We start from the raw sequence: 58099 nt of genomic DNA, 5'->3' as shown, positions 1-58099 counted from the left end.
GAGAAAAGGAAATAGAATAGCACATAGCACCAACACGCTTGCCCCCATGCTTTTATCATTTATCTTACTCATGCTCACTCACTCTCCGGTGGCTTCCATTGGGATCAATGAAAAAGACAAACCCTAAAAAGTGCAAAAGTCACCAATTAAAACAAAGGGATCAACTTCAATAACACACTCCTATGCAATTCATGTGCTTTTCTTCTCACACCGTAATCATTTCAATATTAACTCATACACTCATCATTAAGGGTCATTAGTAGATTGGATTATTCAAATTTCAGTAAATAAAATAAATTAAATTTATAATTTAAATATATTTTAATTACATTAACTGGATTAGAATGTCCTAGCTCATTTTTCATACTTACTCAACTTCCTGTACTCTTAAAAGGATGGTGGATTGCAGTATCAAATCAATGCATACGATGCGTGATTCTTAGTACTTAACAGGCTCACTTCAACTTAAGGTCAACCGTTTTTAAAAAAATCAATTAATTTTTTTCCAATCAAATTGTTTGATCAAAATTTGAATTAAAAATTAATCAATCACATATGAGGTGTTGGTCGTCCAGGACATTAACTAATTTAAAAATGATTTAACGTATAAGGTATAAGTAAGACTTAGGTTACATTTATTATAACATTTAATACATCGAATACTTCAACATCTAATACTTTAACATCTAGAGACTTAAACATTATAATATCTTACGGTTTGAATGATTAAAACTAATAGTATTAGATAAGAGGAAAACGATAAAAAATTAAAAAAATTAGAAGTATCTAACTTGATATTGTAGAAACATATTTATATTTATCAAAATATCATAATAATCTTATATTATAATTGTTAGTTATAAAATTATGTAATTCAATTATGAATATAAATTAAAGTTGAAATTATAAATACAATAATAATAAAAATTTACAACATATTTATTTGACAATTTTTTCATTAAAAATATTCAATCACTTTTTAGTGAAAGAAAATATAAAACTCCACCAAACATTTGTTTAATATGATTCGGATTACGTTTTATATTAATTTAAAAATAAAATAAACTAATTTATATTTCATTTTCTGTTTGGTTTAAGTGATTGTTTAATAAAAAAAATCAAACCCGATGAGACTATAATTAAATAGTAAATACTTTTCTTTTAGTTTTTGTTATAGTTCCTTACTTTTGAAATATACATTATAGACTTTTATGTATAATACAAGTTACAACATTGAACTAAGTTGTGGTTTGCATCAATATCAACTTTATTTTATCGTATATATATTGTCCTGATTAATTTTTTATTTATTTTCATATCTCAAGTTTTTTATTGTTATGTATGGATAGATTTTCTTTTGTTTTTCAAACATTTATAATTAACACATCGGGTCACAATCTTTTCTAGTAAAAAATATTTGTTATGAAAAAAATTTCTCCATGAGAATGTAGCAATCTAAACATTTAATTTAATTATGTATTAACCATACTTTCTCTCTTAATAATTGTTCTATTAAGAATTAAATATAATTAAAATCTAAACATTTAATTATATATTAACCATAATTTCTCTCTTAATAATTGTTCTATTAAGAATTAAATATAACTCAATTGAATCTGACTCGTTTAGTCTTCTGCCACAAAACAATTTTGCAACAATTTCTCTCTCTATTTCACACATGGAACAATTTATATAATTTGCAATAATATTTCTCTTAATTTTCATATGAAAATAAGCTAACTCCTTAGTTTAAATAAGTTCACCACAAGACAAATGATTTAACATACAACATTATCCCCCTCGTCAATTGTCTCAATAAAAATATGTGTTCTCTAATGATTTAATCCACATAATTTGTCATGTAATAATTGAATTAACTCACAACAAATAGTACTTGTTAGATATGACGTGGAAAAACAAATCTTTCCTATTATAGATTTGTACAATGCTACATTTGATTTTTGAGTCAAATTTATTGGAAACAAGTTAAGATATCTCTAATTGTTCTCCCTCAGTCAATTTCTTGAAATTAAAAAGAAAAAGATTAAAAGTAAGAACATTTATTTGAAAACTATTTTTACTTTTTTTTATAGTCGAGAAACTTGTCAAATTGATTGAATTCTAGGTTAGATATCATATAGCATATGAAATGTTTTGGATTATTCAACTAGATGGTACCATTTATTTTTATTTAAATTTACTTGTTCATTTGAACATAGATACTGAAATTTTGACATTGAAAGTTATATTTAGAGAATTTAAATAAATTGAAAAAAACCATATTAATTAAAAAAAATCAAATTTTGGTTAAATTGATTTAAAAAATAGAAGAGAAGATGACTTACTAACATCTTAGCTAGAAGAAAAACATAAGTTTGTTTTCCATTGAAGCATGTAAAGAGGAAACAATAATGGATAGAATTAGAAGATATGGAGGATCTGAGTATTGGTTGTAAGATTAAGAAGAAAGTGATGAATGTGAAAGATAAAGTAAAGGTAGGGTCAGAAAACAGCTTGGTTTAGAGTGTCATTGCCTTCTTATTTCTCACTCCAAACAAGGAACAAGCCCACCACTTCACTTTCTCTTTCATTCACCAAATTTTCAGACACAATTTTCAGCCACAACTTTACAACTATATTCATCATTTCATGCCAATCTTTTAGTTTAATTTTACAAAATAAAACACATTTCAAAAATATTAAAATAAAATCAAATAATATGTGCATGCATTTGTTGAGGTTAGAAATTAAATATGTTTTAGTCTCTAAATATTGATACAAAACCAAATATTAAAATTTCAACCGTATTTATCTCTTGAGTTTATAATAAATACAAAATATGTGTAACACTTAGTTGTTTATTCTTAATGTTCTTCCAAGTTAATCTTTAATTAAGAATAATCACAGGTGGACTGGACTGATTAATAGATAAATATATAAATAAATAAATAAATAAAAAGCATCGTGAATGATTGATCCAGCCTGTGCTGTGTTCATGTCATCTCATGTCTACCTGTATACGAAAGAATGTCATCCATTGAATAAAAAAATGTTTCTTTCACATATATTGTTATTTAATATTCTCTTGTTTATTAAAAGATGGTAAAGTTATCACACAATTAAAAAATCTGAATATCTCTCCGTTCTCAAGATCATAATTGTACAACTTTACAATTAAACTTTAGTTGTAATTGTACAAATATAAATCGGTTATGTCAATAAATATGTATATTTTAACGACGAAAAAAGTCTCACATTTATAATATAAAAGAAAAGTTCACTAATTCAAACTTGAGAATTCAAAATTGTATAACAAGGATTTTCTCAACGGATTAATGATGCAAACTAGTTAGAGAACCATTCGTGAAGATTAGCTTAAAGATTGAAAATATAATAATTTACACAAAATATCATATATAACTTTATTGCCATTTTCTTAGAAAGGCATGAATAAAATCTTAACCTATGCAAAACATATATGTAATGAATAGGTGTAGTGATGTAATAAAGGTTTGCTTATGACTACTTTAAATGCTTAAATTCAGAACGGAAAGTGACCACGAGTTTACTTCAAAATAATCGATAAATAGTTTTAAAAGTAATGATTACTTTTTGAAAATAATATAGTAAAAAGAATTTTTAATCAGGATAACAATATCGTTTTATATAATTCATTTTTTCTACCCCTTATTTCATTCTCTTAGACACGTGAAGTTAGTTTTGGTTTTCGATTATAATAATTTTTAATAATATAGTAGAGAAATAAATTTTGATTTGTAAACCAAAATTTTAAGTAATTTATTAATTTCCCATTCCTTATTTCATTCATTTAAACAAGGTAAGCCTTTTCTCATCCAAACAATGCATATTTTTATTGTTTCTCTCTTACTATTTGACTCTTAACTCAAACATAGTTGGTGGGCGTGGGCAGTGAGGATCCACATGCATATATCTTCGAGGCAATTGTCCCCACAACAATTTATTATTCACCCCTAAAAAATAACATCATCCCATGAGAATGTAACTTTTTTGCAAGAGATAAAAAAATACATTTGCACTAATTTTACTTTTTAAAATTTCTATGAAACTGACCAGCAATTGTAATTTGTAAAACAATTGATTTTTGGTTAATTTTTTTATCATAATGTTATGTATCTGTAAAAAGTATATCCCCACATTAAACGAAAATCCTGAATTCGTTATGGGGTCTACGAGAAAATGGTGGGTACACTTTATTTGGAAAGTTTGAATTCAAAAATATGTTGGAAATGCATTGAAAGTTACAATGAAGGTTCACTTCCATTGATTTATTTTGCAAATGTATGGAATTGTGTTGGAGATTCTACATCAAATATGTTAATTTTATAATATATAAGTAGATGTAAATTTCATTTTATAAGTCAATTTTATGAGGTTAAGTTAGACTTAAAGTCAACTTCTTAATACAAAATCAGAGTCACGAGTCATAATGAAATTTGTTCTGAAGGGTGTGTTACAGATCATACACCGACTAAAGATAAGATGATTTGATAATATATAAGTAAGTGTAAACCTCACTTGTATTAATTTTAATTATAAAGATAAAATTGAATTATTACATTTTAATTTATTAAAATAATTTTTTTATTCGTCACATTTATTAAATTATTCAACAATTTTACAAAATTTACTTTTAAATTTATTCATTTTCCCCATGGAATCCTTTAAAATAAATAACACAAATTTTACCTTTAAATCTCTCAAAACTCATCCATCCACCTTCTCACAAATCCATCTTAGATCAAAAAATATATATATATACACGTATTTATATAATAAAAAAAGAATAACATTTGCATTTTATTATTTTTTAATATATTATTGTTTTTTTAATTTCTGAATATTAATTTACTGGTTTAGCTTTTTTTTATTAGATATGCATGTCACTACAAGAAAAATCGCATTTATATACGGCCAAAATCCGTATATAACATCAAAAATCCGTATAAAAAGTGGTGTTATATACGGATTATATACGGTCAAAAATCCGTATATAAAAAGGGCGTAGATAACATTACATACGGATAATCCGTATATAAGTTATATACGGATAATCCGTATATAACTTATATACGGATTATCCGTATATAACTTATATACGGATTATCCGTATATAACTTATATACGGATTATCCGTATATAACTTATATACGGATATTCCGTATATAACTTATATACGGTTAAACAGATCAATTTGAATAGCATACCTGCTCATCTAAACAAACAATTTACAAGACCTGCCTATACCACACAGACAATTCACAAGACCTGCACATTATATCCATTCACAAATTTGATAAATAAATTAAGTCTTAAAAAGCCGACAAACAAGCGTTTCACATTAATAATCCTAATAAGAATGTTTACATAATTGTGAATTATAATAAGTTCAAATAAGATGAAATAAGTTCTTGAGGGAATAAGTTTGAGTCATAGATGCCCTACTTCTAAGAACATAACTAATAATCTCCATAAACATTATCATCTTGTGGTTGATCTGTTGGTTGCTGTGCTTGCTGTGGTTGCTGTGCTTGTTGTGGTTGCTGTGGTTGAACATTAGGTTGTGGCTGATTTTGGGATTGAAAAAATTGTTGTGCAATTGCGACTGTAGGAGGCGGAAGGTACTGCATTATGACGCCAATAAAGCCTTGCAATTGAGAGTTCATCTGTCGAAGTTGGTCATCATGGGTTGATAGTCGTGTGTGGAGGTTAGAAATGTCGTCTGCCATCGGTTGCTGAGAAGAAGATGCCTGTGTCTGTTGTATGTAACTATCAACACAGTCATCTTGAGCACTGACATTTCCGATGCCGTATACGCGTCCCTTGTACCTTCCACCAGCAACGTCCAACCAACATTGGTTCCTCAATCTTTCCTCATCTGCAGGGTCTAGGGGAGAACATGCTGAAGCACCAACAGATGCTGTCTCAGATCTTATTTGAGAAAATTTTGCTTCAAACTCTTCCTGTTAAATGAATACATGATTATCGTTATAATAGATAGACCTAAGAATTACAACCTAATAAAGAATATAATGGAGTTAGTAGAAACTAACATGTGTCCGCCTAGACCTTTCATCTACAAATTGTCCTGTTGATGCTCGAATATGTGTTTGCTGAAATATTTCATCAACATGTACTGACCGACCAAGCTCCTATGACTGAAAGCAAAGAAGATGTAAGTTTTTAACATGAAATATTTGTAAAGTTTATGACTAGAAATGTAAAAATAAATTTATATGTACCAGACGAATTGCATGCTCATGCACGCTAATGGATCCCCCAGTGTGCAAACAACCACCCTTATCAGATGTCCTATTCTTTTTGGCCGTTTCACATTTTTGTCTATAAAGTGGCATGTTCCACTTCTCCAAAAGACCATTCCAAACAATATCCCCCATCCAATTAGGTTTTTTTCCTTCTGTTCGAGCCTTTTTAAACATCTCAGATAATCTATGAGATGCTTTGGTGTGGAAATTTTTTTTCACCTTTTCTTCATGGTTAGACCTCCATGAAACCTTCCTCTGTTGACAACAAAGATTAATATTGGATAAGATAATTGAGGACAAGTGTACCCTAATATTGGATAACATAATGTAAATAAACACAAGTGTACCCTAAAACGCTCAAAGAAAACATCTCTTTGTGTCTGAGGTATATTTCCCCATGTCACCCATGGCTCATCAAACTGTTGCTTGATGGTGGCTGTGATTGCTTTGGATGCTGTTTTTGTTGGATAAAACCTATACCAAAATAAAAGTCAAATATTAGAATAATACACTATATGCTTGGAACATTAAATTGATGTTTTCTTACCCTCCTCCAATAGGTGTAATGATTGGACGATTGTTGGAAACATCTTCAAAGTCATTGGCTGCTGAACTTGAATGTGGAGGGTTATCCCCTATAGGAGGTGGTGATGGCATATTTGTGGGAGTTGTTGGGTTAGAACCAACATGGGGGGAGGGTGATCTCCATTGATCAGCAGCAAATTGTTGTGGACTAGGTGTGAAGGCAGGAACTTCCAACGAAGGTGGAATTGATGGTGCAGTAGGTGTCAAACCAGGAACTTGTAATGGTGGTGGAACAAATCTAGCAGTGGAGGTAGAGGTAGGTGTAGATGGTTGACTACTTGAAGCATTTACATTATTGAAACGATTTAACAACTTCACCATATAAGATTTCTTTTTGCCCTTCTCCTTATCTGATTTTGCTAAAGGTGGAATAGGAGGGTCACAACCATCTGATGCCATATTCTTGAACAAAAAACAAAATTGTTGGGTCAATATATTTTTACAATTGAATGGAAGGAAAGGAAAAGTAAGAAAAGAACATGATGATGATGTTCTTGTTTGCCAATACTACACATCGAAGCAAAAGATAAGAATGCAAAACTTTAATCTACACAATACTACACATTGAGTGCAGGGAAAATTCTATAAATATTCTAGGACATTTTGAAGAAATTTTGTTTGCACACTGTGTTATTTACTTGGAAGGAGCTGCACTATGTTGATTCAATTTGTGTGTTGAAATGGAAAATTTGATTTGGAACTCTTACACACTTATTGAAAATACACGTTGGGAAGTTATTCCCCTTGCCATGTCACGCATTCTGCAAAGAATAATGGAAGCATTGTTTTGGTGTCTAACATGTCCCGGTACGAGTAGCTTGGAGGGACCTTATGGCTTTAACACTTTAGCAATTGAAGAAAGAAGGATGACATCTTCTGAGAGGAATTCTCGGTCTTATTTGGCTAAAGATACACTAAAGAAAAGAAACACAAGGGACTACCACTAAAGCTCATGGAAAGGGTTTCATGCAACTCCTTTCTTTCTTTCAGAATTTTGTAAAAAGCATTTGAACCAATTGAGGGGACCACATTCCAAATGGTGGTCACGGTTTTCTGTGCAATCAAAAATTCAATTTGGCAAATTTAAGGGAAGTGGAAGAAAGGGACCACCATGTTGTTCACGTAAGAGAAGCTCCAAATGAAATAAAAGTGTTTGGAAAAGTGTTTTACATGGTGAAATAAAAGACAAAAGGTGGAGCTATAACTTCTAAGAATTTGTCACTGCATGGGGACCATCCACTATCAAAAGTAATCTTTTTCATTCTATCAAAACCTGACGGCCTAGTGACCATGGAAAACTTCATTTTCGAAACATCTAAGTTGGCACAACCTTGGCTGGAACGTGGTTTCCAGTTTGGAGAAAATTTAATTCAGTTTTGGCTTTTTAGAGGGGGACGTACAGGAGCTGCCACTCACGTTTTACACATATATATTATTCATTTTGAAGAGCACACGGACAGAGGGAGAACTTGGAAGCACCTTTCATTCAGATTTTCGTTTTAAAAATGGGCATCCATTACGCTGCTGTCATTTTATTCTTTACCAAGAAAGGAGGCGCTAATTCAATGGGGATGGCTTAGGAGAACGGTGTTGTGTTCCAGCCACTACTTATTGGAAGCTCAAGATTATTTTTTGAAGAATGACAGTAGCTAATATCCAAGGAAATGGAATGATGGTTGTAGCAAGAACAAGGTGAAGCATCCATTAAGAGAGTGTCCAACCATTGGAAGAAAAGAGAAGCCATGGATGAATGGAAAGGAGAAGGCACGGTTGAAGCATCCATTAAGAGAATGTAATGCTTCAAGTTTTATTATTTTCGGTTGAAGAATGAGTAGTTGGGAGGCCACGGTTTACATTGAATAAGAAAGTCCAAATTAATTATCTGCATGAGTTACGTGAATGATAAATCAACCTTGGAATATTTTAATATATGTTGGAAGGGGTTTGCAGGAGAAACTGATTGTGCATATAGGCTTCTCAAGGACCATTTGAACATTGCACACAACTTTCAAATGACAACATACACTTGCTCAATTGGTTAGAATACATAGACACAGCCAGTGGCTTCATATGACAGCAGCAGTTGCTTAAAATGCCGAAAAATGCATTGAAAACTTTTGCAGATTATTAAAACAGTAGATTCAAAGCTGGCTGGTTCAAATAAAGACTCAAAGAATGCCTAAACACTACATCTAACTGTAGGATATCAGCTACAAGATTTAAAGTGACCTAAAACCACACAAAGACAGCAAGCACGGTGCAAACACTTGACTTAAAACTGAAAGTAGGCAACTCAGGTATGCATTTTGCATTTTAGTGATTAACAAGAGTTGCTACTACTTGAAACATGTTTAACAATAGTAAACACACTTGTACCAATATTCAAAACCACAAAATCTGACCAACAACAGTGAGCCAACTTGAAACCAGTGAAGAATATTGATGCAGATTTTTGAAATCATAGTGTGAGGAATTAAACCATTCATTTTGCTTTTCTGAGATTAATATGAGTTTGCAATCAGTTTAAACACATTTAGACTCATAAAGCAGATTTGGTCAAAGCTTGAAACACCAGAAAACTGGACCAAAGCAGATTATACAACTCAATCCAGAAAGTACAGTTTATGGACAGTTTGCTACTGGAACCAAAATGTGCTATGCTAATTGGCTAAACTGATCAAAGCTGGACATGATGTCGTTGCTTTATATGATCAATCAGAGAGCTAGCAACTGCTTAAGGCACAACAAAACCGAAAAAGAAAAAGAAATACAGCTAAACAGAGGTGGCAGCTTCTCAGACCAGAGGTGGCATTTACTCTTCAAGAATGAGCAGCTTCTCAGACCAGAGGTGGCAGCAGAATTGGAAAACGCAGATGTAGTTGGAGGCTAACGGAAGGTGTTTGATGAATTGTTTGGTGTGGTTTTGGAGTGTGTAGGCAGAGGTTGTAGCTCATACGGCCTTCCAAGAGGGAAGGAAGCTAGAGATAAGTGTGCTAAGAAGGCACAAGTCAATGAACTTGAAGAAGAAGTGGCTGAAACCACTAAAAGAATCTGATATGTGGGAGACCACATCTATCTCCAGAAAATTAAGAGACAATACAAGGAGGTACACATCCCATCAAGTAAAAATTAAAATTCTAACACCATAGGATGTGTTCAATTCTTCCAATACAGATATGCTGCACCAGACCAATACATCATGACCACACAAACTCTTTCACTACCCTCAATTCCAGTTGCAACTGCACTTTCCCAGTCTTATGGCAAGTTAAATATTTCTTGTCAACTATTACCACATATAGCTCCCTTTATCATGTAATGATGTTGGATTTTTGGTTCCTAATATGGTTTCATGTTTTAAACACTTCAATTCACCAGACAAATTCGACATCTATAGTGCTGGTTTAATCTTTCTATAATTGGTAATTATCTAATGGTGACAAATTCTTCTCCTATGATTGGAACTAATCAGTCAATATATGTATTCAATTTTATATGCATCCACATATAGCTCCCTTTATCTGATTAAGCTCATATTTTGAAATGCTTTAAGGTTTATACCACCCTCTTATAGGCTTTCCCTGGTCTAAGGACTTATAATAGCCTTATTCAATACACAATAAAATACAACACAAGATCATTCTTTGATTTCTTATACAGTGTATGTATAGGATATTTGATAGGTCCTCTTTAAATGTGTAATTTCTAAAGGGTTGTAAATATAATTGGGAAAAGAATCAAGGTTATAATGTAAGGTCTGGGGCAATCAAGAAACAAGAGCTGCCATATTTTATAAACACCAGAACAACACATAAATTTATTACTGAAAAATAAACATAATATTACAAGATCATACAAGATAATATATCTTAAATTATAAAAACATGCAATACAGTCCTTTTCTGTATTCAGAAAGATGATTATGAGAGATAAGTTACTAAAACACAACCATCATTGACATACAAGATTGAGTAATACCTCTAGGAGTATCGAATACAGCTAACAATCTCCTGCCAAGATCTTCAGCTAAGTTTAGTACTTAAAACTTGGTTTGAAGAGGCTGGATAAACATGAATTCCAGAAAATATGTCAATAAATATCTTCCACAGGTGCACACATCCTAACAGTAAGAAAGAAGTTTATGTTTGTATCCAAACTAGTAGAAAACAAATACTTCTAGATGTAATCATAAATAAAAAGATCAATCATTTCAAACAAATACTTAAGATGATTAATTTCTGCCATATCATTGCTAATTAAAACAATATCATCCACCTAAACAAATAATGCAGTAAAAGAAGTAGAAGCAGATTTGACAAACAAAGCTTGATCTGCAGAAGATTATTCGTAATTAAGAGAAAGAAGAGTAGCAGATAAGGTAATATGTCATTGTCAACAAAGGGGAAGTAAACTAGGAGGAGGGACAAGATGAATTGGCAAAAGCTAGGCTTTTAGATGATGACATTTTCCTGGGTAAAGTTATAGATAAACCTAGTAAATTCATGAATGGACAGATAAAGAGGATAAGGATGTTTTTTGATGAGGCAGAGAAAGGAGTTGCAGACCTAAACCCTGCTACCAGGTGGCCAGTGTGGGCATCCACAAAGTCAGTTCAACTAACATGCACACTAACTACAACAAAATCTATCTAAGGGTAATCTAAAAATCCACTAAGTTGTCTAAAACAGTTTTTAATGTTCATCTAACACAACTAAGAAGTATTTCTTTTGGTGAAATTCAAATCAAATTTAGAATGAAAAGCCAAACAATTTAAACTACTACTAAACTAAGTGAGTGAAATCTATCAATTTAAGACACTACACTAATAATGGTCTAAACAACTAATTAGCACAGGAAGTGTTGATTCAAGAAATACTAAAATAGTATATATGACCTTTTATCAGATTTCAATAACAGCCAATAAAAACAAATCCCAATCTAAGAAATTCAGACTTACCAAGTGCAGAAGGCAATTGCAGCACGAGCTTATCTCTTCCACTTCCAAGAAACCAACCTAGGCTTTCCAAAATTGCAATTTCAAACCTCCAAACAACAACGACAAAAAATAGGTCAATGTAACAACACCCAGAGAAAAGAAAACTGAAATAAACCTCAAATCTAAGCGATTCAAACTTACAACGAGCAAGAAGTAACCACAACTCGAGCTTCCAGTTCGAAGAAACCAACCTAGGGTTTCCAAAGTTGACATATCAAACCTCCAAACAGTAATGACCAAAAATAGGTCAATGTAACAACAAAAAGAGAAAATGAAAATAGAAATTAACCTCAAACCTTGGCTTACTCACCGCGTTCGACAGATGAAATCTGAATCCACACAACTCGCGATGGCAAAACACACGACCAAACACTGATGCGGAAGAAAGAAGTCGAAGACAGAGAGGGAGAACAGAAGAGGTGCGGGACTGACAGTGAAGAAGTTCAGTGCAGAAGAGGTGCAAGAATGAAGGTTCGCGAAGAGGAAAAGGGAAAGGTTCGGGAATGAAAGTTCAGTGCAGAAATTTTTAATTCTTTTTCAAAGAATGAATTTTTTTCGAGAGTGAGAGGGGAAAAGCATCCCGCGCAAAAGAGCCAAAATTACATACAACTCTTATATACGGATTTTCCGTATATAATGATTTCTTCAATTATATACGGATTTATCCGTATATAACGGGTTTCCCAATATCCGTATAAAATATCCGTATATAATACGTTTATTACATACCGATTTAATCCGTATATAATTATCCGTATATAACTGGCTATTTTCTTGTAGTGTGTGAAATTTTTATACATGTTTTAAATATATGGTAACATAGAGATAAAAAAAAGTAAACAATTCATAATGATTTCATTATAAAAAACATGTATTATATTTATTAATCTTCACATAAAAAACTCAGAAAAGAAGAAGAATAATGTGTGACTATATGGTTGAGAATTAGGATAGAGTCGGATAGTTGATTCAATACATTTTTAAATGATTATAGGTGAAGTGTATAATTTTATAATTGAATTTTTAGTCAATATATATTAACAAAGAAAATAAAATACATTTTCGAATGCTCATAACTAACTAAAACAATCTTTTAATAAACTTGTGTATTAATACAATAAAAATCTTCATTTTCATTGCCTATTAATAACAGAAAAACTGTTCCACAATCATGAAGTGAAAGAATGAGAAACCACCCCATCAGTTACTTCAGGAAAAAACTGGTGACTACAGTGGATACACTTTGACCCTACATAATTTTCTTGAAATCTGCATTTGCTGTATCATTTCTCATTCAAGAATTGATTTCAGAGAAAAATCCAGTAACTTCATTATTCTAATAAATATATATTAATTTAATATACCAATCTCTCACCCGTATTTATTTCAATGATTATTTAATTAGAATAATTGACTCCTCATTTTTCTTCCTCCGCATAACGTTCAGTCTATGGTAACAATATCTACATAGATTCTTATCATGGCAGACATTAATAAATTATAGGGTATATTATTAAGGATAATTATTATGATGACAGAACAGAAGCAAGCATGCACCAATCCTCGTATTGTGATTGAGTCATTTTCCCGCGAAAACAGCCAAAAAAGAGAGAAAAAAAAGAGAAGATCTCCAAGAAAGTGTTTTAAACCTCGAAGCCGACACCCACATTTGTATTCCACAAAGGTAGATGTTTGGGCAGTTGTGTCTCTGAATCAACCACCACAACACAACTATTCTCACTTCCTCTCAAACTTTCTTCTTCTTCTCTTCTTCGTTGCCATGGATCCTTGTCCCTTCGTGCGTCTCATAGTCGAATCTCTGGCTCTGAAACTTCCCTCTCCGACCAAACCTCCTCCACTCTCCGGCGTGCATCCCTCCTCCACCCCTTGCTTCTGCAAAATCCGCACCAACACCTTCCCCACCCATACGGCCCTCCTCCCTCTCTCTGCCTCGGCCTCCACCCCCGACACCACCACCTCCGCCCCAGCCTTCCACCTCGACCCCGCTGCCCTCCGCCGCCTCTCCGGAAAGCCTCTCATCCTCGTCCTCTCCGTCTACAACGGCCCAATGGGCCGTTCCTGCTGGGTGCGCGGCGCCAAGCTGTTGGGCCGGGTTCATCTCACCGTTAACTTCTCCACTGCCCTCTCTCACTCCAACACCTTCCACAGCGGCTGGCTCAACCTAGCCGGACCCCACACTACAAGCAAACCATCGGCCCAGCTTCACCTCGTCGTTCGGTCCGAACCGGATCCCCGGTTCGTCTTTCAATTCGGAGGCGAACCGGAGTGCAGCCCGGTTGTTTTCCAGATTCAGGGAAATATCCGACAACCCGTTTTCAGTTGCAAGTTCAGCGCCGATCGCAACTACAGATCCCGGTGAGTCACTCACTCACTCTCTCTCCTATGGGCATTTACCTTTCCTTAACTCAATCCACTAAAGTGCGCAATCTGTTAAATTTTTATGTATTTGATTGAATGATATTATTCAATTATGCAGATGAAATTATAGAACTAGATTGTTGGAGTGCAATGTGTGATTTTGATTTTAGGTTTAGGTAAGGTTTAGGCATGTGGGTTGTTTGGTTGGGCCAAGCCTTGTTCAACTGAATTCATTTTCATGTTCCTTTCCTTGTTGGTGGATATCATTACCTACTGTTGTTTCTATCTTTTTCGCCTGAAAAAAAACGTGAAAAGTGACAGTGCTGCTGCGATGTTTTCGTTCCCATCTGTCGTTTTCAATTGGCTGGATCGTAATTCCAATCTTCGAAACGGTCTGTCATTGACGTTACAGTTTTCACGTTCAGACACTGTTTTCCTTCACATGAACGAATACTGTGCCAGTTTTATAATTTCCCTTTTCTCGAAAAATATACATACGTACCTTTTTTTGTTTATTCTGCCAATTTTATGATTATTAACTTGAGGATTACGAAAAAAGACAATCTTAATTGGGACGATTTAGTGAAGACTAACTGCCTCCCCCCCTTGAAACATCAACATCTCATGATTTTAATCAAACTCTCAGTGCCTTTTCTTTTCTCGATTACCGGCTTAACTGGTTTTCGTGCAATTCAAGAATCCATTGGTCAGTTTTATCTTGCCTTTTTTTCCTTTTCGCATATACTACCACTTCAACTTTTGGTCCTCCACCTTTTTCTTTTTCCCCCTTCAAATGAAAAGCCCGTATGCTAGACTACTACAACTAAATAATTCGCTTAAGAGTAACTGCTACTTCATGCTGCCCATGTTCCGTAAAGCAGATGAGTTAACATCATTCATCCAAACGACATATTCTACCTAGGATTCTATCTCATGTGAAAGCCATTAAACAGCAGTAACAGTATCTCGTTGATTAATTACCTGTCACTGTTTGACAATTTCATTGTATTTGTTATCCAATAATTATACTTATCCACTCCTTTTCATTTTATTTTCTTTCATTGGTCTCTTTGACTAATGAGGTAGCATCGGTAGTTGATTTTTGTTTCCCTAATTGAAAACTCAGGTCTCTTCCGTCAGATTTTACAAGCAATGGAAGTGGGTGGAGAAGATCCTCCACAGCTGACAGAGAGCGTCAAGGGAAGGAGAGAAAGGGTTGGATGATAATGATTCACGATCTCTCAGGCTCGCCAGTAGCTGCAGCATCAATGGTGACACCATTTGTCCCATCCCCTGGCTCAGATCGCGTGTCTCGTTCAAACCCCGGAGCCTGGCTCATCCTCCGGCCCAACGGAGCCTCAGTGAGTAGCTGGAAGCCATGGGGTCGTCTCGAGGCGTGGCGAGAAAGAGGCCCTGTGGATGGGTTGGGCTACAAGGTTGAGCTTTTCTCTGACAATGGACCAGCCAACAGAATACCCATCGCTGAAGGCACAATGAGTGTGAAAAAGGGTGGCCAGTTCTGCATCGATTACAAGGTGATGAAGGATGCTGGGTTGGGTTGGAGGTTGCCAGGGGCAGAAGGGTTTGTGATGGGTTCAACTGTCGACGGTGAAGGCAAAGTTAGCAAGCCTCTCGTGCAGGTTGGTGCACAGCATATCACCTGCATGCCTGACGCTGCTCTCTTCATTGCGCTATCAGCTGCAATCGATCTCAGCATGGACGCATGCAGGCTTTTCTCGCATAAACTTAGAAAGGAGCTTTGCCACCATGAACAAAATTCCCTATCATAGCTAGCTTCCTTCCTATGCCTCAAAATCAAACATCCTGTTTTATAGATAAAGATGCAATCTTGAAACCAAGACATTATTATCATCAATATTCTTTTTGCCTTCATCTGGGAGTGCTTGAAGCTTTAGCTGATTTGGGTTGTTAGTGTTCTTATGCCTACCTCTACAATTTGTTTCGTCTTTGTATTCAGAGTGTTGGAAAAGGATATCGCAAGCAGTTGCTGTAGTACCTACAAGTTGGGTTTTTTTCAGCAGCTCACATTTTAGGGGTGTGATTTAACAGCTGAACCACATTGTCTGGTTATTGGGTGTATAGATCTCAACGGAAGATTTCAAATGTACAAAAATATTAAATGCACATGTCTATTCATAAATATTTGAATGCAACTTTCTGTTTATCATTCCATGTCTTTTCTATTTTATATTTTATTTATTTATTTATTTTAGACATATTAAGTTATCTTCCTTATTTTAAAAAATCTAGATTGTTTGAGTTAATTTTAGGAAATACATTTTTTATTGTTAATTAAATTTGATAAGAAAGTAAACAATAAAAGTGATTCTCAACTTATTAATACTCAAATTTAAGATTAGTAAGTATAAGATTAAAACAATCTATCCAATAGACAACAAATTCACTCAACTTCATGCAATAACTTTTTTTTTATATATTGAAATTATTATTTAAATTCCATAACAGTCTATCTTTCCATACCTGAAAAAAAAAATCTAATTCACCATGTAACAACTATTTCCATATTTATAGCCTTACAATCCACAAAAGCGTGGACTAAGGGCGTGTTTGAAACATCATTCCATTAAGTTCATTGTCAATCCTTCGCAAGAGAAACTTTCACTTGAATGGAAAGTTTGGAATGCATGTTTTACCTAAACCAAACACACACCAAGTTCTAAACACGTCCCCTACATATTTTACACAGATCAAATGAAATGACCCCAAAAATTGTATTTGTAAGAGATTTTTTTACACCAATAACTATCATTTAACAACTCATAAAATGGTCCTAATAAATTGTATTTGTAAAGCAAAAGATAAAGTGAATCACAGTATGAAATGAGAGTAAAATTTTTTTGAACCTCGAAGTATCATTGTCTTTTTAATATATATATATATATATATATATATATATATATATATATATATATATATATATATATATATATATATATATATATATATACACACACACACATCCTTTTAAAAAATACATTTTTTATAAATTTTAGTATATTTATTTACTCCCAGATCAAGGTGTTTGGCTCCATCCTTAATCACTATCTAATACACTAAACCAATTCCTATGAACCATTTTTTTGAGCCAAAAATAATTACACTGCAGTATTTATCTTGAGATGATTTTGGGTTAGGCCATTATCATCATCGGCCCCATGTTTGGCGTGGTGAATGTCTGAAGTGATTGTGGTTTCCATGGTCCATGATCCACACTTCAAAATAGTGGCCACTTATGTCGTCATTATGAAGCCAACTTACGGAGGAAATTACATATATTCTTTTTCCTTACCAAAATTGTGTTATATGCATTTTATTTACTGAGTAATTTTCTTTTCGCTTTAAATATTAAGGGCGTCAAACCTACAGTTAAACCAGCTTGTTTCTCCAGTAGATTATATGATTGACTGATCGAATATGAAATGATCCCTTGAAAAAACTTCATATAATCCAGAATGTCACATACTCGGACAATTCCAATTCAAGGAAAAAAAAATCCTGCTTCAACGAATTCATCAAATAATATATAACAAAAATAATTATTTACATGGATTTTCTTGCTTTACACGATATCAGTTATTAGCCCGAAGATTTTTAGTGATCGTGGTTTTGCTATGTGATCCTTGTTAGAGATAAAGCATAAAACTGACCAGATGTATAATAACGATACATCAATAGCTAGAGAGAACAACTGGAACAAAAGAATGTAGCTTGCATGATGTAGGTGACTTGTGAATCTGGTTAAGTAGTCTATAGCATGACTGTGGTGTGAAGATTCAGTAGTCAGAAAACAAGCAATGAAACAGGAGGTTCGTGATATTTATGAGGAGAAAAAACGTAGCAGAATACTGAATACACAATCTTAAAAACCCGTGATGGTTGTACAAATCAAGGAACCATGCCACGTGACATATAAATTATCTTGTTTGTTAACACATCGATCTTTCTCATTGCTGGTTGCCCACAAAATCAAGGTGAATCTTATCCGTGCGGGCCAAGTATAATAATAAGATACTAACACGTATACTGAAAGAACCAAGAATAAAATTAGCAGGGTGTGATTACGAATTAACTTGGTAGTATTAAGGACCAACCTGTATCAGGGAGAAGAGGAAGATGAGTTTGCTTGGTTGGACAAAGTTGCAGCCAGAGTTGCACAAACAAGAGGCTTTGGAGCAGGGATTCTAAGACAATTGAGACTACCTCCAGGGATCCCAGAACACTCTGGTTGTGGTCTTTGCATATTCCTTCCAGGTATACAGTTATCCGAGAAATCAAACCCCACATTGAATAGCCTTGAACATTCCTGGCTCAGCCCAGAGAAGAAATTGTGAGCAACAGTTAGATTCAACAGGCTTCTCAAGGAGCACACCACATCAGATAATTCCCCTGAGAGCTTGTTATTTGCCAAATTGAGAACCTCTATATCCTGCAAGCAACTCATTGTGTCAGGCAAATGGCCCATCAGAGAGTTGAAACTCACATCCAACACTTGCATCTCGGTGAAGATCCCTACTCCCTGAGGAATGCAACCTGTTAACTGGTTGTTAAGGAAGAGAATCTCCTTCAGTCTTGAACTCATGAAGCCAAAGCTAAAAGGGATGCTTCCGCTCAACTTGTTGTTGGCCAAGTTGATCACCGAGGCAGGTGAATTTCCCAGATTCTCTGGAATTTCACCCCCAAAATTGTTGTTGTTGAGGAATATTGCATCGAGTTTCTTGTTGAAGAGTTCATCGGGAAGTTGCCCTGAGAAGTCGTTGTATCTGAGGTCCAAGTAGACGAGGCTTGGCATGGACAGAATGGCAGTGGGAAAAGGTCCTGAGAGTTGGTTGTTGCTGAGGTCCAACTCTTGTAGGGAAGTGAGGTCTCTGAAAGACTCAGGAACTGAGCCAGAAAGCCTGTTGGTGTTGAGATGGAAAAGAGTGATATCTGATAGCAAAGATAGTTCTTTGACAAGAGTCCCTTGGAGATTTGCATGGTTGAGATCTATTCCAGCAACAACAGAAGACTCGGTAGATGCTGTTGTGGCAATTCCATTCTCGTCCTGAGAATTCGAGCAGAAGATACCTTTGTAGGAACACACATTGGGACCAACCCAAGTGTCCAAAATCTTCAAAGGGTCATCAGTTATGGCAGATTTCCAAGCTTGGAGGGCCGTGAAAGCATTGTTGAGGTTTGACACTGAGGATCCAGAGGGTCCTGCGGTGTTACCACCACTACCCCCATTGCCAATACCAATGCCAACACCTATGCCACCTCTTCCACCAACACCGACAGCCACATTAATGGCCCCTTTTGCTGCATTTGAATGGAGCAGGAGGAGAAGAAGAAGGTGAAAAGTGAGGATCCAGGTGTTCTCCATTTGTAGCTGAATTGTTTGATGAAAGGCTTTTGAGGTTGTCCAAATAAAGTTGCTACGTTGAAGGGAGAGGAGAGGGTGGTACAGTAATGGGGTCTTCATTCACCATTTTCTTTTGGAATCACTCATAACTCACTTAAATTCTTCAATTAAGTTATTTTTATTATTTCATCAGTGTCTTTTTCCCACTTGTTTCTCTACGGTGTGAAAAGTGGTTGCTAAAATTCTTAGTGATCAGATTATATAACATGCGTTTGAGCTCAGCTTTGAATAAAAGCAGAGGAGCTGACTTCCGTTGCCTTTTTATATTTGTGTCTAACTTCCAATGAAAAATGAATTCAGATTAAACATTTTGGTTGCAATTATTCAATTAATTAACTAATTAAAATCGAATGTATTTGTTCAAACAAACTAAAAACATCTGATTAAATAAGGAGAACTCATGGCCAAACATGAATAAAATTGTATCTATTATTTTAAGAAATAAATAGTGTAGTGTATATGTTAGGTTGCTTACTAGCTTACAAATTTAATGAAAAGCTGGTCGATTGCGCAGACAACCATCAATATAATGTTACGGCTACGCTTTCATTTAAGTTTGAGATGGAGATAGTAGACATAACCTATGTTTTCTGAATTTGTATAAGACCTTTTTATTTTCTTAGTGTTGATGTGTTTCAAACAAATAAAGAAACTAATCATTTAAGGGTAAGAAAACAAGAGGATTACCAGGTGGAAAATTTTTGATAAACTAGTCAAAAAGATGTCATGAAAAACAAGGGCTAATAATCTATCAATATCATCATGATCATTGATTATTCTGTTTCTTCACACTTGACTTAGTTGAGCTAGAAAGAGACGCCAAGACCAAAGTCCTGTTTTATTATTTGCACAACAAAACAAATCCTTCTTTATGACACTGTAGCATAATTAATACATCACATAGGTTTGGATAAGTTAGCTCCCATCAAGAAGTCGAATCCTTCACACTTCCACCAACAATTAGAAGAAAAAGTAGAGATATCTGTCCTTGTAGTTGTAGCAGCAGGTCTGGTAGAGGGAATTGAAGTTGCGATAAATGGTTGGCAGATGGTAGCTACCAGCCAACGGTCGTGAAAAGTTGTCTCTTAATTTCTAGCTCTTAACTTTCCAATGATAGTAATGTGTTATTATTCTTTAAAAACATCCTCGTCATGCAATCAAAAACTTAGAAAAGGAAAAGTCTTAAAATAATCAAAACAAGTTTACCAACGCGTGCTCTGCAAAAACATCCACAACCACATGCTACAACAACACTAATTATTGGTGTGAAAGAATTTGGACACGGTTTATCGCTAGCAGCAACTAGGGTTGATCCAAAGTGGAGGAGTATGGTTTTGTTGAATTCTGTATTTGGCTGAAATATGTACAGTTCAACAAAAGTTAGTGGGATGTGCAGTTCAGTTCCCTTACCTAAATAATGGGAGAACAGTCCATGAATCAATGATTAGAAAAAAGTGATCTTGCAATACCCAATTTAAGATAATTATGTTATATTGAAACAGTCAAAACATGTTTCTTATACTTTTGAAGTGAATAATGAGGCATGAAACACACATTATAAATATTCTTTTTTTTTTCGACAGTTTCATCAGAATTCAAAGTTTGAAGCAGATGATCAAACGACAGAAGGCAGCTAGTTTGGATGTGAATAATGGTGATGGTGTGAAAAGGGTGAGCACAGAAGAGCGCACACCATTTTGAAGACTAATATGGAACAGCTAGTTTCCAAGTTCTATGGTTGGGCATGGAGTATTGTTCCACTTGAGAAAAAGATAAGAAATAAAAGAAGATTGAAAAAAAAAAGGAAAGATTCCTCTTCCGAATTCTCCATCCACTCCACTGCATAAAAGGATGTTCGAGTAGTAAGTAGTTGCGTTTTCAAAACGTAGCCACCAAGCTTATATAGTAGCAGTAGATTTCACAATAACGATGATGGCACCTACCAACCCACCCCAGGTAAAATTGGTCTATAATACATATGCATGCTCTTGAGTTAGGTATTCATTCCCTTCAACTATTCTAAACCACACTTTAAGAAATTAATACGGGACATAATCATTCTCGGTTTCATATTAGATAAAAATAAAAAAATAAAACACTATATAAAAAAAATTTATCAAAGAAAAGGTTCAGTGAGAAGATACAAATATTAATAAAACTTAAACCCAATCAAAAGAATTGACATCAGTCTCTTTCCAACACAAAACAATTAATTAACGAGTCTTTTATCTTTATACAAAACTTTATTTTCTCATTTTTATCTCAATATTATTAATTTATTATCTAAGTTTTATATTAAATAAAAATAGAAAAAAATAAAACATCATATAAAAATAAATACTCATTAACTTATTGTATTAAAGTTTTAATTAAAAAATAATGTTAATTCTTCATCTAATTGAATTCAAATTTTGTTAATATACGTGACTGTGTACTCTGATCACTGATCACTGTAGCCAAAAACAGACTTCCATGTACTGTGGTCACATTCTAATGTGGTTGTGATTAGACAAAAAGTGTAGTACTTTTTGTTAGATGTGGTGTTTAAATCCAAATTAACTAAAGTTTCATTTGGTAATTTGGACATTAAAAATTTATGGTAAAGGTTAGTAAGAAGTTTCTAATTTTAAGAAAAAGAAAAGAGAAATTATGTGGTTGGTGGGACCCATCTGTAATCCTTGGAAAGGATTTGTTGGGTTAGTTGGTTTGGTTGCATAAATGTTGTTTTTGCTTGGCCTTTACGTTTACTCCCTCTTCTCCTCTGTCTCTTTCTCTCTTTATCTGACGAGAATATCGGTACCCAGTGTTTGTATCATTGTAGGATTAGTACGTTATTGAATGTTACCTTTTTCTCCACCATTAGACTATAAAAAAAAATTAAATGTTACCATTAAATGTGTATAGAAATTAAAGAAAAAATATTATTGAGTATATTTAATAAAAATTTCCCGCTTTTAATTATTAAAACGGTGTGATCACATTTTTCTTATATATTTTAGAATTATTTGTTAAAGAAATTGCTCAGTTTTTTTACTACTCATATTAAATTCTTTTCTTCTTAAGTTTTACTGCTCATTACAGGCCAAGCCAGAGTGGTTGATGGTAATTCTTTTATAGGAAAAGAGTCATATAATTTTAGTTATTTTTTTTTAATTTTTAACGGTTTCTTTTATATTTTTTTTAGAAATTGAAATTGATCTTTTTAACACATAAAAATTAAATAAAATAACAGCGACTTCTTTCAAGAAAAAGTACTAAATCTGTCATCGATAAATATGATTATTAACACCCCTTATTTATTAATTGAGTTTTTTAATTTTTATTATTTTAGAAAAAACTACTCACGGAAATTAAAAGTACATTATTTTTGTATAACTATAATAATTAATAGAAATTAAAATATTTTGTAACTTCTTTTTTATTATACTTTTATTTTAATAGAAAAACTTAAATACTCCTAATATATAGTTATAACATTATAAAATTAATAAAAAATATTTTTATAATTATTTTTTATGTACATATTTTTTTATATTTCTAATAATTTTTTTAAATCTAACTTATTATATTAATTTATTTTTATTAAAGTTAAAAATATTTGTAGTCTCTAAACTTTAAAGAAAAAATGAATTTGTTATTGTCTGAAATTTTAATAATTTTTTTAAAAATTAAAATATATATATATATATATATAATTATTTTAACTTAATTACGTTAAAATTTCAGATAAAAAATTTAATTTTAAATTAAATTTAAGATTAAAAATATATTTAAATAATTTTATTATTATTATAAAAATTTGAATACACGTGTCCGCTTATATTTCTACTAGTTTAGAATAATGTAAATAAGTTTTTGTTGTATTTTTTTGTAATGTTTTAAAAATTAACACAACACAGACAAGTTTCAAAACTATATTAATTTCAATTAAAGGAAATTTGTTTCATCCGATGTTATTTTAACTAAATAAATATCATAGACCTAATTTTGTTTTCTGACTTTTGTTGGACGATTTAAATAGTGACTTGGGGGTGTCAATAGCAGGGCCAAAGTAAGGACATTGTATCTATTTAACCTTTTAACCCAATTATTTCTTTGGTTACTCGGATATTCATTTTGGTCATTTTAAAGAAAATGGATTAAAATGACTTCATTCTTTCATTAAATTTATAATTGAGATGTCCCAAATAGGCTTGATTTTTTTAAAAAATATTTTTGAAAAATTAGCCAGCAAAAAAAACAAAAATAAAGCACTAATTCATTCACTAATCAATGGATAAGTAACTAACAACCCTCTTTAACCCTTCTTTCCATATCACTACATGTGTCTACAAAACAGTATAATATGAAACTATTAATGTAAAAAGTCAAATAAAGAAATAGCATAATAAGTTTATCAATTTATTGTATTTAACAAGTAGTTGTAGACAGCTTACGTAATTGCATGCTTAAATTTTAACGTGGTCCAGTTTAAAGTTATCTTTATTATAGCAACAACTAATTTGTCACAGTCTAGCTATACGTATTATTCTTCATTGATGATGTGAATAATTGCACATATAGAAAGCCATGGGCATAGTCGTATAATTCCTTCTTTCTTCTTTTCAAAAGCATGGAAGTCTCTCTCCACATCTTATCATCTTCCATTAATTCACTTATGAAGATTAATTTGAGAGGAATCATTCAATAAATTTGGAATAATTTAAAAATAAATTTTGTGTTGTTTTTTATAAGAGATTTTGAATGAAAATGAATAGATTTAAGAGTACAATTTGTAAAAATTTGTTAATGGTTTAAGTGATGTGATAAATTAAAAAATAATTAATAAAAAAAACCACTAAATCATTCTTAATTATAAATGTAATATAAAATAATAGTCAGAAGAATTAGATTTACTTTAGCTGTTAGATTTTTGTTAGGGAAGTGAGTTGAACTGACAATTTCTTCCATTTTCTTTTTTAAAAACAAATCTTATATCTCGCGTTAGTGTGAAAAAAAAATCAAAATGAATTGCATTTTCAGATATTGACGAAAGATTAAAAAAGAACAAAATAAGAAAGAACGATCTATCTTTAAATTAATTCAACCGAAACATTTATTTTTTTTATCAGATAAATTATAATAAAACTACGTTTACCTAAGAAATAGACATATGAATATATTAAAAAAAATCACGCAGTGTTTTTGGGTGATTGTAATTGCACATTTTGAATTAGATGAAGATCCTTCTTCTCTTGTTCCATTTCAACTGAATGATACTGTGGGGTCTCTTCACTTTTTGTCCTCAACTCTAGTGAACTTTCCTTTGTTTTATTGGGTTACTTACAATAATAATAAAAAATTCTCACTCTTATCCGATAAAAGTGTAATCTTTATATACATTATTAATAATACTGATAGCTACTTCCTATATCAAAATTTCAACCCTTCTATCACTTTTACAATTTTTAATTAAACTATTTATATTTTTCTTATCTAAACTGCTATTAAGATTCTTAAGTCTTTTGAAAGGAGATTTATCAAATATATATATATATATATATATATATATATATATATATATATATCTTTTTACCAATTATAGTTAATAATTTGTATTATTATATTTTTGTAAACTGTTTTAGACATATGAACAAATTTATTGACTTATTTGATTATCTCAATTTCGAGTACGGGTAGGTTGGATAAAATTTAGCAAAACTTATTATTCAACTTACTAAAATAATACGAGACTATATTCGGTTGAGTTTCTCTATTTTTTACGTTAGACTTTAAATAGGCTAGATTGAGTTGTGTGTGTCAAAATTTTGATTAACTTTTTTTTATTAAAAGAATTATAATTTTAAGTACCAATTTATACAAAAATTAATATAAAGCTTCAAGTAAAACATGTGTAAATAATAAGTTTGTCCGTACTAATTTAATATATAAAGATAAAAGCATAATATAATTTGTTTATAATAAAAGTATACAAGTAAATATCCAATCCCACTAAATTTATTATTCAATCCATATAAAAGTATATTTGTTTGGGTTCAGTGTAATTTAACTCAATCATGAATGAAATTCAACTTAGTTTAACTATATTTAATTAAGTTATGATAGATAATTAGATAACCAAAACCAATGAGGAACCCTAATATTTATGTTTAATTAGCCAACTAGTGTTTCTATACATTTTTTATCTCCTTTTTTTTATAAAAAAAACTTGTTAATTGCCACTGAAATATGCATCCCATAAAACTGAGTTACATATCATATTTACAAACGAATTTATTAATTGCTATTATATACAAATAAAACAGGTTCACAACATCTTTCATATTCATCTCATAAACTTTTGTATAAATAAACTTAAATTTTAAATACTTTTATTTTCTTTAATATATACTTTAGTTATAATTTCAGTTAATAAAAAAAAGCAATTACATAATAAACATATTTACAATGTAAAACAATTAAAATAAACTTATTAAATTATGTTCTAAAATTAACATGTTAGTAAGATGTTAAATAAATATTTTTCTATGTAAACAGGAATTTTTGTAAAAAGAAAGTTTTGCTTTATAATTAAGGAGAAATACATTGTAATAGAATTTAAAAGTAATTTTTTAATTTATGATATGAGAAATAAATCAGGGATTTATATTAATGGGAGAACCTAATTTCAAAACCTTACCTATATCATTATTAGGTGTTATATAAATTGTGTGGCACGAATTTCTCCCTACCATGAAATGTTTTTGTCACAAGAAGAAAAAATGTGTTGAATTTAAAGTAAAACAAATTATGGGTTTGGTTCGCCTAATGACGTTAGTTCATTTTGGAGCTTATTCCATTATACACTAATTATTATTATTATTATTATTATTATTATTATTATTATTATTAGTAATGAAACTATATCTAATTTAATTGCCGTGATGTTATTATTATTATTATTTTCATTTAATAAGAGATTAAAACATAAAATACACAGCAGCCAAAAACATAGGAAATAAAAAATATATTAAACATAACTCTCATGAACATGATCACATTTTCATATATACTTATTGTTGATTTTGTAATGTCTTTAATATATTAAGAAATCTATTATTGTATTCATTTCTCATACATACGAATGTATCTATTGATCTATCAAAGAATGAATATAGTGTTTCATGAAAGAAATATATAAAGGTTTTTTATGTTTTTAAATGGTAAGAAATATGCAATATAGGTGTATTAATTATTACCTTTTATATTTTCAATATTTGATTGTTCTGTTTCACATATACTAATAAATTTTATTTATTTATACAAATTCAAACTAAAGTACTCCTATTTATTGTTTCGAAACAAACACAAAATATTAAAACACCTAAGTTTACAAATCTATCAAATAATTTATTTTAAAACTTTAAATATACTGTCAAATCAGACACTTATTTATTTCCCATAATATATATTTTTTTGATCAATTAATAAAAAATAATTTTCTAAAATGATTTGAAGAAAATTTATAACCAATGGTGCAATTAAATATAATATCTTAAACAATTGAGCTTTATGAGTATTTCTAAGACATAATTAATGTTTTAATATTATTAATTAAAAATCACCATTCTGATTATTTTTTATTAATTTTTTGCATATATCATAAAAAAATACAAAATAGTGAATTCCAGAGCATAAATAAATAGATTTAATAGTGAATTTATTATTTCTTAAATTTGGGGCATTGACTATTACTAAATTATAAATGATGGTACATACCAAAAAGCACACCCCCTCTACCCATGCTTTCCAGCAACAATATTATAAATATTAATAGAAGGGTAATTTAGTAGAAAAGCAAGGGCATTTTCGTGAAGGATCTTCCACAATCCACACTCTACTCTTGTGAACATTGCATTTCCTACACCATTCTCTTTCTCCTCCAGACCCAAAATTCTTGGTTTTCTCTTTCTCTTTTTCCTTCTTCGATTCCATTTCTTGTTAATTCGCGCGTTCCTTCGTTCCCAAGTCAGCGTTAAGGTACGATTGCTTTTCGATTCCCTTCGTTTTTCAGATTTCTAACCGAACAATTTGGGATCCGTGTTGCGGTTTTTAGGGTTACGTTTGTTTGGCGCGTGCGATGAAGATCGAGGAATTGGACGACGCGGAGTGTAGTATAGACGAACAAGAGAAGTACGAGAAGCAGATGGTCAGCGTTGAAGTGAAGAGAGCGTTGGTGGGCGCAGGTGCTCGGATCCTGTTCTATCCCACTCTCTTGTATAATGTGCTTCGTAACAAAATTGAAGCTGAGTTCAGGTGGTGGGATCAAATTGACGAGGTTTTGTTCTCTCTCTCTTTCTCTATCAACTTTAATTTTGTTCTTGATTGTGGTTTTGAATTGTTGTATGATCTGTTTATGGATTTGTGCCTTGTTTGCCGAGAATCATAGTTGGGATTTTGTTAATTTTGGTTGTTCTTCCTTTTTAGTTTTTGTTACTGGGCGCTGTTCCTTTCCCCAAGGACGTCCCTCTTTTGAAGAGCCTTGGTGTGGGTGGTGTGATTACTCTCAATGAGCCATATGAAACCTTGGTGCCGTCGTCGTTGTATCGGGTGAGTGACATCAGCTTTCCTTTTCTGAAGGTCTCTCTTGACTTTTCATTTTGTGTGCTACTAGAGCCTTCCTGTTGTTAGGAAGTCGTGTAATCTCTGATATTGGTAATGTGCGGGTTTGTGAGTTTAATTGACATACGGGAATCATGAATTTCTTTTTAAGCAAAAATAGTGTGACAATGTATTTGCTTTAGTATAAATAAACCATTCATGATATCTAGGTTTGTTACTTGATTTTTTTCAGGCTCACGGGATTGATCATTTGGTAATTCCCACAAGAGATTATCTCTTTGCCCCCTCGATTGTTGATATCAACCAGGCTGTGCAGTTCATTCATCGTGGGTGTTTTCTTGTTAATTTAATTTTGAGAAAGGGGGGGAGAGGGTAAATGCATCAGTCAATGTGGTTCTTTGTTATTTCTTGTTGCTGGTGATGAACTGTAGTTGTGTACCTTTGTTTTTTGGCAGAGAATGCAACTTGCGGCAAAACTACTTATGTTCACTGTAAAGCTGGGCGGGGGAGGAGTACAACAATTGTGCTTTGTTATCTGGTAATTGATGATCTTTATGATTGAGTTTAGGCATTATTGAAGCTTGTAGGTGCTGAATGTTCTCCATGTGGTCTACCTGTGTTTTCTAGGTTGAATACAAGCACATGACACCTGCTGCTGCCCTGGAATATGTGCGGTCTCGACGACCTAGAGTGCTACTAGCACCATCACAGTGGAAGGTATGATCATTTCCGTTTTGTGTGTGTCTCCTTCCCTGCAGAAGGATAGTGGTTTTGTGCAGTTGTTGAAGTACTGTTTTTTGGCAATGATTTGTAACTGTTGCTTGTGTTGTGTGCAGGCTGTTCAAAACTATAACAATCGCAGGCCGTGTCCTTTACCGTACTCCCCCTCTGGGGACGCAGTTCTTATAACCAAAGCGGATCTTGAAGGATATCATAGCACATGTGATGCTGGTATGGAGCTGGCTATTGTCCCCAAACTTCCAAGGACTATGCCCATGATTGCAAGATTATCTTGCCTGTTTGCATCATTGAAAGTATCTGGTAGCAGTGTACCAATGATCAGGCGGCTGCCGGTTTCTGAGTCACGTGCTTGCTAAGCTAGCTTGATATTCTGTCAAGCAGGTGGCCTGTACAGAAGATGATGATGAAAATAAGTGGAGTTTCATAATTTCCCAAAGTCGGTACAATTGTGTAACATGAAGAGAGGATGCATAGAAAGATAGGAGAGAAGGTTTCTCCAATGTTGTGTTACAGATTAAGGGGAACATGTAGTTTCTTGTACATATATATTTACCTTTTACATGTTTGTTAATCCAAGTGAATCATCGTGCAAGTTAAAGCATTGTTAATGTGAGATCAGGTGGTGACCTAAGGGTTACTTGTCTTTACATAAAACCATAGCCGAATCACTCATTCGCTACCTATTTTGTACCCTGAATTGTTTAACTCTCTAGTTAACCTGTTGACTCTAGTTTACAATTCTAGACAGAATACAGAGCAGAGATTCTCTACAGTCCTGCAGCCCCTACAGCATCATATAAATCTTTCGTACTTATGTAATCAATTTATTTATACCCTAAATTTTAATAATAATTAGATTAAAACCAGTGGTTGAGATCCTTGCTGCAGAATAAATTCAAGAGATCGAGTTTGAAGTTTAAACCAATGTTCTAACCTGATTTGTCCTAGTGACTGTTTTATGCAACTCATGAATTGTTTTCGAAGCATCTCTGGTAAATTTTCACGGGTATGATGAGTTTATGCAAATGTTTTTCAGTTTGACAGCTTTGCGGGCTATTGCGAATCTACCTAGTGGCGTGTGTTTTAGTTTTTGTTGTATAACGATAAAGGGGAATGAGTATGGAGTGTGGACTGTTCCTCACTGACATTAGTCCTATTAAGCTGCATAAAAATAAGCCGCGAATTTTAATAGGTTTTACTGCTTTAGTTACGCCTATTGTTTAAATCAACATTCTTTTTGGGTCAGGAAATTACTCCACTTGCATGCCTTTGCGCGATATTGTGATGGACCAAGTTACTTTTTATATTATCCAGACATTTCATTTAATTATAAATTGTATTGTGCAATAACATTGTTAACCTTGTAATTGCTTTAAAACTCGTATGATGTATTGTATTATAATTAAGTTGATAATGTAAATGTTTTTACATAAAACATACATAAAAATTAAATTAAATTTAGATAGATATTTTATTCCAAAAATTGACAACCAACCAATTTAAGCAAATGACAAGAGATACTAGAGTGATGATAGCCACATGTATGTGGAATGGAGCATATACTGTCAGGCATCAGCATATACTGAATATTTAAACCTAAATGATTCCATGTTGCATTAGGATTGGGGGGTAGATTCACGAAAGAAGGATAACTAAACAAAGTTCTCATTAACGACAAGAATTTATATTCTGGATTAGCGGGCAGTGTGCATATTATGATATCACATTCGCTCTACATCGTGCGTTTGCGTAAGCAAATTAATTTGGGCTTAAAATATTACTTTTGAAACATAGTACATGCATAAAGGTCCAGCAGGTTCATGTTTTTTTCTTTTCGCAAGATCAAAATACACAAGTGCAATCGCTATTAGGAATATGCAAACAATAACACGTTGCAGTTGAACAATAAGTCCTAATATTAATTTCTTTGCAACTTTTTCCCGTTTTATGCAAAAAGATATTGTTGGGTCTATCAAGGAGGAGGTTCCAATGTGGGTTACACAAACACCAATAACATCCGAGCCAACTATATAAGGGATCAGCATCACTCTTTATCCAAAACCTTAAGGCAATGAGTTAATGGATCTTTCACCTTTATATACTGCTCTACTTTCTCATTTCTATTCAATGTGGGATTTAGACTCACATTTGGATACCGAGAGAAAAAGAGAGAGAGGAAAGAGTCAAACATCGTGAGAGGAAAAGTGAGTGCTTGATTTTTTGAGAGAGATGGCAAAGGTTGTCAATGGTATGAGTGTGCCACAATTGACGAGAAAAATCAATTATGATAATTGGTGCCTACAGATGAAGGCGTTATTGAGATCCCAAGACGTTTGGGATATGGTGGAAGACGGGTATGTTGAACCTGATGAGGATGAACAGACGGTGGCACAGATGACAGCGTTGAAGAAAACTCGTGCAAAAGACGGGTCAACATTGTATTTTATTTACAATGCAGTAGATGAGTCAGGATTCAAAAAAATAGCGAATGCCAAATCAGCAAAAGAAGCCTGGGAGATATTGGAGGTTGCGTTTAAAGGTGACAACCGCGTTAGATAAGTCTGAATACAAGCTCTCAGAGGAGAGTTTCAAAAGTTGAAGATGGAGCCTAAAGAGCATATAACTGAGTACATAACTCAGGTGGAGAAGGTGGCCAACCAACTCGGTAGGAATGGAGAACAAATGTCATCTAGTCGGGTTGTGGGAAAAATTTTGAGATCTCTTACAAAAGATTTCGAAAGTATCGTGTGCGCCATCAAAGAATCGAAGGACTTGTCGGTTCTCACAGTGGATGAACTTGCTGGGTCATTAGGAGCCCATGAACAAAGGAGAAGGAGTTGGGATGATCAGGTTGAACCCGACGACCAAGCACTACAGGTACAGTTTGACTCGAATAAAACTCGGATTACTCAGAGCCGAGGTCCTGGAGGTAGAGGGCGAGGAAGCTGAGGACGAGGTGGACGTGGGCGAGGTAATTTTGAGAATGATGAAGAGAAAACCAGTCAGCAGAATTGGTGTGATCGAGGACAAGGGAAAGGCCGAGGAGATCAGTCAAGAGTGGAATGTTTTAAGTGTGGCAAGTACGGTCACTATGCAAATGAGTGTAGATCAAACAAATGCTACAATTGTGGCAAGGCTGGCCATATTGCAAAGTATTGCAAGACCGAGACAAAGGGGGAGACAAATCTTCTTATTGAAGATGCAGAAGAACTATTGCTGGCAAAGAGCTCAGATGCAGTGGACGTGGAGAGCTCAATCTCAACAATGAATGAAGTGATCTCGGTAAAAGATGCAACAATTGTGGAGAAGGAAAACCCTAGTAAATTGAAGAATATTATTATTTGTGTGGGTCACGTTTTTTCTAACAGATATTTCTATACAAGTTGCTGGATTTTGTTGTCTTGTTTATTTCCGGAACAGCTTATGGTATTAAATTACTATGTTAATGTTTGATTATATCTTTTCCTGATGGAGTATGCGTTAGAAGGAAGAACCAACAGTTAAAGACCTTTAACACAAATTATGGTAGACAATTGAAGGAAGCGTGGAGAAAAAAAAAAAATAAACAAAGGCAGCCATAGATAAAACGAGTCAGAGGATGGTGCACAATCGATGGCTGGAAGCATTTTCATGTTAATAGGAAGTGATCTAACCGGGATCATAAGCATATATAGTAGCTTGAAAGTTCTTGGTCGGAATGAAATTTTTTATCATTTAGAAAAGAAGATTTACTCTAAAATTTTTCAATTGGATTTTTTATGAATAATATAAAGTGATTGTATTTTATAAGATCCACAATAATTAATAATAACGTAATAATACCACATAATAAATAATAATACTAATATTAAATTGTTGATATTAATTATAACAGGTGAATATTGTTCTAATAAAAATAAATTTGAACTATTTTAAAATAAAGAGTTTAATGGACCTTGTTCAACTATGTTCTTTAATATATCTATTGGAATGAGTAAAATCAGACAAATAAAATGCAAGAGTTATGATTGACGAACATAATTTCATCGACCTAAATATAACATTGTCAAAACATAGAATGTGACATTAGAAGAGAAAAAAAAGTTTTTGGTGAAACTCAATTTTGAGATCAATAGAAGCAAACTATTAAACTATTGTAATATTATTTAAAGTGAAAATATCTTACTCCTTGACTTAAAAATATACTATTTTAAGAGAGACATTCCTTTTGCCCAATTACATTTGCCTGATGAATGTTTTATTCCCATTAATTCTAATTGTCATATTACAAATTTGTTATTATTTGAACTACTAAACAGAGGACGATGGAAAGAATAACGAGGTTATTAAGTATTTTTTCCCCTTTATATATAAATGTAAAATAACCATATGTATATATTGTGTTATGAATTTAAGATGAATAATATACACATAGAAATACTTACAAATCCATTTCCTATGATACCACACATCTTGAAGACACAAAATTACCGCAAATCGGACGAACTTTATCTATGATACCTTCTTATTTTCCATTTTTGATTAGTTTATATTTGTGTTTTGGTTTATGAATAAAGATACATTATCCCATTTGGCACGTGGTGCTCGTGCGAAGAAGACGAAGAAGGACAAAAAAAATAAAAAATAAAAGAAAGAAGAAAGAAGAAAAAAGTGAACTAGTTTATGATATTTATGGATGGATTTTTTCTTCAATAATTATTAAAAGATATAAATTTTCATCGATAAATATTATTTGTTATACATTTGTTGACAAAATTCGACCATTTGTAAAAAAATCATTACTAACAAATTTTTAATGTTTTTGACGAATTTTAACTAACCATAATATTTTTTTTCTATAGTAGTGATATTCTTTAAGTAGATGAAAGGAATAGTTAGTTCCACAAATAGTTTTGTATTGTTGATACTTCCACCTTCAATATAGTTAGTTTACTTTTTGAAAAGTCTATCCTTAGTCCCCACACCATCTTAAAGCACCTTAGTTACACTATTCAATGAAAGTAATTACATTCTACACTTTTGTTTATATTCGAAGAATACTTTACTAAACAATTTGCCATCTTAAAACTAGGGAACTTGTTAAAATAGAGTTCTTATACCTCATTGGTTCCTTCATTCTGCCATTATTATAAGAATAGAAATGGAGTCAAAGGATTTCCCTACCTATCTAAAATCCTTTATAATACTAAATTTTTAAATAGGGCTACCGTTCATTAATTATATTCACATTCTTATTGATTTGATACAACCATTAATCCTCTTTCTTCTCACAATAAGAGGAAATCTCAACAAACTTTATACCTTTCCAAAATTTACCTTAAGAATCAAGCATGATTTCTTCTTAAACTTTGCATGTACACTACTTTATTAGGAGTTACTATATATTGTAAAATATTTCTTCCATGATTATTTTTCATTATTCATAATATTCATCTTGTTTTTCGCATGTTTAAGCTTTAGTAGTTTTTTTTCCTCTTTACCTGTTCTATGAAATTGAATATTTTAGGATTAAAGGTAATTGAAACAACTTAAAATAAGCTATTGGCCACCTAGTTAATATGCTTGGTTTTGTAGAATGGCCTAAAGCTAAGTTTTTTTTTTCTTTCCCATAAAAAAAATGGATTGTGGAGACTTCTGTTTGGTCTCACCCTGAGTTTTTATTGACCTTAGAAATAGGATATGCTACCACTTTATTACAGTACTAAATCCGTGGGTAAAGCCGATGCTATTGTGTTCATATGGTCCAATGTTTCCTACAATAAAAGAGTTCTGAGGTGATGAAGGACTTTTGGACAAGAAAGAAAACTTGGTGTTCAACTTGTCTGCAGTAGAATGAAGCAGAATATTAAAAGAAGCAGTTGGGAAGAATCTGAAAGAGCATGTTTTTATATTCGTCCTTTCACTACCACCATTCCTCCTGCGACTTCTTTACGGGACCAAATCTATGGCATATAACACTACCACTACACACTTATACTCTCTCCATATATGCTCCTTTCAAAAGCATCCAAAATCTTCCATAAAGCCAAAGAACTCAATATCACCTTTCTTTATTAAATTGTAACTTATCCTCTCTTTCTATCTAACAGGAGTAGTTTAAAGATTCTCCTAGCATTTCATTGCGAGAGATCCAAAGCTATAGGTATCGTATTTCGTTTCACACCATCATATATACTTGAGAGTGAATAAAATTATATATATAATTATTATGGCTTGTCTTTTTCTCTCTTACACACCGAAAGAAAGTATATGGCAAGCAGTTATTAAAAAAGAGTGCAAGAATAAAAGAACCTAAAAAGTTTATTCTTGTCTTCACATTCTCTATTCAGTCCTGTCTTTATTCCCTTCAGAAACTACAATGAAGTTACCCTCTCTTTATTGCATGCATGTCCCTTTAAAGCAATATATATATATATATATATATATATATAACATGCAAGTTTCTCTCTCTCTATACATACATATCTAAAATGAGATAAGCACATCTTTACTCTAGTAATATAGCAGGAAAAGCTCGAATCTTTCTTCAGAATAAAGCAAAAAAAGACGTGTTTGTCTCCTAGTATCACTCTCTTTTCTGAAAAACTAAATAACAAAATCAAGAGAACCTCACCTATATATATAATGTGAAAAGCTCATGGTGTTCGATAAGAAATTGAATTTCCCTCCTTAATTCCTTGAATATGACAGACACGAGCCGTACATGTCTTTGGAAAGTAAATGTGGCTTCGAGAAATCATTAATTGGTACAACAAGTTAATTAATAATCTTGTAAGTGTTGTGCGCAATTTAGAGAATAAATGCGTTAGTGTATATACGTAGCGTTTCAAAGTTCAAACACAATGTAGTACTTCTGCAGTTGAGGGACCCATGAACACTAAAAGATATTCTTGAAACCCATCTCCTAAAGTAAGTTTTCTTTTTATTACGCAAACATCAGCAGCAGTAAAAGGTTCAGGGAAGCAGCAACTTACTCCAGGCTTCTGAACATGGTCGTGTCGCAAAGAAAGCATAGTCTTAGTCGTGAATGCATGAGATTATTGGACATAAAAATTGTTCGTGAGAAGTTATAACATTATGTTCGGAATCAAACCTTTTACGACATGAATATTGATCTCTAAATTAAACATTTATTTATGAAATTATTAATTAGGAATTGATCGTTTGAGTTTAGTTTTATTGTTTTGAATGTAAATTTTGTAGAATTTGAGTGGATTTAATTCTTTTATTATTATTAATTTGACATTTTCCTTCATTTATTGTATGATTTAATAACCTTTTATACCATATATTTTAAGATATGAAATATACAGTAAATTATTAAAATGAAACCAATTTAATTCAGGTCTAGTATATTTTAAATACTAATTAACTTGATTCCTTAATATAATTATTTATATTTAATTTAGTTCTTAAAATAAACTAGCTATAATAACATATTTCTCCATATCTACCAACTTTAGTTAAATATGTTAAATTAATGGAAAATAGTCGATTTTGTCAATTTAATGACAAATGCGGTGCATATTTGCGTTGAGTTTTATTTTCTAATTTCACTTTAAAACTGTTATTTGTTTAACATGGAAAATAGAAAAAAGTAATAAAACAATATTTGCTTTGATTTTATATTATAAAAGTACTTTAAAAATAGGAAACTAAACAAAAAGGATTGACGTTTTATAATTTTACAATTAAAAGTTAGAATAGAAAATATTATTTCAACAAAATAGTTTTATAGGTACGTTTGGCCTAATCTTGAAAGATTTGAGTAGTTCGTATGACATTTTAATTAAGTTCAAACATACAATTATAAAAATCCGTCTCTATAGTTTTTAAAGAAGAGCCCCTAATATGTATTTTTTAACATTAATTGTTTTTAAGAAACAATCCACAATTTATTAATATTTAAAAATAATACAAAAATAATAGATCCAATATATATAAAGTAAGCCTCTCTAAAGTTTATAGTTTTCAATAATTTTTCGACCAAAGCTAAAAAGTATATTATTAACCTTAGAAAAATTTTACAAAAAAGAAAACTATCATGAAGTAAATTGTATACACAATACAAATTTATCACCTTGGGGGATGGAGTTATATATTTATTCTATTCTAAATTTAAAACACAAGAATTGATTTGTATATACATAAAGTCAAATTATTTTTAACTTTCCAAATAACCCAAAATGAACAAGTGCGACTTAACAAGCAATTTGAATTATGAATAGTAGCATAAGCTTGGTCCTTGGAGCACTAGCTAGCATGAGGTTCCCTAAAGTTCTCGATAATAAATTGTAAAAGAAAAGTAAAAGTTATATGATTCCTCTCTAGCCTTTAAAAATGTGAAAAGAAGAAGAAAGTGAAACCCTAAAACAAACAGTACATATTTACAGCACATAAAATAAGATCAATGATATATTAGAGAAAAAAATAATGGTTTGAATGAATTATTCGGCAAAACTGATAAAATGCATATAGTATGAAAAATATATGAATCGTTTGGTAGAAGATTCTCTAACAACGAACTTAAATGTAAAAATATCATCTTATCTTAAACTACATATGGAATACCTAATATATATATGTATATGACTCGAGCAAACCAGGTGGTCCTAGTTTGCTAAAACTCATTGGTATGAAATTGGGCGAAAAACGGGGAATGTGAAGTAATACAAACATGTTTAAATAATAAAATAATGTGAATATTATAAAAGGGATGATACTGTAATCATATTAGTGATGATTTTTATGCAGCAAGGTGCGTATCTTTGTTTTTTTTGGTCGTTCTCCCTCACCATGTGTCAGGAGGAAGAGCAGCTTTGTTTCGATTTCTTTTCTTTTTCCCCTTTTTTTCTTTCTCCCTTTCTTTCCAATTTGTTCCGTTGCACACAGTTAATTCCGATGAGAGCCACCAAAGCTTATCACAAACTTGCACCATTCGAAAATGAAAGAAAATGAGCAAGCCATCCATCTCATTACTTGGTTTTTTGTTGAAAGAAACTTTATGTATGCTTCAAGTATTAATGATGTCCACAATGATGTTGTCTTGTTTGTGGTTTTTTTTTTCTTTGTCTCCTCCTACTCATGATGATCGTGCAGGTTGCCAGGGTCTGTCCAGTAAGAAGAGTATTTCAACCATTCAGCCTCTTGTTGGTTTGTAATGGATGACTCCTGCATGCATAATGCAAACAGTGAGAAGATTAGGTTTTTGTTAAATGAAATATTCATGCCTTTCCACCTCATAGTCAAAATCATTGAGAACCACTCTTTCCTAATATGGACAGGTTTGCAATAAAATATATTTTAAGTCACTATCACCTTTTCCAATATCTCATTCTTATAGCAGAAGTTGAAAATTTTAGCAGCAGTGCTTCCATGGGAGAAAATATTAGCAGAAGTTTTTCATAGTGTAAGGAAAGATATTCTACTTCTACTGTTCAGATATGCAAAAACATAACGAGAACAGTGAAAAGTAATAAAGGGAAAAGACGAAGGCTTCTAGTCTTTTTGCAATTCAAATTAAAAAAATGAAACTGTTTTAAATTTCTTTTAATTATTTCAAGTTGTATCAAACCTTGAACACCGTATTTTTATACAATACTTTTCCATTTCTGTTTGTGACAGATCAATCATGTTATAACACATTTCTCTCTTTTCTATTCAGAAAATTTCTGAGTTGTTTATTCTTGACCCTCTTTTTCTCTCTCCCTAGTCCCATTATGGCAAACAAAGTCCATACATTTCAGAGTCAAAAGGTTCTTAATTACCTCTTTGATATCAGTTGAAGTGCACCCCATGATGAGTTCCTCCAAACCAGACGCAGACCTTCCTCCTAGTTTATGATGGTGCTGCTGCTGTTGTTGCCATGTGGATGTACACATCATACATTCATTAAAAAAGACAAAAATCAAATTCAAACCCCACATCTCAATCATCATGTTTGAACAGCAGTCCAAAAGTGAAAAGACACTTCCATGCTCGTAATTTAGAAAGCACTTATAAAAGCTTCCTCAGTTAGTGAATCAGCCTCGTGCACCACACACACACACCACGCAAAAACAACTACATTTCAGCTTAATTCAACACACTTGGGTGCTCCTTTGATTGCACCATATATCCAAACTACAATTTCCGTTTTCGTATGTTTTAAACACATGCTGTATGATATATAGTAAGTATCATTTTTTATAAAATCTTTTACTCATCTGATCTATATATTTATACAACTTTCACAGTTTAATTCTTATCATTAAAAGTTGTGTGTTTTCACTTTTTTTAATTTTTAATAAGATGTATTAGTTTTTACAATTTGCGCAACTCAAACTAAAATTAAATAATGTATGTATTAAAACTAAAGTAATTTTTAAATGTAAAGACTAATATATAAAAAAAATGTAGATATAGAAAGGCTAAATTAGTGTTTATCTTTTGTAAGATTTCGTTAAAGACTAAAGTTAATAATATTTTTTAAAATCTATATAGACTAAATAATAAAGTGAATATTTGCATACTGGAAAGGCCGAGGTGGAGATTACTAAAATGTTATAAGCAACCAAAAATGATGTTTAAGAAGTGTGGATTGATGTTACCTGGAAGTTTTCATTTTGAAGCATGATCGTTGAGACATGGTAGGCGTTGTCGTCTAGGATGATGGATGCGTGGTGAAGGGGTGGAGGAGAGATGATGGTCGAGATGGGATGCGAAGGCCTACTGATATGGAAGGCTGTGGTTGCAATTTGTTGGTGCGCATGCTGATTTTGCTGCTGTTGTTGTTGATGATGATGATGATGTGCTACAATATTATGCCCTTCATGTACTTCCTCACACGACCTTGATGCTTGCACTCCCGTGGAAGCTTCTCCTATCCCAACCTGCAATGCTCATCGTCGTCATCATCATCGTCTGAATTTCTAAATCACCACCAAATATTTCATCGAACTAACGTTCTTGCTAGCTAGTCTTTTCAGCCTCTTTTCTTTTCTTTTTTCTTTTTCGAGCCTCTCTAGATAGCTCCAACCATTGGCATGCATGCATGTGACCCAAATTCATTGTTCAATAATTCATTAGCATTGTTCAATAATTTTAAGGTGGGTATTATACATGCGGTGGTTGGCTGACGCTGATTTATCATCAGGCCAGATCCATTCAATTTTATGCTGTTTATGCAAGCAAGGTTTATGTCAACGCCTTCCCCGTAACCCTTTCATGTTCTTTCACCTTTTTCTCATTTTTACATCAGAGTAAAACAAATACATAAATCTTACTCATACCCATAAACAGACAAGATTTAAGTGAAGCATCGGGCTCATTAATTTCTCCAAAGAGAGAGACCTGTAAATGAATGTTTCCTAATACGTTTTGCTTATACATAGATGGAGTTGTATATGTGTGTGTACCTCATCGAAGCTTTTTCTGAATGGAATGAAGCTAAAATGGTCGGATTTGAGTTGTTGAATGTCCAAGGAAGTGTTGAAGGTTGCTATTTGAGGGACTCCAACGATAGCAGACATTTCATCTCTGTGAGTGAGAACTTCCTTAGAAGAACAACTCCCACTTCCGCTGTCTCTTCTTCCATTATTGTTGGGTTGTTGTTCTCCACTTGCTTCACCAGTTGTGGCACTTCTATCTGACCAATTGCACTGCCTCGGTTGTGTCTGGTAGAATATCTTTGAAACCACGAGCTCTCCTTCTTTTTCTTCCTCGTGCTGGCCCAGATGGTACTGGTGCATAACCCAGTTAGTCTTTTCGGGTTTTCTATTCTTGCCGAAGTTGGTGTAGAGCACTAGAATCTTCTTGCAACCCTTTTGTTTGCCATTGACCATCACTGGTCTTGTCTTACCTGTCTTGTGCCATCGGGTTTCCCCTCCTTGCAAGTCGCATTCGTTTTGAATCTTTCTCCTCTTTCGTGTCCCTGTTGTGTAAGCCTTTGAGGGCCTGTGGAAGAAGTGTCTGCTTAACCCATCTCTTGTCACTCCTGAAAAACATAAACCAAAATCAAAGTTAGGTCAACTTAGGTGACCTGTAACACAAAACCCTTTTGACTTATATATCCATCTCTTGCACAAGTTTCAAGGCAGCTTTTATGCTCTTTAACACAAAATATCAATAACAAACCTTTATGTTTTCAAACACACTCTAAAACTGAATTTTAACTTAAATAATAATATGGAAAAAAACTATAAGCAGCAGCAGCTTGAGTATGGAAAAATCTATTTCAATTTTATTATCGAAAATATTAACAAAAATATTTTCTAACATATTCTTGCTGAAATTTAGGAACTATCATTATGTTAAAAGAATACATTAGAGGATTTGTTAATAGTACTTGTATTTATTATTTAGAGTATTTAAACCTGGAAGTTTCTCAGGATGGGTGTAACAAATCCCGTCTTCTCCTTCAATAGTGGGAATGAACTCATCTATGAGAGGGTGTGATTTGATGTTCTTTGCTTCGACTTTGGCTTCAAGATGTTCTATGAGTTCTTGGTCTGTTGGATCAAATTTCACTCCCGCTGGAAGACCTAGCCAGTCCTGCCGTACCCATTGAAATTCAAATTAAAACTCAAAGCAAAAGGGTGGAGATCATGAAGAAGAAGAGCACAAGAAAGAGAGAACAAAGAGAAAGAGAAGGCGAAAAACTTTAAGAAACTAAAAAAGTTTTGCAATAGGCTAATTAATAGGTAACGGAGAAAAGGGATACCGAAACAGCATTAAATAAATTGAACTAGTCCAATGATAACACAGCCGTAGTAAACATGTGAATATGGTATTGTTTTGTCGTGTGATTCTTCTTCATTTTGTCAAAGGCTTTTCGTTGAAGGCAAGAATATTACTGAGATTTAGTTTTTCTTTTCCGTACCGGCTTCCCTTCAAATTTGTGACCACAACCGGGGCACTGTTTGGATCCACACAGTTGATGCTCTTCCAGCTTTGCATCTATCAGATCAGAGCTCCTAACACAACTCAACTTGCTCATCTTATTCATCGCTACTTCCTTTCTGATATGCCTTTGATTTGATGATGCTATTGCTATCTTTCTTCATCAAACTTTACCAGGCCTTCAATTCCAAACACTCCACAACCAAGCATCTCTCTCTTTTATATAACAGCCGCTCGATTGAGATCAGAACAAAAACTTTCCTGGAAAATCAAGACAACAAATTGGATGCCATGTTACAGTCATATCACTGTCTTCATAATAACAACTGGGATTTGCCTTTTGCTCGATCAGGCCATGATTCTATTCAGAAACTCTAAACAAGATATTAAGAAAATAAAAACCTTGGCAGAAACAAAAGGAAAGAAATATGAAAACATTGACTCTCATGCGTATGGTGTGGCTAATATTTCATGGAATAAAGGAAATTCATAGCTGTAATTAAGGATGAGAGTGTGAACTGAGAGAGAGGAGAAAGAAGAGAAAGAATTGAGGTATAAACCTGCTTTAACGATGGAGAACAGCAGAATTCCCTCTAGGTAGTTACTTTAACTGAAACTCAGTGAGAAAAATAATAAAGGAAAAGTTGTCCTCTTCGAACACACAAGCAACTTTAAGGCTTTGCTGATTTATGAAGAGCATGTATGTTGGCGGTTTATGAGAGATAAAGAAAGAGAGAGACAACAAGAAACAGATAAAAGAAAGAAAACCCGGTTTTTTTTCTTGTTTTTTTTTTTTTAACTAACGTCTTCTCTCCTTTATCTTAGACATCCATCCTAATATACTGTAGCCACCCTACACCTTTCTATTTCACCCTTGACTGCAAAAGCAATAAAGCAATTAACGGCCACACAGCTGTTATTATAATCAACCAAAATTATATATAATAAGTTAGGTTTATCACTTTCTATAATAATTACTAGAAAAATCATGTTTTCATTAATAGCAGTATATTATACTCTAATACAGTACATGACTATTAAACTGAAAACCCAAAAGGAATAATCCAAATGAGTATTTTAGTAATTAATGGTATGGTTTTTTATCAGTGCTTTGACCTTCTCAAGTTTCTGAGTTTTAGGTTTGTGAGTGTGAGAAAGCTTAGAAGAAAGGGTAGAAGAGAAGATGGAGAGAGTTAACAGTTTGATTATTCTGGCATAAGAGATTAATGTGAGAGAGGGGAAGAAAATAAGGGGAAAAGGATGATAGAAAGTCACATGGTGGAGTGCAGATGATGATGGTTTTGCCATGAATGTTTTTGGAACACACGCAGGGAGAGAAAGAGAGATACTTGATAATCAAGGAAAATGAGGAAACGTACTTGATGGACCACCACCTTCTCTTCTAATTAATTACTTCAACATATATATATATATATATATATATATATATATATATATATATATATATATATATATATATATATATATATATATATATATATATATATATATATGTCACGCAATTCCTATAGTTTTAAAACATTAAATCATGTGACTGATCAAAATTTTCCTCTCTACAAAATTCGCTGTAATTGTTCTGTGTTTATATATGGAAGCCAAGTTCAAGAATGTTTGGCAAGTACAGTATTATCTGTTATTTAGGTTTATGGTAACTCCAACATATATTATTATTGGCAACTATTCAATAATATTGGAGGCTTTATTTTACTATTTTGGGACACATTTCCTGAATCCATATAAACATTTTAGTGATCTCTATATATTCAAAATTAAAATTAAAATTAAATCAACCCATCAATTAAGAAATACCATTAATGTTTGCACCATAAGGATAAGGATAAGAATGGAAAAGTAAAATTCGCTCATCTTATTAGAGATGACAACATATAGTGTACATCTCTCGTCTAAAAAATTTCACTCCATTAAATATAAACTTAGATAAAAAAGTTTATCTTGAAGTATAATTTCAATCAAATTATGTAATAAAATATTAATGCAAATAAATTTGTTCTATAAAAATAAGTTGAGAGAAAGTATAAATTTTAAGTAATTGATATTTTATAAAATAACTATAATTTCATAAATTTAAATAAAAAGTTAAAAATATATGAAATACAAATTTACATGATTTGATATCAATTCTTTTACCATTCCTACAGCCTGCCCTATTGTTATTTGTATTGAGGGTCCAGCCTTCACCATCATAAACTAACATAATCACATCATCCTTAGATTTCTACGTAGTAATGTTGTCTTCCCAAAATTTCAACTTCTCATTTCATCTCACACAATTAAACACCAAAAGGTGCCAAAAATATCCTTTCAAATATTTCTCTTTTTTACTAAAATTTATTTTAAGACAAAGAAAGGGAAAGAAAACAAGACAATTAAATTGCTTTATTATCCATTAAATTGACTTTTGACGAACCAAGCCATGGAGCCCACATGTTTCAGAGTTCTCTGTATAAAATTCTGATTTCAATTAATGCATAAATAAATATTCTAATATGATTGGTAACACAGTCCACAGAATATATAATGGTGTTATACTAGTTTTGGTAATTATACTCCAAGGATTCAATTTTATACATGTTCAAATATTCCAAAACCCTCTTTGTTTTCTGTAAATTCATCATCTTTAGGAATATTTCTTGTATGACTGCATGGTGTATGTGTATATTCCAGATTATGAACATTATATAGTATCCCTGGTTTTTCTGGTCTACGTTGGTCATTCAATTATAAACATGTAATTATTTTAACAAGCAATAATGATGATTAATTAATTAATCTAATAAGGGAGACAAAAATAGTTGCATGATGAGGGTGCTCATAAAATAAGTATAAGACAGCAAAGCAGTGAATACAAAGTTGGAGACACATTCATTTAATTGATATCCCTACTTACAGCTCTTGATTACTGAATTTCTGTTATGAGAAATAATATAATCGTTAATTATTATGTCATATTTACGTTTCAGTTAAAATTTTGTATTACTATAGTTAATAATTATATAGAGAAATTTTCCTTCTAATTATTATTCCTGACCCTAGTATAGTAGTGAAAGTAATTACTGTGTCACGGCCAAGATAGTTAAGTGGTTGATGATAAATTTCATTTTTAATATAGTTTGATGATTTTATCTCCTCTCATTAACTTAGATTGTTATCCTAATAAATATATTAATTATCATCTTGTAATTCAGTGATTTATATGTTTTCTTCCACAAGTTTATAATGACATATGATTTGACGGATTTTTTAAAAACAAAAATCACTGTAAGGTTTATAGTTATGACTAATATAAGTTTGAAAAAACTATCATGTAATTAAGCACGAGTTCATTCCAAATATAATTGGATTTTTAAAAAATTGCTAACTGATTAGAGTGAAAGATTTTTAGCAGGTAACAATTTAATCTGTCTGAGAATATTTTTTCTTTTTGTGCATTATATACATCTTTTGAAAATTATTTTCTTATAAGGCTTACGATAAATTTCTACGTAATGATTTTGTTTATCCATACTTACAAAAAGCATAAGAAGAACACTTGAGTTATTAACTTCAACAGTTATCTTTTTTATTCTTATTTATAAAGAATATAAATCTTTATCCCATCTTTTTAAGTAAAAAATTCATCTAATCCGCATCCCGAACTAAATATTCATTCCATATTTTAAAACTTTTTTTGTCTCATTTAATTTCCATTAGAGAATAAATATACCCATGTATCTATTCATACCCACATTAATAATATTTTAGAAAAAATAAAACATCATATAATTAATAATTAAATATTAAATATAAAGATTTTATTTTATACTAGGCCAATTACAAAAAAATTAATATAATTATATAAATTTAAATAATTATAAAAATAATTAAATGTGCATTTTAAGATTAAATTAAACAACTAAGCATAAAAGAAAATTTCGTGTAAATTCTTATATCCAATCAAAAAATCAGATATAACTCATAATTGATAAATATAAGAACTTTTCTCAAAATCAAAAAGGAATAATATCCACATATGGACGACGGTCCATTTATCATCCTTCTTCCACTGAACCAATATCATGAATACATTGTTTACCGATATTAATTTAAACAAGTCATTCATTACATGTTTCTGAAAATGATTTTGAAATTATTTTTATTACAAAGTTGTTAATAGTAAATAGATACTATTATTGTATGATTTTGGAACTATTTTAAAACTATTGAGTGGAAATTATCTACAAAAATTGTTCTCTATTTTGAGTTTAAAAAGCAACTTTTAACTGTTGAGGAAGGAACAATGCATTTTTTTTAATGTTACATGTTCCACATATTTTGAACTATTTTATAATCATTAACGTAAAAAAGTGTTGTTCTAAGAAAATATAGTAATAAAAACCATAGTAAATATTATATAATCCTTTACAGAAGTATGATGTACTATATAGTATATTTAATGTATTGAGAGAGCGTTATAATGTGCTATACCAATGAAACCGTCACTTAGTATAAAGTATAATGACTTGTTATGTTTATATAAATAATTTAACTTTTATATATATATATATATATATATATATATATATATATATATATATATATATATATATATATATATATATATATATATATATATATATATATTCGTGTTTAGTTATGTTTATTTCTAAGATGAAAATCGGAATGATAGATAAAAAAAAACGTCAATATTATTATTTAAATATATTAGTATTTAAACTTTATCGTTGCCGAGAAAAAAAATAAACTTTAGGATAAAAAAAAGGAGATATCAAAGGAACTCTTCAAATTCACTAATAAAAAATAGGTATTTGGTATCAATAATATAATCTAAAAGAAGTTAAAAATTTGTTTGGAGATTATAATTAAAAACTAATAGCTTATACTTTACCTATTTCCATTTTATATCCTTCAAATATCTACTTAAATTTAACATCAAACACAATAAAAATAAAATAAATAGGCATAATGTATTTTAACTACTATTAATTAAGTTAAGAGCATAAGTTATTATAAACAATCAACATATCCAAACATGAAATTTATCTCATATAATCAATTCAACTTACATTTATAACTATTAAAACAAATTATTTTTTAAAATAAAATTTACACTCACTTATGTATCTTTAAAAAAAATCTAATAAGATATTAAGAAATTAACTTTAAGTCTAATTCAATCTCAACAAAATTAATTTTTAAGATGAAGTTTACGTATACTTATATATTCTAAATTGGTTTTATGTCTAATTGATAATTGATATGAAACTTTCAACAATAACTAATTTAAACACAAATGCCGTGTCTAAAGTTAGATTATGACATAACAAAAAATTAAATTAAAAAGAATAAGAGTTATAACCCTAGTTTATGATAAAACATTATAGAAAAGCTTTTAGAAAGAAAATAGTGTTTTTATTATGTTAAATTTAATTAAATGTATATTATTAATGTAACTTTAAAAATATTTATCATGAAACCCAAAATCTTATGACATGGACATCTCTTCCACTTTCCTTGTAAAGTGTAATTCTTTGTTGGATGAAAGATTTTGTAATGAAACTTCATTAGGGAGCATAACTTTACCACATTCTAAGTCAGCTTTCGCTATAGTTCTAGACTTATGTTTGAGATAGTTATTTGATTGGATCTACAATCCACAAACACGTAATCAGTGCAAAACAGTTTGATGCTGTAAAAATTAACTATCTTTTAGGGTCTCCAAAAGAATGGAAAAATGTACAAAAGTAGGTATGACCCCATGAAATATGGCAGAGATTATTTGTTACTTGATAAATTCCTTCTCTTTTACTCACCAAAATATTGTTTTGACCAATTGGAACTAAGGTAAATTCTCAGCAACATGTTACAAGTACAACAACAGGAAGAAGAACAACACACATATGACGTGTTTGGCAGGAAACTGTTGAGTAGTCTTGTAAACTTGTAGCAATGACATTTATATGCACAATTCTTTGAATATCTCACATGACAGGAATATTCAAATGTTTCTTATGAAAATTATTCCTTCTCTTGTATCAAAATTTTCTTTAATGGAAGTGGTTAAATACGGTTGAAAAGTAATTTATGAGATATGCAGAAAAAATCGGAATTTTTTTTTTTTGGTTTGAGTTTAGGATTTAATGTTGAAATTTTTCATGAAACCCACTCTAACTTTCCAAAAATATAGTTGTAAATTATACTTACATTTACAATAAGATAGAACAGTTACAGAAAATAAAGCTAACTTACAATTATCCTAAAATAACCATAAATTAAAAACTTTACAGAAACATACACTAATACAAATTATAAAAACAGACCGATCGGTCACACAAGAGGTGTATCAACCGAACGTTCCTACAAACAGTGTATTACACCGAACGGTCATATACTAACTGCACAAACAAGCACAAGATCGAACGGTCTTACCCTTAGCGGAAATCATCCTCTCCAGCCAGTGCATGCTCCAGAGAACCCTAAATATCTTCTGCTCACACCCACCGGGTGATCATTGCAATGACAAGGACGACCGAGCGGACAACATGACAAGACAGGAAAATAAGGGTAAGCTAGTGTAATTTAATTAATTCAGTAAAACTTATAATTCACACAATTCTGAGATAAATCAACAGGTCAATCATGCAACAACCAAACATACATTTCCAGCAATGACCGAACGTATAATACATGCAATGACCGACCACTTTTACTTTGACTGTCCGGACTGTATGAATTTTGTGTAGCTACGACGTTTTTGCACCCGGGTGATGTAGTAGTTGGGATGCCCTCAACAGCTGCCACCCGAGGTTAGTCCGTTCCGCCCAAGTTCACCTTATGGACTAGGACCTCCTGCCATTCTCACACATGACTTACTCCTCTCTACTTGAGAATGAGTAATCACAAAATATCAGGATAAACGCCAGCTAAGCATAACCACATTCATACTCTACCATTCAATAACCAATCCTGAGATATTCCTTCCTGGAATACTCCTTCATATCCATACTATTCAATTCATGACACACTTTAAATAACATCATACTTTAATGCCATCATATTTCTTCATTCGTAACACCTTTAAGTAAAATCAAACCGAACAGTAGAACCACCACCACACTTGAGCACAACCAAACGTGAAAGATCAACACAACCTATAGACAAGGTCGAACACCCTGTGAATGTTGGAGACCGAACGATTTCTCACTATCTCAGTATAGAACTGATCGGTAACGGCTATCACCCATAAATATGACCGAACGGTCAATTTGAAGAATAAGGCTCAAACATGAGCCAAATACAACTTGAGGGTTAAACACTATAACAACCGAACACTTAGAGCTTGGACCGAATACGAAGAACTTAGACCGAACACTTAGTGTAAGACCGAGCGGTCTTTCATTATCCACTGAACATGACCGAATGGTCCATACTCGATAAGGTTAAGGAAATGGCCGAACACTAAAGCATGACCGAACGGGCATTAGCAGGTAAGGCCCATCATAGGTCGAACACAATTAAGACCGAACATCAATACCAGACCGAGTACTAGTGCAAGATCGTCCGGTCATTAACTGAAAACTCCACAGAAGTAGAACTCAGTTAAGACCGAACATCAATACCAGACCGAGTATTAGTGCAAGACCGTCCGGTCATTAACTGAAAACTCCACAGAAGTAGAACTCAGTTAAGACCGAACACTAGAGAAAGACTACCCACACCTAATACCGAACGGTCATGAGCGAGTAATGTAAGATCCTTGAAAATATTAGTTAGATACTTCAAAAAAAAAAAAAAAAATTAGTGAATAGTAAATTGTGAATAGTAAATTGTGAATAGTAAAAAGTGAATAGTAAAAAAAAAAAAAAAAAAAAAAAAAAAACAAAATTATTTTTGGAAAGGATAAGTGTTACACGTAGCTTGGAGATCAGAATTCACCAATTTGCAAATAAAAAATTATTTTTGTAATAGTAAAATGAATAAAAAAATGAATAGTAAAAATGAATAGTAAAAATAAATAGTAAATTTTTTTACTATAAATAGCCAAGGGGGGAGGCTGGAAATTTACACCAAAATTCTAGAGAAATTGTGAGAGAAGAGAGTTGGAGTAAATTCTAGTTGAAGAGGGGAAATTCTGGAAGTTTCCGGAGAACGGTTTGAGAAGAGGAAACTAAGTCTGGAATAGAGGTAAGGGGAGCTAACTTTGAGTATTTCCTTTTGTATTATCTTGAGTCTTGAATATGCTATATTTTGCTTTTGTCTGATCTTAAATCTTGAATATGGAGTATTTTGTTTCTGTATGATCTGAATTTTAAATGAGAGTATGCTTTGGTGTTGATATCCAGGTGTGATAGTTGTAAAATGTGATGTTGATTATGTTATGTCATTTGTATGTTATTAGTTGTTTATTTTTGTATCTTGGAAGGATTAGAAATTGTCTAACCGGCTCTGCCAGATTCAATTTCTTGTTTCCCCAAACATTGTATTGCTTTCCTTATTTATTTTTATTGTATTTTGGAAGGATTAGAAGTTGTCTAACCGGCTCTGCCAGATTCAACTTCTTGTTTCCCCAAACTATTTATTGCTTTACTTATTTATTTTATTGCATTTTTGGAAGGATTAGAAGTTGTCTAACCGGCTCTGCCAGATTCAACTTCTTGTTTCCCCAGACATGTTAATGTTCGTGTTATTTAATTATATTGTATTTTTGGATGGATTAGAAGTTGTCTAACCGGCTCTGCCAGATTCAACTTCTTGTTTCCCCAGAAATTTTATTGTCTTATCTATTTTTTTATTGCATCTTTGTGGAAGGAGGAGAAGTTGTCTAACCGGCTCTGCCAAATTCAACTTCTTGTTTCCCCTGAATTTTTAATTTAATATTATTTTGATGGTAAGGGCAACTAATTATTTTTGTATGAATTTATAAATATACGAATGTTGAACTGGTGTTCTCTCGCGAAACTGTTAAATTGTACATGTTGAGATGCGATGAATTTATTGAATGAGTTTGTTGGCTGAAATTGATCTTGTTGGAAGGTCTGGAGTAAGGGTTCGGTAATTGCTTATATATGAGTATTAAATAGATATACAGATACTGTTTTGAGGTTGTTGTGAGAGGAAGTAAAAATATTAAAATTAGGCATTTTAGATTTAGAGCATAAGACAACAAGGTAGATAAATTAAATAAATAAATTGATTAATTATTGAGGGCCTCCCTTTGTTGGTAGGATAGAGGAACCTTAAAAACCTGAGTTGGCACATCCCTGATCATAGAGCAGCCCTGGTCTGGTCCAGTCAGTTGTGACTAGTCATATGTGCTGGCGTCGAAGGTGAGTTTGATGCGTTCAGACATCTGGGTCCTCTCCGGTGACCAATTGGAGTAAAAGAAAAAAAAATCTCTACTAGGATGAAAATAAAATAAAATAAGTTGATTATAAATGCATAATATTATCATGGTAAAAATTTCATATATATTTTATTTATTATTACATTGAGCCCAGACTTTAATATGTAGTTCCTACGATATGTGGATATATTTTGGTTGATCCATGATCTTTGTTTGGTGAAAATATATTGAGTTATACTCGTTATGGGCAAAATGAGTTTATAATATGAAGCATAATATATGGTAATATGTTTAATTTATTGATACCAAAACGGGTTATTATGAATTCTTGATTAAAGAATGAACATGACTGAGTTAGGTGGATATGAGGGTATGAATTGTTGGTTTTATGAAATGTTAGAGTGGATATGAGAAATCATTACTTATGAAATGATGTTTACTACCGGGAGTAGTATGTTCGAGTTATACCATAAGAGTTTGGTATGAGCAAAGTAACACCTGAGGTTTATGAAAGCAGGCAGAAAGTGGTCTGACCATAAGGCTTTGACATAAACATATGATTCGTAAGTTATATAGAAGCAGGCAGAGAGGGGTCTGACCATAAGGCTTCAGAAAGTAAGACATAGTATATAAGTGAGGCTTAAGGAAGCAGGCAGAGAGCGGTCTGACCATAAGGCTTCATGAGTAAGCATGGTACACTTGTAAGATTTATGGAAATGGGAAAGATGAATTTGATAATGATGAATTAATGACATCGGAATAATGATATTTTATCAATTGCAGAAATACATGATTATAATATTTTTATTACACGTTTAATGATTTTATGATAAGGTTGGCTTACCCTTATTTGTTTGTACTATGATCATATAACTCATGTTATATGTGATTAGATAATATTGCAGATGCGGTTGAACAAGCTTAGAGATGAGATAGATGCGGGAAAAAACTTTTAGGGATTTTTGTAAAAAGAATAAATTTGTATTGGGAAGATTATGTTGTGTAAAACTTATAAGTTGAAATTTCAATGGTGAAGACTATATTGTTTAAAGTTTGTAAGTTTGGTATTGTACTTTGGATTAAATGAAATAAAGTTTAAATGTTTATAAGAGATATCAAATTAATTTAGTCTCTACTATCAGTAATACCCTTTAAAATAGTAGGGTGTTACATTTTGGTATCAGAGCCATGGTTTTCGAAAATATTTTGGGACTCTGGGGAGTGAAATTATTATTCTTAGTAAAATATCAATTGAGTTGATTCTTATTTTATTGGAAACTAGACTCAAAGAGCTTCAATTTGACTACTCATATGCATATTTTGGACTTCGGGAAGGGGTCTAACCGAGCTGGGGAAAACGTGACAGTTTTGCTGTTCAGGGGCTAGCGTCCAACCTTAATTTTAGGTGTATTTTTTTTCAAGTTGCAACTTTTTGGAGTGAGTAGGTTGTGTTCTGCACTAGGAGAACATTTTGGGACCCTTTGGAGACTTTCCTACCATGTTTTAGGGCTGGAAAATGGTTTAGAATGGTCCATTGGTTGTTTATTATTGTTAAGTGCCAAGTGCATGGGTCCTTAGTTGTCTAAGGCATCTTCTTTTAATTCCAAATCAGATTTGGAGTTTTGGAGGAGAGTAGAGAGGTCCTTGGTGGGAGGTGAACGAAATCCTAAGTGTCCTAAGTGTGGAGGCTGACTTGGTCTAGCAAGGAGGAGAGGAGTTGCTCTCTTTGAAGAAGAGTTTAAGGTGTTTGAGCCTTCAAGAGGTAAGGGGAGCTAACTCAACTTAATTTCTAGAATTTTGTAGTTAGAAATATGGTTCCAATTGCTTGACTTTGATATAGGGGAGCTAATACTTTCTTGTTATGATCATGAATATGAGTATGAATGTGTTAATATTTGGTAATGGTAGTTATCTATTGACTTGTGTAAAATTTGGGTTTCACGATTATAATTTCTTATTTTCCAGTTACTGTGGTGAAAAATTTCTATTAATTGTTTTCACCGTTGGATTTAGCTAAACTTTTAATATGTGAATCCTACAACATATTACTAAACTTTGACCGTTCAGATGTTAAATCGGAGATACAGATTTATAGATATTAGTTTCGTATCTTCTCAGGGATCTTAATACTGCTAAATTTATGTTTTGGATCATTTATACAAAATTGACGATTTCCGCCTCATTAACCGTTGGATTGGACTGAAAAGCTTACCATATGATCTAAACATGTTGTTGATTAGTTTGATTGGTTCAGATCGTCGATAAATAATATGTTGAAAAAGGTAATTTGGTTAATTTGTGCTACTTTGGTAAGTATGCATAATTGAAATTGAGATATGTTGATTGGTTATTATGTGCTAGTTGAGCATTATTGGTTTGGGATTAGTGGTTGAGATGGCATGTGATTGGTTATGAATGATATGTTAGAAAAATGTAATTTGGTTAATTTGTGCTACATTGGTAAGTAGACAATAATGTCTTGCGGTGCTACTTTAATAAGTAGAGAGAATAACTTGGTTTGTACTACTTTGGTAAGTAAGTCAGATGAGGTGAAGTTGTAACACTTTGATAAGTGGAATTTTAAATTTCAGAAGTTTTTGAACTGTGTGAAATTTTATTTTAGAAGACTTGTGTTGTAATAAATCACTTAATATTTTGTTGGTGTTGAAAGTTGTTAAAGAAAAGTTGTATATGTATTTTTGTAGAAAAATAAATTGTAACGCCTAAATTGGGGTATTACACTATTGGGTATCAGAGCAATGGTTTTCGAAAATCCATATCTCTTTTGTAAGTAATCTTTTGTTAAATAGTCCTTGTTTAAATAAATAATTTTCGAGGACGAAAATAAATGTTGTTGGGGAGATTGTAAGATCCTTGAAAATATTAGTTAGATACTAAAAAAAAAAAAAAAAAATTAGTGAATAGTAAAAAGTGAATAGTAAAAAAAAAAAAAAAAAAAAAACAAAATTATTTTTGGAAAGGATAAGTGTTACACGTAGCTTGGAGATCAGAATTCACCAATTTGCAAATAAAAAATTATTTTTGTAATAGTAAAATGAATAAAAAAATGAATAGTAAAAATGAATAGTAAAAATAAATAGTAAATTTTTTTACTATAAATAGCCAAGGGGGGAGGCTGGAAATTTACACCAAAATTCTAGAGAAATTGTGAGAGAAGAGAGTTGGAGTAAATTCTAGTTGAAGAGGGGAAATTCTGGAAGTTTCCGGAGAACGGTTTGAGAAGAGGAAACTAAGTCTGGAATAGAGGTAAGGGGAGCTAACTTTGAGTATTTCCTTTTGTATTATCTTGAGTCTTGAATATGCTATATTTTGCTTTTGTCTGATCTTAAATCTTGAATATGGAGTATTTTGTTTCTGTATGATCTGAATTTTAAATGAGAGTATGCTTTGGTGTTGATATCCAGGTGTGATAGTTGTAAAATGTGATGTTGATTATGTTATGTCATTTGTATGTTATTAGTTGTTTATTTTTGTATCTTGGAAGGATTAGAAATTGTCTAACCGGCTCTGCCAGATTCAATTTCTTGTTTCCCCAAACATTGTATTGCTTTCCTTATTTATTTTTATTGTATTTTGGAAGGATTAGAAGTTGTCTAACCGGCTCTGCCAGATTCAACTTCTTGTTTCCCCAAACTATTTATTGCTTTACTTATTTATTTTATTGCATTTTTGGAAGGATTAGAAGTTGTCTAACCGGCTCTGCCAGATTCAACTTCTTGTTTCCCCAGACATGTTAATGTTCGTGTTATTTAATTATATTGTATTTTTGGATGGATTAGAAGTTGTCTAACCGGCTCTGCCAGATTCAACTTCTTGTTTCCCCAGAAATTTTATTGTCTTATCTATTTTTTTATTGCATCTTTGTGGAAGGAGGAGAAGTTGTCTAACCGGCTCTGCCAAATTCAACTTCTTGTTTCCCCTGAATTTTTAATTTAATATTATTTTGATGGTAAGGGCAACTAATTATTTTTGTATGAATTTATAAATATACGAATGTTGAACTGGTGTTCTCTCGCGAAACTGTTAAATTGTACATGTTGAGATGCGATGAATTTATTGAATGAGTTTGTTGGCTGAAATTGATCTTGTTGGAAGGTCTGGAGTAAGGGTTCGGTAATTGCTTATATATGAGTATTAAATAGATATACAGATACTGTTTTGAGGTTGTTGTGAGAGGAAGTAAAAATATTAAAATTAGGCATTTTAGATTTAGAGCATAAGACAACAAGGTAGATAAATTAAATAAATAAATTGATTAATTATTGAGGGCCTCCCTTTGTTGGTAGGATAGAGGAACCTTAAAAACCTGAGTTGGCACATCCCTGATCATAGAGCAGCCCTGGTCTGGTCCAGTCAGTTGTGACTAGTCATATGTGCTGGCGTCGAAGGTGAGTTTGATGCGTTCAGACATCTGGGTCCTCTCCGGTGACCAATTGGAGTAAAAGAAAAAAAAATCTCTACTAGGATGAAAATAAAATAAAATAAGTTGATTATAAATGCATAATATTATCATGGTAAAAATTTCATATATATTTTATTTATTATTACATTGAGCCCAGACTTTAATATGTAGTTCCTACGATATGTGGATATATTTTGGTTGATCCATGATCTTTGTTTGGTGAAAATATATTGAGTTATACTCGTTATGGGCAAAATGAGTTTATAATATGAAGCATAATATATGGTAATATGTTTAATTTATTGATACCAAAACGGGTTATTATGAATTCTTGATTAAAGAATGAACATGACTGAGTTAGGTGGATATGAGGGTATGAATTGTTGGTTTTATGAAATGTTAGAGTGGATATGAGAAATCATTACTTATGAAATGATGTTTACTACCGGGAGTAGTATGTTCGAGTTATACCATAAGAGTTTGGTATGAGCAAAGTAACACCTGAGGTTTATGAAAGCAGGCAGAAAGTGGTCTGACCATAAGGCTTTGACATAAACATATGATTCGTAAGTTATATAGAAGCAGGCAGAGAGGGGTCTGACCATAAGGCTTCAGAAAGTAAGACATAGTATATAAGTGAGGCTTAAGGAAGCAGGCAGAGAGCGGTCTGACCATAAGGCTTCATGAGTAAGCATGGTACACTTGTAAGATTTATGGAAATGGGAAAGATGAATTTGATAATGATGAATTAATGACATCGGAATAATGATATTTTATCAATTGCAGAAATACATGATTATAATATTTTTATTACACGTTTAATGATTTTATGATAAGGTTGGCTTACCCTTATTTGTTTGTACTATGATCATATAACTCATGTTATATGTGATTAGATAATATTGCAGATGCGGTTGAACAAGCTTAGAGATGAGATAGATGCGGGGAAAAACTTTTAGGGATTTTTGTAAAAAGAATAAATTTGTATTGGGAAGATTATGTTGTGTAAAACTTATAAGTTGAAATTTCAATGGTGAAGACTATATTGTTTAAAGTTTGTAAGTTTGGTATTGTACTTTGGATTAAATGAAATAAAGTTTAAATGTTTATAAGAGATATCAAATTAATTTAGTCTCTACTATCAGTAATACCCTTTAAAATAGTAGGGTGTTACAAGTAAGACTCTAAAGAGACCGAACCCTAGTTAATGACCGAGTACATGACCGAACGGTCAATAGCGAACACTCAGCTTTGTGCATAATTATGCAGAACTTCTGCAGAATTAAGAACACGATAACATTTACCAAGACGAAACATGTTTCCCAACTTCCAAACATGAATCATATACCAATTTACATTATTCCAAGGATGTCTAAACCTTTATAAACACTTTCTAAAGGGTCTGCTACCAGATTCACGATCCAAAACTGCATAATCATCAACCTAAGGACTCAAATTCAATTCTACTGATTTTTGGCACAGTTTGAGTGACTTAGGGATTTTAACAAGTCCTAAATAACTTATTTAAGCTCTCCCTAGTGACCAATTGAACACCTAACCCCAATTCTCCAATTTTTACTACTCCACTTCCTCAAACACACTCAAGAACAGCACCATCCACTCAAAGCAGAATAGTTTAACAAGGCACAAGTTATATCATCTCATACAGCTATACAATTCACACAATCATTCGATTATATACCCATGCAAACTTCTAAACAGCATTACACAATAGTACAGTTCAGCAACACATCAACCAATTAAATTAACTAGCTCCCCTTACCTCTTAACCGAATCGCACATCTTGACAGAATTAAACTTCTTTACAGTTTTGCTAAGCCGCAAGTGATCCTAGAACAGCCTACAGAGTTTGGATTGGTTAAAGGAAACCAACCACCGAACCAGAAACAGAATCAGAACCCAAATGAAGAACCGATTAACACATGCAAAATCGAACAGTGTTTGCATGTACCAAAAATTGCAAAAATTTCAAGAATCAAAGAGAGACAAATTTATCGGCTCTAAACATGAAATTGATCGGTGGAAAAGGAAGTCCTTGATCTTAGGATCACCTAGGAAGCTCCTGATCGCCGATCAGGCTAACCTGTGAGAAATTTTAGATAGAAGGAGAAGAAAAGGTAGAGAATAGAGTTTTTAGAGAGATATAATGTACTGATATAATGAGCTGAGTGTTTTAAAACTTCTATTTATACTGTTAGCTTATTATAACACTAATTGCTCAGTCTCATTATTTTAATACATTTATCTACTCTTAACCGTATATTTTCTAGTCCTTACATCCACCTATATAAGAATAAAGCATTTATCAACTTGCCGTCGTTTTCTACAGTTGATGTTAACTAAAACA

At 32.1% G+C, this 58099-nt stretch overlaps 4 protein-coding genes across 5 annotated transcripts; 2 read left to right on the top strand and 2 right to left on the bottom strand.

Moving 5' to 3' along the window:
• Nucleotides 1–13546: 13546 nt before the first annotated feature.
• Nucleotides 13547–16453, top strand: LOC108346968 (uncharacterized). The gene is made up of 2 exons (XM_017586044.2): nt 13547–14262; nt 15392–16453. The coding sequence occupies exons 1-2, from the start codon at nt 13667–13669 to the stop codon at nt 16053–16055; spliced, it is 1260 nt and encodes a 419-aa protein (XP_017441533.2). The 5' UTR covers nt 13547–13666; the 3' UTR covers nt 16056–16453.
• Nucleotides 16454–17958: 1505 nt separating this feature from the next.
• LOC108346956 (leucine-rich repeat extensin-like protein 6) lies at nt 17959–19847 on the bottom strand. Its single transcript, XM_017586031.2, has 2 exons — nt 18399–19847; nt 17959–18330 (listed from the first exon to the last, which is right to left on the bottom strand). Exon 1 carries the CDS (start codon nt 19763–19765, stop codon nt 18404–18406), a length of 1362 nt encoding a protein of 453 aa, XP_017441520.1. The 5' UTR covers nt 19766–19847; the 3' UTR covers nt 17959–18330; nt 18399–18403.
• A 7644-nt stretch (nt 19848–27491) lies between these two features.
• Nucleotides 27492–29737, top strand: LOC108346209 (phosphatidylglycerophosphate phosphatase PTPMT2-like). Its single transcript, XM_017585220.2, has 7 exons — nt 27492–27724; nt 27801–28022; nt 28172–28294; nt 28539–28632; nt 28762–28844; nt 28934–29023; nt 29143–29737. Exons 2-7 carry the CDS (start codon nt 27825–27827, stop codon nt 29401–29403), a joined length of 849 nt encoding a protein of 282 aa, XP_017440709.1. The 5' UTR covers nt 27492–27724; nt 27801–27824; the 3' UTR covers nt 29404–29737.
• A 7714-nt stretch (nt 29738–37451) lies between these two features.
• LOC108346385 (NAC domain-containing protein 75) lies at nt 37452–42805 on the bottom strand. 2 transcript variants are annotated; one of them, XM_017585467.2, is made up of 7 exons: nt 42487–42805; nt 41907–42187; nt 41401–41578; nt 40444–41021; nt 39637–39918; nt 38815–38898; nt 37452–38218 (listed from the first exon to the last, which is right to left on the bottom strand). In XM_017585467.2, the coding sequence occupies exons 2-7, from the start codon at nt 42030–42032 to the stop codon at nt 38126–38128; spliced, it is 1341 nt and encodes a 446-aa protein (XP_017440956.2). In that variant the 5' UTR covers nt 42033–42187; nt 42487–42805; the 3' UTR covers nt 37452–38125. The 2 variants fall into 2 exon arrangements, with proteins under 2 accessions (XP_017440956.2, XP_017440955.2); XM_017585466.2 differs by having other exon boundaries at nt 37453–38218; nt 38815–38901; nt 42487–42804.
• Nucleotides 42806–58099: the final 15294 nt, after the last annotated feature.

This window comes from Vigna angularis, chromosome 1 (assembly GCF_016808095.1).
Source record: "Vigna angularis cultivar LongXiaoDou No.4 chromosome 1, ASM1680809v1, whole genome shotgun sequence".
NCBI classification, from domain to species: domain Eukaryota; kingdom Viridiplantae; phylum Streptophyta; class Magnoliopsida; order Fabales; family Fabaceae; genus Vigna; species Vigna angularis.
The sequence above is the reverse complement of the archived record's forward strand: the minus strand, read 5'-3'. Positions and strand labels throughout refer to the sequence as shown.

Bases quoted from the DNA above. Each gene is read 5' to 3' on its own strand.
- LOC108346956 (XM_017586031.2), bottom strand. From the start codon at position 19,765: ATGAAGACCCCATTACTGTACCACCCTCTCCTCTCCCTTCAACGTAGC.
- LOC108346968 (XM_017586044.2), top strand. From the start codon at position 13,667: ATGGATCCTTGTCCCTTCGTGCGTCTCATAGTCGAATCTCTGGCTCTG. The intron at 14,263-15,391 runs GTGAGTCACTCA...TTGAAAACTCAG, and splicing joins GATCGCAACTACAGATCCCG to GTCTCTTCCGTCAGATTTTA.
- LOC108346385 (XM_017585466.2), bottom strand. From the start codon at position 42,032: ATGAATAAGATGAGCAAGTTGAGTTGTGTTAGGAGCTCTGATCTGATA. The intron at 41,579-41,906 runs GTACGGAAAAGA...TGGGTACGGCAG, and splicing joins ACAAATTTGAAGGGAAGCCG to GACTGGCTAGGTCTTCCAGC. The intron at 41,022-41,400 runs GTTTAAATACTC...TATGTTTTTCAG, and splicing joins CCATCCTGAGAAACTTCCAG to GAGTGACAAGAGATGGGTTA.
- LOC108346209 (XM_017585220.2), top strand. From the start codon at position 27,825: ATGAAGATCGAGGAATTGGACGACGCGGAGTGTAGTATAGACGAACAA. The intron at 28,023-28,171 runs GTTTTGTTCTCT...CTTCCTTTTTAG, and splicing joins GGTGGGATCAAATTGACGAG to TTTTTGTTACTGGGCGCTGT. The intron at 28,845-28,933 runs GTAATTGATGAT...TGTGTTTTCTAG, and splicing joins CAATTGTGCTTTGTTATCTG to GTTGAATACAAGCACATGAC.